At 42.5% G+C, this 60,948-nt stretch overlaps 1 long non-coding RNA gene across 2 annotated transcripts; it reads left to right on the top strand.

Annotated features, from left to right (window-relative positions):
• The first annotated feature begins 18,837 nt into the window (after window positions 1-18,837).
• LOC306924496 lies at window positions 18,838-23,480 on the top strand. Of its 2 annotated transcripts, XR_013790171.1 has the most exons (4): window positions 18,838-19,529; window positions 20,610-20,761; window positions 21,262-21,356; window positions 22,460-23,480. It is a non-coding gene; the product is annotated as an uncharacterized lncRNA (long non-coding RNA). The 2 variants fall into 2 exon arrangements; XR_013790172.1 differs by having other exon boundaries at window positions 18,838-20,761.
• The last annotated feature ends 37,468 nt before the right edge of the window (window positions 23,481-60,948 follow it).

The raw sequence follows: 60,948 nt of genomic DNA, 5'->3' as shown, positions 1-60,948 counted from the left end.
CTCTGCTGAAGACTTTATGTGTCTCAAATAGAAAGGCTTACGTCTTAATGATTTTAAATGGAGTGTGGATGTAAGAGATCAGTGATATACCCTGCTCTCCTTTCTTCAGCTTGATATGGTGTATTGTGAAAGTAAAAATGGAAAAACTGAGGTACAAGTCCTTAAACCATTGAGTCTAAATAATCACAAATATAGTACAGAGGTAAATATAATAATAATGTCATTTCAACATCCTCAGTTTGACAGAATAACAATATAGATATAGAGACAGGTGACAAATGAAAGGGAAGAACTAGTAAGGTGTTGTGAGGGACACCGCAGGCCACCAGAAGAGCTTCAATGCTCAATCATAGATTGTATAGTCTAGAAGTCTCTAGAACTCTACTGGAGGGATGGAACAGCATTCTAACAAACGCTATTCCCTCGTTTGGTGAGGAGCACTGTCTTCAATTCAGTCATTCAATTGGACTGAGATGATCTGGTGACTGCTAAGGCCATAGATAGCACATTATGATCATGAGTGACATTTTAACCCATTTTGGGCGGGAACCCCTTTTGGTGTTCCAAAGCATTCTGTTATACTTTAGCTATTGAAAAATAGCAGATCTACAAGCTATGAACTTGTAGGTCTGCTATTTTTGAAAAATCGTAAAAATGTGGCACAAATCTTTGAATAGGTATATATTCTTTCAGAGCGAACTTTTTTTTTTCCGACGTCAGGCCTAATATAGTCATCAAACCATTTAGTAAGCTTTCGTGTGCTGTGGATCTCATCCTGCAGGGAAGAGGCCACTCAGGATAAAAATGTCTCATCATAGGACAAATAGTCCAATAATTAATTGGCAGAGGTTGGAATAAATTGCTTTATTTTGTTTCTCAACTGTTTCTGACAGGACATTAGGTCTACTAGCCAGGATAAAATAATCTAATCTGCTCACTGCAAATACCCTAAATTAATCCAAGATGGCCCCATTGACAACCTATTATAAGACAATATTATTTTCTAAATTTCATTATGCTTTCAGTAGCATGTGACGTGTCAAACTAGTGGGTTTTCATGATTCTGAATCCATTCCAATTAGTTTTGCACAAAAAACACTCCCTGGGCTAAAAACGGCCATAGCCGTCATCACAAATGTGATGAGGTCAGCACATTTTGGGGAGATTTGGGCAAGTGGCTATGCCCAATTTTAGTCCAAGGAGTGTTTTTCATGCAAAACTATAATGCTTGGATTGTATTCAGAATCATGAAAACCCCCTAGTTTGACACGTCACATGCTACTTAAAGCATAATGTAAGCAACAAGTGCTTATGGTTTTCGAACCACTGTACTCTCGTATGTGCATTAACCATTGTAATGAGGGGTTTATGCACAGCAATGAATCCCACTATATGTAGTTGTCGACAGACTGTTCTGCCTGACAATTTGCTGCTGTTTGCATTGACATTCTCAGTCACTTTGATGAAGTCACTTGTCCTTCTGTTTTTCCATTTTACTAATGCATGAGCATCAGACTCATCAAATGTGAGCTATGACCTATTTAGTGATGTCTTTCCCATAGATGGAAATGCGCATGTCAATTTAGCTACTGTTCCTATTGAAACACTAGCCAGTTCAGGCAGTCTTTGTGACTGAAGCTCCTGCCATCTGTGCCCCAATAATGAACCGTCTTTCTTAGTCATTTAGATGTTTTCCTCTTTGACAGCTTGCTCCAAAATCGAGGTCAACTGTGCCTTGCTCAGTTACACATGCCACAGAGCAGAACACGTTTACAGGTGCTGTTACTCCTTTTTCTCCCCAATTTAGTCATAATGCCAATTGATTCCTCCCCATACACACAGACATTTCTGTGTTGTTGTCACTGCTGCTGTTGTATCCTACTGACTCAGCCCCCCGTATAGGAGTACACGCAATAAAAATATCACCCTTCCCGTCCAGCTTCTCTCCCCCTTTCCTATTCGTGTGTAGAGTAGACACTCGGCAAAGTCGGATGCAACATATGGTGGATTACTGGATTCAACGAACAACCTCAGTGGAGGTGGGCAAAAAAACAGGTAAGTAAGTGAAGTAAGTTAGACTAAGGAATAATAATAATCTTTAATTGTCCCGAAGGATATTTGTCTTCACAGTCTATTCAAACACCCACATCAAAAACAACACACAACAGCACATAACACCAAGACAATACAAAAACATGAGGTCCCTACTGTATACAATATACATAACAGAACCATCCTATCGGCGGGGCAGTTCGTTTAATGCCGGCTACTGGTGGCTGATGGGACAAAACTACTAAAACTGACCTTTTTTCCATGGAAAGGTTCTGTATCTTTGTCCAGATGGCATGAGGTTAAAAAAGCGATACATGTCATTTTTGTATGGTTCATCAGAAAGTGTGGGTGTAGGGAGTCTGAAACGGACTGTTTGTTCTGTATATCTGTCTAAGTTGAAAGGTATGTATGTCATAGAAAAACGCTATTTGCCCTTGCAGCTTCCTCAGGTCCTGATGGCTGTAACCCACGACTTACACAGCCTTGGGTAGACAACCCAGCCTGGCGGATATATATGTGCTCCACCATACCCCTTTCTAGTTAACACACACATGCACGCACGCACGCACGCACGCACGCACGCACGCACGCACGCACGCACGCACGCACGCGCCCGCACACACACACACACACACACACACACACACACACACACACACACACACACACACACACACACACACACACACACACAGTGGCTGAAGACACAGGTGAAATTAGTGAGTGTTTCCGCTATTACATAACTGTTGCTGAGCAGAAGCCAAGGACACATTAACTCTGCTAAACTCTACCAACAGTTCTCTATCCACTCTTCAAACATCATTCTCTCTGTCTTGCCCTGGGCCAGACAGCAAGGCATCTGGTTCAGGCCACAGCTTGCAGTCCAGCTGCAGGTCATATCAGGGTTAAAAAAGAAAATCCAAACCCGGATCAGTCAGTGGTGGAAAAAGTACTCCTTTTTTAAGTAAAAGTATCAAATACTGCAATGTAGAAATACTCTGTTACAATTAAAAGTTCAGAATTAAAAAATGACTTGAGTAAAAGTACTCTTAATGGGTGATTCTGTGATTATAAATGTGATTTATGGATTGTACTATTATGTGGTATCTAGTTCTGTTATGGGTATCTGGGTGTTATGGGTGATTATAATGTGTTTTATGGATTATATTGATGATCATGTGATATGTTCAGTATCTATGTGGTATATGGAATGCATTGAAAGTTATGCTGTTGATTGTAATGTCTTTATGTTACGCTCTGCTCTGGGGTTTGTTGTTGATATCAGAGCTGTGTCTCGGTTCACAGATAATCTGAGATATCAAATGTGATATATCAGAGCTGTGTCTCGGTGCACATAGAATCTAGGATATCACATGAGCAGAGCCACACCGCCATACTAAATGCAATATGCTTAGCAATAAATGGTCAATCTGAGCTGAAGATACAGAGATTTGGAAGTACTCCGGTAAATGTACTTAGTTACTTTGCACCACTGACCGAGACCCATAATCGGATCTGCTATTTTCACTACTTTTGTCAATTTCTTTGACATATTTTCACCTGGATCAGGATGGGGACAATTTAGCAATTAGCACACCGATAGTGATGGCACCTTTCAACAAAACAGCAGATGATAAACATCTATGTAAGCACTATATATGTGTTATTGTTTTTATTGTGATGAAAAACAGGACAGTTTTGTGTTGCGAGGTGTTTGTCGAAACTTGACGAGGTGTTTGTCGAAACTCGGGACACCCAGTTTGAAAGCGGTACAATCCCAGCCAAACCGGGACGTCTGGTCATTCTAGGGTCATAGCCCTCTCGTGCACTTTTGTACAAATATTGACACTGTTTCATTATGTTGTATTTGTTTTTGTATTTTGCAAATAAAAATAGAGTGACCTTATACAGGTTTAGTTGGGTCTTTTACACTCACACATTTTAATTAATGACTGAAATTTGGAACTGAGAGATTTTCATTTGGTATGGTGCACAGGTCAAGGTGTGTGTGTGTGTGTGTGTGTGTGTGTGTGTGTGTGTGTGTGTGTGTGTGTGTGTGTGTGTGTGTGTGTGTGTGTGTGTGTGTGTGTGTGTGTGTGTGTGTGTGTGTGTGTGTGTGTGTGTGTGTGTGTGTGTGTGTGTGTGTGTGTGTGTGTGTGTGTGTGTGTGTGTGTGTGTGTGTGTGTGTGTGTGTGTGTGTGTGTGACTGACTGTGTGTGTGACTGTGTGTGTGTGTGTGTGTGTGTGTGAGTGTGTGTGTGTGTGAGAGAGAGAGAGAGCATGTACTACAAGACCCACACTGTTCTCCTCTGTGTGATTGTTTGACTATGCTGGGTCCCAGTTGATCTTCCAGTGCTCACTTGTTTGTACCTGTCGTGTTGCTCTGCTCGTCTGCCCAGCATGACACCCTGTAGCTCAGTATCAGGAACCCTTGGAGATCAAACGGCTCAGGGTGATGGTTATCAGGTCATATTCTTGTCCACCTTCCCTTTGCCTCTCAGCGCTGCGTTGACCTGAGCTCCGCACACTGCTCCTGATGGCATTCTGGCCTTTCCTCTTCTTATCACTTTGAAGAGTAGACTGTGATAAGGCAGGGTCCAGCCTGGGGATAGATAGAGGGAGGGTCGCTGCTTGCTCCCCTGACCCTGCTCGGCCACATAGTTAAAGCTAATTGAAGGTAACACAGAGGTTACCTATTCCATGTTTATTATGGTCGTGTCTTACGCACGCTCTATTAAGGCAAGTGAGACATTTCTCACGTTGACTACATGCAAGTTCATGTTAACAAGCAAATTGTAAAATTCGTAACATTTGTGGGATGTTTTTATGGCTTTCTTTTGCGTCAAGGGAAACAGGAGAGTGAAGGGCAGAAAGGACAGTGTGCTCCCTGATGTGGAGGCTACATGGTCAACATTCTTAGAGAGGGGGACACCAAGGAACCCCAATAAGCTGAATATTCATATTAGTGTGATGGATTTATTTCCCTCCACACACACACATTGCCTTACTTATTATTAAAGGTACTGTATGTCAGGTTTTTATCATTCAATGGATTTGAATCTTTTAGTTGGTTCTCGCATTGGTTTCTCATGCGGGACTCGGACGTCTCTCTCTCAACCACTACTACCCTTTTGAAAGTGAAACGTGACAGCAGTCCATCTGTTTCGGCGCTGCGTGTATTTATGAGTGTGCAGAGACCAGAGCAGACAGACAGGAGAGGAGAGGGGGGAAACGGTGTGTCCAAAGTCATGACCCTGTTCTGACCTGGATGAGGGAAATGGTCACACTGCTCGAGACAAAGCAAAGACTCGGAGAGAGTCTGAGGGGGCTGGCCACCTAACCTCTAAAACAATGGAGCCGCACTCTCAGACTGTGGGCCCACACAAAGGCCAGTGTGCCTCCCTCCTTTCTCGCTCCCCACATCGCAATAGAGCTGGCATTTCACACTGGCCTGTGAACAGCCATTCAATCAAACTACTGTTTAACCTGACCCCCGGGCCCTACACAGAAATCAAGATGAGTCTGGCGGGGATGTATTTAAGGTAAATGACCTCATCGACCCTCCGGTGAGCGCCATTCGCCGGTCACTCGGGCACCCTTTTCTTTCTGCAGTCCTGCACCTACTGTTGGTGTGGCGACATGAAACATGATGGTCCATTATGTTCTTCTTCTTTCTATTAGGTCAAGAGAATTTAAATTGTGGGGGGAAAAAAGCATGATTTTCTACTGTTTATAGGAATGAATGTGACTACGGTATTCCTCAATGCCTTATAATCAATAGGCCGGGCCAGTAAAAAAATGTGTCTGGTGAAGAGTGCAGGAGAGGGCAATTGCTCCCTGGGGAATAGGAGAACATCGCCAGACCTTTCGTCTGGGTCAACTGGCCTGAAGTGGCCTCGAGCCGGGGCTGAGGTGAAACCACATGACCCCCTCTTCTCTGAATGGACTGCTCCTCCCTCTACCTGTACCTAGCCTGGATCAAGGTGGGGAGGGGGGGGTGGCTGCATATCAAACAGACCGGAGCCTTTGATGTGGATGGAAACACAAACACTGATTTGAGCAGAGTCGTAACGGCTTATTTGTCCCCCTTTAGTCATTCACATGGTCCCTGTTGAATGTGTATGCCTTCAAAGGCCTAGCTAGCTGCATTGAACAGAGCTATACTGTAGCAGCCATGGAGGAGGCTCTCAGAGACTGGGACTCTACGACTGTTGAGGGTCTGCTGTGCGGAAAAGGCCATCTGCCTTCCTGTTCCTTAGATTTGATATTGATTTATTGGCTGTACACAAGAAGATAAGGAGACACCAGCTGCCAGTATCTAGGCCAGAGTGTTTAGTTCTCCTAAAAGGATCCTCAAAGACAATAGACCTTCTGAATTGTCATCGACATCACTGAAACCATTCGACATTGTGATGTTACACTACGTAAGAAAGAATGACCAAATCAGTTTGAATACATTTGTTCTTAAAATTCACAATAATTAGAATTAACCCATTTTGGGGCGGGAACCCCTTTTGGTGTTAGCATCATGTTATGCTTTAGCTATTGAAAAATAGCAGATCTACAAGCTCATAGCGCGCCACAGAGTGGCGTGCTACAAGCTTGTAGGTCTGCTATTTTTTAAAAATCTAAGAACGACTGACATAGAAACATAGCTTTTTCAGAAAACTGTCAGGATGTAGAAGACATTTTTAGAATCTGATCTCAGGTCAATTAAGACCCGGGGACATTTTCTCTTTATTAACACCCTTAATGTGATGAAAATAATCAATTACAAATTGATTGAATGATTTGTTGTGTTACTACATGAAGCTGCATAATATAACTGTTGACGCCTGTTCTTAGTTATTTTTATTGGTATGCAAGACTACAATAGGATTAACCAGGATTAACAATAAAGTGTCTTCTCGCTATGGACACCAATTCCCTGTAATGAGGTGCAAAGTTGTATTGACTATTCCTAACAACCTCACTGGGCAAACCTTTCACAGTCAACCCATTATAGAAACAATGAATTCAACTTGGAGCTTCTGTGCATAACACGTCTCCCCTTCCATCCTGTGAAGTGGGCCAGGGACTGTGGCAGTGTTGTTTTTGGCTGCAGCAAATTTATTTTTTAGTTTAGTCATAGTCTTTGGAATGAAACATTCATTTAGTTTTAGTCACATTTTAGTCACCTGGAATGTTTTAGTGTTAGTGTAGTTTTAGTCGACTAAATCTACAGTTGTATTTTGGTGGGCCTCTTTTTTTTCTTTTTCTTTTTTTTTTTTACACTTGCTGAAAATAGCCGATCTACAAGCTCACAACGCGTCACGCTGCAACGCATTGTGAGCTTGTAGATCTGCTATTTCCAGCATGCAACCAAGTGTAAAATGACTTATACTCTTGTCCACTAGTCCCTTCCTAACATTTTTGTCTCGTTTTTATTTGTTGACGAAATTGGCAGTATATTTAGTCATAGTGTCAGTCATCATGACTTAGTTTTTAATTAGTTTTTATGTAGTTTTCGTCAGTGAAAAAAGGTAGTCGGCGAACATTTTTCGTCTTAGTTTTAGTCGACGAAATCAACACTGGACTGTGGCAGTGTGAACCCTGAGCGAGCCGAACACACCCCTCAGGAGAACCAGAGGTGTCAACAGAACAGAGTGCCACAATGAATTCTGCTTTGGTCCTATTACTTCTCTCACCAACTCATCCCCCACCCATTCTTCACCACCATCACCACCCACCCCCCATCCCATCCATTCTTCCCCTTCCCCTCCCCATCCAACACAAGCCTGTGATGTTGCTGTCTTTAGATAATGAGGTGAGAATTTTATTGCGGCAGTCTGTGTGCCTGGCACCAGTCTGCCAGGAGGAGGGGGCAGGAGAGGACAGGAGGGGGAGGCACAGATTGTGTGCATCTTCGCTGGTCACAGGCGCCCTCTGTTGGGTGCTATAGAGCAGTGGTTCTCAAACTGGGCCTCCCCCCCCCCCCCCCCCCGAACCCACCTCACCCCTGCCCACCCTTACAGGCTGGAATGGCTTAGGGTTGACGACACCAGAGTACAGCACCTTGCAATGGGTCTGGTCCACAAGATTCGCTTACACCACCAAGATACCGATGTACCTGTCTAAATACTTCCTTAATGTCATTGAATTCCCGCACCCACAACACCAGAGGGGGTTCAACAAACCATGTGCAACCCAGATTCGGCACAAACAAGGGACTAAATTAATTCCGCTCCTATGCCACAAAAATGTGGAATGCCCTACCAACCATCATTAAGACATGTGAATCCCTTGACTCCTTCAAAACCGTCTGCAATTCGAAACTGGCCCCCGTAAAATCTGAATCACCCACCCACCCCTTTTCCCCTCACTGTATATGTTTTTTCCCCGTTTTTTACCTCCTTTATGATGATTTCCTGTTTTTTGGCTATATAGAAGTGTATATTTGTACGTCTCTAAATGTTATGATGAATTGAAAACCCTCTTGTAAACAAGTGTAATGCTTTATGGTGTCGTCCACTCACAGTTAACAGTTTTTGTATTGAGTTGTGCTTGAAATGTACTGTAATTCTGCAAACTGTTACTTCAATCAATCAATCAAAACATCTTCGGCTCAGATCACCCCTGTAAATACCCTTTTCATCCACAGCACCCCTGAAATACATTGTTACTTCATAGCACCTTTTGTCATATTAACGGTACGTAAATCCTTCCCCCAAAGATACAGTATGTCACTTTTATACTTGCCGTTTAACCACTTAAACCCCAGCATGCCTATCATGGGGGGGTACATTCACCAAAAATAGCCGATCTACAAGCTCTGGTAAATCTGCTATTTTTGGTGAAGAGACTTGGTGTACTTTACTATATAAACTGAAGTCATATAGATGAATTCCAAACATTATCAAAGTATTCTGAGGCACCAATGCACTTTGAGAAGCTCTATGTGGAAGCGCTGATCAGATTGCATCAGGTCTTTCTTTTTAGGGCACTCCACTTCAAAGTGGGAGATCAAGGCCTGATTTGCGTATGACATCCACAGCATGACAATGCCTCAGCCCGGCCTCCACCTGCTGCTACATTAGATGCCGGGACTCAAAGACATACAGGCATCTCCCACGCCATCTCTCTACTAGAGGAAATACTTATTCGGGGAGATGGGGCCGACAAGACAAGAGAGGAATATACATACAGGAAAAGGCAGTGCTCTATCTGCATTCCATGTAAATAGTAGTGGGCCTTGACAATGTAAAAAAAAAAAGGGCAAAGGAAGGTCACCACATGACACCTGAGACAGGGTGGCAACACATTCTATTCTATGTAATGTGTCTGTCCTGTTAGTCCGTTCAGGCCCTAATTGATAAGACACAGCACACTTCACACCATTTATCTTCAAGACAACCTTCCCATTATCTCTTGTTGTCGGAACCACATTATGACGGATAGATCAAAGGGGCTTCCAAAGGAAAGGAATCAAAGGAATCACTGAGTCATTTATTGCTCCAAAGAAAATTCTCATTCCCTCTGTGATCTTTTATTCAGTTGCTGCGTGGATCTAAACGCTGGGTACATTGTAACGCCAAATTCCACTGATTTTCTATTTGTGCTGTGAGTTGGATGTTTCATGTGCATCTTTATTTATTTTTAATTTATTATAGAACATATGCTGCAAGTGTATAATCACTTTTCTCTTTGCACCCCAGCCCCAGGAGCAGAAATGAGTTCTGTTCTTGATTATAATAACGGCAGCTTCAACTACTGCTAATAAAGTGATTCTGGAAAGTTTGTTACAACGCAACCTTGATCTCATACATTTATAGACGGATCCTACAATAACATCTTACAACTGGAGTGATCATCAGATACATGGACATAATGGGTACCCCTAGTGAAACACATAATCTCATTGACCAGTTGATGTCCTACTTCTTTATTTCTCCCCCCAACTCATGACTAAATGTGTTCACCGATATTGTCATATTGTTATGACCATGAGGTGGCGGGGGAAAGCTAGTAGGCCTGCCCCATTCACTACCACAACCACATCCTTCATTTCTACCCCTGACCCACAGACAGTGAGTGAAATCTCTTTTGAACAGGCTGTCATTTCCTCTGGTGGGCTCTGTTATTCCAGCAGCTTTTGTGAGTGAGTGAGTGAGTGAGTGAGTGAGTGAGTGAGTGAGTGAGTGAGTGAGTGAGTGAGTGAGTGAGTGAGCCAGCCAGCCACTTGGCTGGCTGGCTCACTCACTCACTCACTCACTAGCCAGCAGCCATATTATTGACTGGAGGGAGTATATGATGTCACCCAGGGCTGCCAAGTTTCAGCAAATGGCAAGAGTGAGACCGTAGTAAATTTGGCCTTTTTAATGTCGATTTGGCCTTTTTAACATCGATTTAAAGGAATACAGACATTGCACCCTATAGAAAAAAAATGTGGATATGAGCTTTATATGATATATACATACTGTATATGCACATATTATTAACCTGAATATGGCATATATGCAAGACATATTCTGCATAGGCTATATTCATATATAGCCTATAATATATTGGCATGTATATGTTCATAAAAACATATTTCCTTTCCATGTGGGCAGTGGGAAAACATCCCTGTTTTAAATGCATTAGACCAGTGGTTCTCAAACCTTTACCATACTTTTCTTTAAACCGCAAGAGAAAATGATAGCTAGAAATGATGATGCTGAATGATAACCCACCCTTTGAATAATAGCATTTAACAAAACGAGTGCTATTTGCACCAGGTCAATAAGAGATGGTGCCTCTATATTGGTCATGTCTGATATCTGATATGACAGACTACATCACAAATGTATCTAAATTGTCAATCTCATTAATCACCCACCTAAGTGGATCTCTCTCTCTCTCTCTCTCTCTCTCTCTCTCTCTCTCTCTCTCTCTCTCTCTCTCTCTCTCTCTCTCTCTCTCTCTCTCTCTACAAGCTAACGTTTTTGGGGTCATCCCTATGTTCTATGTTCCCCAGGTTCTATGTTCCCCAGGTTCTATGTTCCCCACTTACCTTAGGGTTTAGGTTTAGCGTTATATGTTTCTGGTTTAAGGACTTCAGTGTTTTGTACTATACAATTGTATGTATAAGTACAGAACAAAGAACGTTTTTTTTATTTTTTAAATTATATTTTAGTTTATTTTATGCCCATGTTATTTTTTTGTTGGCTAAGACTAGATAGTTTAAGTAGCCTAGGCAGGCCTAAAGTTCAATGGATTGTTCAAAGACTGAGCTTAAATCAGAATGTGCTACTAAAAGTAACACTAAGACTAAGTTGCTAAAATACTTTTAGTCTTACTAGAATTACTAAAATGACTAGGTTAGGTTTCTGGTTTAGCTTTAGGTTTATTCTAAGTTTTTGGATGGTGGGGAACATAGAACCTGGGGAACATAGGTACGCTCCCGAAAAAAATACACACATGTTTTACTAAAGTAAAACATCAAGCAATACTGCCATGGGTAAAGAGGCGAACGATGAGAATACGCCGGTCTTGCAATGCTTAGGTAGGTTGTGTAATGCGTGGGTACTGGCGTCTGATCATTTCAGATGTAATGTGGGAAAAGAGCAATGGTATATTGTATATACAATCAAACAGAACTAGAAGTTTGTAAACGGATCCAATTTGTCTCTGTGAACTGCATGGTGCACAGTGACAAGTTAGAAGGTATACTGTCAGGATCTCACATCAGTGGTCAAATGTAACTCAAGTATAGGCCTATACCCTCTATACTTCTTTACATTTTCATGCTACCTGCTACTACATTATTCACTACATTTCAGGAGGTAAATACTGTACTTTTTTGAGCGGTGGCACTGTCTCCAAAGAAGGGCTTTGTGTGTCCCTATGTAGGCCTATGTCAATTATGTATATGTAGACACGCACACACACACACACACACACACACACTCAAACCCAACACATACGCTCTCTCTCTCTCTCACACACGCACGCGCACGCACGCACGCACGCACGCACACACACACACACACACACACACACACACACACACACACACACACACACACACACACACACACACACACACACACACACACACACAATATCTGCAGAAAGTCATCTCATCAGGACCATACATAGGCCTGCCGCCTAACAAACAAACCAACATTGGAAATATGGTTGTCTGTAGGATAATTAGAGTGGCTGAATTGTGACAGACTCAATTCATGGCTTATATCCCCCTCTAGTGGTTGAAACTTATCAGCCACAGGGGTAGTGGCAGTATAGCCTGGCTAAAGCCAGACGCGAATCAGCCGTTGGCAAAAATAAATTTGCCTGACAGTGTGATATTGGTGGCTTATTATTAGCCAGGCTATAGTGGCAGTGCAGTCAGTGTCTGGCCGATATCAATCTGAGAACCCATCGTCAAAATATAAAAGGAAAAACAGACAAACAAACTTTTTTTCCAAAAAAACAGTCTGTCTCAGAGACTATAGGCCGATATTATTAATTGCGGTTGACCAGTGTTGATAATATGATCTCAGTCTGTAATAATAATAATAGGCTAATAATAATAATTATAAGACAAATTATAATAATAATAAATATAGCTGCAAGCAGCTATAAGACGGGTTCAAGCCCAAAAAGAAAAGTGAGCGGCGCACTTATCATCATCATCATCATCATCATCATCATCATCACACATTCACATATATGGAAATGCGATTTCTTTGACGTGGCCAAAAAAGGCCGAAAAGTGTAAAACAATTTACTCATTGGGAGATCTAAAGGTCAGAGGTCTTTTGACGAATGAGTGTGAACTTCAGTTAATTCCTGAGGGATAAAAAATAAATAAAAAAAATGCCCCCCAAAAATGACGGAAACATGCAGTGCGTTTTAACAGCGGGAGAACAATGGTGAACGACACATGAATTTCATTTTCCCAAACAAAATAATTTTCATATTTTCGGGGGACGTTCCTCCGCCCACCTTTCGACTATTGCCTGTTCGCCTGCTATCGCCGCCATTCGCCGGGAATTGCCGGGTCCCATAGACAGATATGCACTCCCGGAGAATTCGTCTGGCTGTCGCCCGCTGTTAAAACGCACTGTAAGGGGTCTACGGACTCTACGCCCTTCATACAACACCTATCTTTATTCCAAAAATCACACCCGTGTGAACTGAGTGGTGTAAGGTTTTATATAGCATGATCAGCTGTGGTCTGACGTAATGTCTGACGTAATGAAATCACACAAAATATGTTAAGTAAAAAAAGCTATCATTTTTGATAAATGTATGTATCACACCTGGATGTGATTTCACAACTGGCTTTTTTTGCGCAGAGAAAATGACCACGGTTGCTACGGTCATCCAGTTCACCCGGGTGTGATTTAATTACGTCAGAAATTATTTTGAACATAGCAACCATGGTCATTTTTTTATGCACACAAAAGCCAGTTGTAGGAGTGGTTTACACCACTCAAAAATAGGGATACAGCGTTATTGAAATGTTGGCCCATATCCCAACTTAAACAGCTATTCAAGCTGTCTTATGTTTTGTTTTAAGTGTTCCAACTTGTTGACCCTTTTGAAAACTTCCACAAAAATCACTGATATCTGCAGCCTTCATCGTCACAAAATGCATGCTTTCAGCTTAACATAATTATTCTAAAATAAAATGTCGCCTAAAACCAATATATTAGGCCTATTTTATTTGATAGGCCTATTGGTTCTATACCGATAGCCTATTGCAGTTTAGACCTATCTCACAGCCCCCTTTCCACGCCCACTTCCGGTAGATAGTGGTGTCATTTAACATTAGGCATTTACACTTTTTTTCTCTGGAGAATCTAAGTACATTTCCTAATGTTAAAATGTCAAAGACCAATAATAATATGAAGAAAACACAATGGTATAACAACTCAAATAAGTAGAATAAACCTTACCTTTACAAAACGGTAGTTTGTGGCTTGTGGAAATACCTCTTTTAACATGGAAGCCTATGGACCGCAAAAAAAATAACACCACTAGCTCTAAAAGGGTGCGTAAAAAGGGGGCGGGGAAATGCTGTGAGATGTTTTCACTGTTTGTTTTGGTTGCTCAAAAACATCTCTGTGGTGTGTTAAATACCACCACGTGACCACACTATTCAGTGGCTGATGGTATAATAATAATAATAATATTAATAATAATAATAATAATAATAATAAGAAGAAGAAGAAGAAGAAGAAGAAGAAGAAATACAAATATTGATATAGGTCTAAGTGATGTCACCCATTGGGTTGTGGAGCCCATGGTTTTTGGCATTTTGACCATTTCCATCATGGATTTCTTTCGGACAAAAGTGACCATATTTGGACTTCACCTGGCGGTGGAGGTCGGGATAGCTCTGTCCTGATTACCTGTCCTGTATAGCAAATCAATCAGTCACAAAGTGGCCCTTCCCTAAATGATACCCCGGCCCTGCTTTATTGTCTATCTTACTCTAAATAGGACCATATATGAACATCATGTTGTATTGAAGAGGACGTTAAACTTGTGAGTGAGAACATAAACCCATTAGGAAAATGTTTACTGGGGTAATAAATCAATTGAGAAGTGGGATAATTTTCTGCCGGTTTAAAGGTGCAGGACAACATTCAACCACTAGATGCCACTCTCCACTGCACATCGCAACAACTCTGTGGCTTAAGGTCAATGAAAAAGTGACTTTTCGATACTCTTCTCTACGCCCATTCAGGGGCTCCGTAGGTTTTAAGATGTCACTTTGTTCATAGTTTCCCCACCTGGAGTTCTGTGATATAACTACTTAAAACAACAGTAGGTCAATTAAATTATTTCTAACATAGGCTATATGAGATGTTTTTGCTAAAGGTAATATGTTAAGACACTGTAGCAAGAACGTAAACTGCACTTAAAATGTTTTGAAATTGTTTACAATTGCAATAAAGTGTTGACAAAGATTGCCTATAGTGTAATTTGCTCCCTCTTGTTTACAGAAAGTCTCCCAACTACTTCAAAATGTTTTCTGAAGGGTTGCCATATATGCCAACTATACCTGAAATTCAAACAAGCATTCCTTTTTTCTAAGAAAAATATGGAACACCCAGAATTGGATAAAATCTCACTGTATATTATATTAACCCGACGTACTGTAGTGTATATAGTAGCATGCCAAAGTTTGTGCTATTGCCATAGAGAATGCATTGGGTGTTTAAGTTAAATAACTCAAAAACTACAAAACATTTCAAAGTATAAAGTTCCAGCATGTGTCTCCACAGTAAGCTGAATTATAAAAAGTGTGAATGGAGTTTCTAGGTGAAAGTGATTTTTTTGACGTGCCACTATCTGCCATTGAGCCCCATTATACATTTCTCAAATTTGAAAGCACTATATTTCTAAAACTATGATACATTTCAAAGATTTCTTCTCAGGCAAGCATGTCCACCGTAAGATGAACCTAAATAGGTTTGAATGGGGTTTCTAGGTGTAAGTACAGTATGTAGGACTAGTAGCATGCCAAAGTTTGTGCTATTGCCATAGAGAATGCATTGGGCGTTTAAGTTAAATAACTCAAACTACAAAACATTTCAAAGTAAAACGTTCCAGCATGTGTCTCCACAGTAAGCTGAATGAATTGTATGAATTGTACTGTACTACTCTGTACTGTACTACCCCGTACTGTACTGTACTACTCTGTACTGTACTGTACTACTCCGTATTGTACAGTAATGTACTGTACTATCCCGTACTGTACTGTACTACTCTGTACTGTACTGTACTACTCTGTACTGTACTGTACTGTACTACTCTATACGGTACTACCCTGTACTGTAATGTACTGTACTACTCTGTATTGTACTGTACTACTCTGTACTGTACTGTACGGTACTGTACTGTACTGTACTGTACTGTACTGTACTGTACTGTACTGTACTGTACTGTACTGTACTGTACTGTACTGTACTGTACTGTACTGTACTGTGCTGTGCTGTGCTTCACTCTGTGGATTTCATTCCAGTACCAGATAACTGCACTGGGTCTGATGCAATGACTGGGTTATTATACAGTCAAGTATGGCTATTGATTTTCAATCTATCACCTATGAACATATGAATGAATATGCTATATCCAATATATTATAGAAAGAATACATACTACTTACTTACTCACTTGCAAACAACAGTGAAAATAAGAATGCATACATATACATTGTCAACACAGAGAGAGAGGAGTGTGTCTGTGTGTACGTGTGTGCGTCAATTTAACAAAGGTGCAGACGATCAGAAATCAGCAGAGAGAGATCGACGTTTGCGCTACTGTATGCCGAATTGAAGTGGACTCGGCCCCAGACTTTTTTTCTCTCCCTGGAAATAAAAATGTCTGGGTTTCCCAGGCTACTAAGGCCCTACATACTGTACAGATACTTTGTATGAACAGGCAAAGTAGTACCATAGGTGGCCATTTGGATTTATGTCAGGAGATCGGGAGGGACAGTCAAAGGCATTGCATCCAGGAATAGGCCCCTATGCACAGCGTTTGGACAAAAATAGACGAAAAAAGCAGATCTACAAGCTCTCAACGCGTCGCAGCGTTCCAAGTTCAGGAGACTTCGGGGGGAAAAAAGCAATTCTCCTGAACGATGCCTTCCGGCATGGCATGGAAAGGAGTGGCATTTGCATTTCTTTCATCATGGTAAATGCTGCATTCATGGTCTGGAGAGGGCAGTTGTTTTACAGACGGGTAAAAGGGCAGGGGCTGAAGCCCCCTTTGATGTCTATGTGTGCAAGTCTCTTCTACTAGGTACAGCATTGACTAGGTTTGGAAATGTAAGCTTGCTTTCCTAAGACTTTCCGTAACAGATCACAGGTGTACATTTTGTGTTAATGTTTGTTTCCAGAACACTGTAGTACACCATTTAAAGTGTTTGCCCCTTAGATTTACAGGCCACACAATAGGATCACTCTTAGTCTTAACACTAAATGACACAACATAACCCATTAAGACAGCACCTGCTGCCCCTTTAAGGGGAGTGCATAAAAGGGGTGGCCATGGTTTGAGGCCTTCTGTTTGCCAGAAGCCTGAGTTGTGTGTTTGGAAGACCAACCTAAGGGTGAGAGAACCTGGAGCAAATAATGTTGACGCTTTCATCATTCATTTTGGCAATATTGGGGATATGTTTGGAATTGGTGGCATTGGTTCCCTGTTATAGAGTTTTATTTTGCGGAGTTGGGACACTGGCATCAATACTGGGTAGGGAGGATAGGTTTTATGAGGATTTTTGATAATGTTCAAAATGCTAGGCCTGCTGTTAGCCTAATTTATCCTCTGTATCTCCAGAGCCTCCAGGTCCGTTCGGATACCGGAGAACTCGCCAGTTTACCAAGTTCTTCATTCTTCATCAATGTCTTCATCGTTATGCTAGTATGTCAAACTCACAGATGTTATAGTTCATTTCCAAAGTGATCAAATTATTTTGTGCAATTAAATGGTCAGCTAGATGATGATACAAAGGTGAGTATTTGAATACCAATGATAAAGTAGGCCTACCATTTCCTAATGAATTACATTGTTTCGGTACTTTGGTGTTTGAACTTTTAGCATTCCTACTTTCTCTAGTGTTAACTCTAAACAACTATCCTCTCTCACTCTCTCTCTCTCTCTCTCTCTTCAATTCAATGCAATTTAAATTAAGGTGAACTAAAATGCACTAAATCGTGCCGACTTGGTAAACTAGCCAGTTCTCCGGATACCGTCCGTTCCTGGGTTATCACATTGTATAGTGTCTATCAGAGGGAGCCTTGAGTATGTATGTTTTGTATTTTTGTCAATGTTTCTGGGATGATTGAGGACGTATGGAGGGCTAAACCATAATGTTTTATTATCATAGTATCATAGTTCATAGTAAATGGTCGCAATATGTCAATTTGGGTTGGCTTATTTTGATTTGTTTATTTGCTGTGTGCGATTAGTTTAGAGGCCCCAGTAGGCCCTGAAGCCTTCACCCCTTATCACCGATTTGCCCCTTGTGAGCTTTCCCATTTCTTATGATTATAATAACCCCTCCTTCCCTTGGTATTTCCTTTTTATGCTTCAATAAACTTGACCTTTTGGTAAATCAGCTTCTGGTTCTGTTCATTCTGAACATTTAACCTATTTGGGGTACCTTTACATTACCTTTTGTTCAGTTACCTTGTCATAGTTTAGTGGTGAAGTTTAGATTCACATCACAATGCGTCGCTGCCCATTAAAAGGATTTAATCACCAATACATAACATGTAAAGCGTCTTTGAGGAGGCTTTAGAAAAGCGCTATATCCTCCATTATTATCAAGATCCTCCATGAAACAGGCAGTCAACAGCATGTTATGTGCTACAGTCTATTTTTTTTTTGCAAACTGTTAAATAATAAAATGCATATCGCCAGACAAAGCACTCTCTCTACACATCAATATACTTTTCAGATGGTCGACATTTCTTGTTTTTTTAGTGGTCTCGTAAAATTTGTTGTGATAGCATTTTTTTATTTTCATGAGCTGTACGCCATAATCAAGATTTAAAAAAAAAAGGTTTTAAATACTTCACTTTATGCACAATTAATTGAGAATATATGAAAGTTTCACTTTTTGAATTATATTAGCGGAAAAAATGAACTTTTACACATTATAATAATAATAATAATAATAACTTTAATTTATATAGCGCCTTTCAAGAAACCCAAGGACTCTTTACAATATTCTAATTAATTAGATGGACCTGTATATATTGCAGGTGCAAATACCAGCAGGAGTGAATGAATTCACATTATCATGTCTTCTGCAGATCAGCTTCCACCAACTTCTTCTAATACCACCTCCTAATACCACCTTCTAATACCACCTCCTAACACGTCATTCTAACACCACCTCCTAACACCACCTCCTTCCAAGTTTGTTGGAAGCTGATCTGTAGAAGACATGATGTTAACAGCCAACGTTAGTTACATAAATCGTTTATTTCGGCGATAAGTCCATTCTCTCTCACACTCACTCAGTATATTGAACCATCTAGTGGCCTAACATTATGGTAATTGTTATGGTAGGGCCATTTAGGGTAGGGCCGGGCCTTCATTTTCAGGCCCATTGAGAACTCTACGTCTCCCCCTTCCCCTCCCTTTGCTCTTACCCTCTACTCTTCTCCTCCTCCCCTTGGTTGTGTGGGTTTGTTTCCCATCAGTGTGATTGTTATTAACAGACACACGGTCCAGTAAGGCCTGCCACTAACTCATCATCCGGGGAGCCACTCCCCGGAATGTATTTTTGTCTCCCACTCTGCAGTTCCATGCACTTGTATGATGGACCCCAGGTGCCTATCAAGAGTGTGACCGTGGACCAGGCTCCTTCATGGAGCCTTCACTGAGCCTATCAAGAGTGTGACCGTGGACCAGGCTTCATCACAGAGCATGACCATGGAATGCTACCATATAGTACAACACTGCTGTTGCCAGGTTCTACTTAAAAGGTATATTCAGTGATTTCACTTAATTCAAATATCTATTTTCTTTGTGATAATCCTCCCTACTAGAGTGCACTGACCATATAAGGAGTTCCTCCCTGTCCCCAGTTAACCCCTGGGGTCAAAATAGTGTAGGTTTTGTTTTTTGGCTCTCCATGATGTTTGGTTGTAACCCCAAACCTTATGTTGGGAATTGAAGTCCCCTGTATATTTGGCAGGTGCAAATACCAGCGGGAGTGAATGAATTTATAATATCATGTCTTCTGCAGATCAGCTTCCACCAACTTCTTCTAATACCCCCTCCTAATACCACATCCTAACACGTCCTTCTAACACCACCTCCTTCCATGTTGGTGGAAGCTGATCCGCACGTAATTCCGACGGAGCATTCGTCCAACATGCAGGAACAACGGTCAGACTACCGCTCAAACTGCGCTGCTCCCGTGCTTGCGCTTATGTTTAGGTTGGGGTAGAGAATGGTTGTCGATGGATTGGGGTTACAGCCAAACATCAAATGGAGTGACACAGCCAATGGGCCTCCAACGCCAACACACTACTGTTGTTTGACACAAAAGAACACCCATACTAACCCAAACCAGGCCTTTGTCGTGGGTCAGCAGTCATAGTGGAATAGCCTGAAATCACCAGCACCCAAGTGACATACCACTTTCGTCCAGCAGGTGGCACTCATTGTGTTAACAGCCAACGTGAGTTACATAAATCCTTTATTTCGGCGATAAGTCCGTTCTCTCTCACACTCATTCAGTATATTGAACCATCTAGTGGCCTAACATTATGGTAATTGATATGGTCGGGCCAAACCTTGGGCCGGCCCAGTTAGAGTATAGGGTAAGGCTGGGCCTTAATTTTCAGGCCTGTTGAGAACTCTGTCTTCCCTTCTCCATTCCCATCCCCTCCTGCCTTTTCTCTTCCCGTCTCCTCTCCTCCTCCCCTTGGTTGTGTGGGTTCGTTTCCCATCAGTGTGATTGTTAACACTGTACAGACACACGGTCCAGTAAGGCCTGCCGCTAACTCATCATCCGGGGAGCCACTCCCCGGGATTTATTTTTGTCTCCCACTCTGCAGTTCCATGCACTTGTATGATGGACCCCCAGGTGCCTATCAAGAGTGTGACCGTGGACCAGGCTCCTTCACGGAGCCTTCACTGAGCCTATCAAGAGTGTGACCGTGGACCAGGCTTCATCACAGAGCATGACCATGTGGACTGCTACCATATAGTACAACACTGTATTTTATCTTAACATTATTATACCACTTCATATGATCTGATCATTGTGGCAACATGTTGGTGAATGTCCTCGCTTGTAGCAGGCATTATGTATGTGGGGACACGTGGGTGAATGTCATTGCTCGTAACGGCTTAGGCATGTGTGTGAATGTAATGGCGTGCAGCGGCATAGGTATATGGTGACACGTGAGTAAATGTCATTGCATGTAACTGCTTAGGTATGTGTGTGAATGTGATGGCGTGAAGTGAACTGGCATAGGTTTATGGCGACACTTGGATGAACTTGAATGTTTTGCGTGTAGCAGGCATATGTATGTGGCGACACATGGGTGAAACCTTATCATAAAAACAATACGTAAGTGTATGTCTCACAGATGAGGCATAGCTTGTCGACAGGTCTTTCCATTTTGTTTGTTTTCGTCTTGTCCTGCACACATCTGACAAGCCCCTTAAATCAGGTATCATATGTGACTCTTCCCTTTGCATCAGGTATCATCTGCCTGACTCTTCCCGACACCCACAAGCTCTGTGGCACTGAATCATCCATAATCATAACGTCTGCTGTTGCCAGGTTCTACTTAAAGGTATATTTATTCAGTGATTTCACTTAATTCAAATATCAATTCTTTTTTGTGATAATCCTCCCTACTAGAGTGCACTGACCATATAAGGAGTTCCTCCCTGCCCTAGTTAACCCCTGGGGTCAAAATACCGTAGGTTTTGTTTTTTGGCTCTCCATTTGATGATGTTTGGTTGTAACCCCAAACCTTCTGTTGGGAATTAAAGTCCCCATATGGCAGGTGCAAAAACCAGCAGGAGTGAATTAATTTACAATATCATGTCTTCTGCAGATCAGCTTCCACCAACTTCTTCTAATACCACATCTTAACACGTCCTTTTAACACCACCTCCTAACACCACCTACTTCCATGTTGGTGGAAGCTGATCCGCACGTAATTCCGACGGAGCATTAGTCCGACATGAGGGAACAACAGTCAGACTACCCCTCAAACTGCGCTGCTCCCGTGCTTGCGGTTATGTTTAGGTTGGGGTAGAGAATGGTTGTCGATGGATTGGGGTTACAGCCAAACATCATCAAATGGAGTGACACAGCCAATGGGCCTCCAACGCCAACACACCACTGTTGTTTGACACAAAAGAACACCCATACCAACCCAAACCAGGCCTTTGTCGTGGGTCAGCAGTCATAGTGGAATAGCCTGAAATCACCAGCACCCAAGCGACATACCACTTTCGTCCCGCAGGCGGCACTCATTGTGTTAACAGCCAATGTGAGTTACATAGATCCTTTATTTCGGCGATAAGTCCGTTCTCTCACACTCATTCAGTATATTGAACCATCTAGTGGCCTAACATTATGGTAAATGATATGGTCGGGCCGAACCATGTCCGGCCCATTTAAGGTAGGGTAAGGCCGGGCCTTAATTTTCAGGCCTGTTCAGAACTCTACGTCTCCCCCTTCCTTTCTCCATTCCCATCCCCTCCTGCCTTTTCTCTTCTCTTCCCCTCGCCTCTCCTCTTCTCCTCCTCCCCTTGGTTGTGTGGGTTCGTTTCCCATCAGTGTGATTATTAACACTGTACAGACATTCGGTCCAGTAAGGCCTGCCACTAACTCATCATCCGGGGAGCCACTCCCCGGAATTTATTTTTGTCTCCCACTCTGCAGTTCCATGCACTTGTATGATGGACCCCCAGCTGCCTATCAAGAGTGTGACCGTGGACCAGGCTTCTTCACGGAGCCTTCACTGAGCCGAGTGACTGTGGACCAAGCTTCATCACAGAGCCTTCACTGAGCCTATCAAGAGTGTGACTGTGGACCCGGCCTCCTCACAGAGCATGACTGCTACCATATAGTACAACACTGTATTTTATCTTAACATTATTATACCACTTCATATGATCTGACATCATTGTGGCAACATGTTGGTGACTGTCCTCGCTTGTAGCAGGCATTATGTATGTGGGGACACGTGGGTGAATGTCATTGTGTGTATTTTTGTGGCTCTTGAAGCAGAGACAGGTACTCGCCCATCTCTTCCAAAACAAGTCGATAAGATACTGGACTTTTTCCACCCTTCAGCATGTATGAGACTTCTTTTGTGAATAGCTCAAGTGGCATGACTGAAGTGCTGATATATTTCCATTGTTGACCCACGGCAAAGGCCAGGTCTGGGTTGGTATGGGTGTTCCATCGTGTAGAGAAGAAGCTTGGGGGCTCTTTTGGGTCAAACAACAGTAGTGTGTTGGTGCTAGAGGCCCATTGGCTCTGTGTCTCTTATATTTATTTGATGATGTTTGGCTGTAACCCCAAACCTAGTGTTGGGAATTGAAGTCCCGTGTATATATGGCAGGTGCAAGTAGATCAGCAGATCAGCTTCCATCATCTTCTTCTAACACCACCTCCTTCTAACACCACCTCCTAACACCACCTCCTTCCATGTTGGTGGAAGCTGATCTGCAGAAGATATGACTGAATGAATTCACTCACTCCCACTGGTACCAACCCAGACCTGGCCTTTGCCGTGTGTCAGCAATGGAAATGCATCGGTACCTCAGTCATCCCACTTGAACTGTTCACAAAAGACGAAGGGTCAAAAAGTGCAGTATCTCGTTGACTTGTTTTGCAAGAGATGGGCGGCGAGTAACTCTTTCTGCTTCAAGTGCCCTAAAAGTGGACTCGGATAAAGAAGCCCTGTTTATGCATAACAAATGGATCTGGATCTGTAACTGAGAATCAATTTATATAAATTCCCCTAAACTTTATAATTCGGTGTGGTCTGAATTCCTGCGTCTTCAATTACTTTTTAAGGGTCTTTTACCAAGGTGTTTTATCCATTGCCTGGATTGTGTTCAAAGGGTTTTTCTAGGATTGACTAAAGTGACTAAAGGATTTTATTTAAAGGGTATTTCACTCATTTGCGAAGGTAATATATACCGATTTAATTTGGTTCCATTCAAAGTTCTCTCAAAGGTTTATCCATTGTGCTATCTTAAATTGACAGTGCACTGTATTTGACAACTATGCCTAAGGTTTTCGAAAATGTTTCTTACCGTCTTAAACTGACAGTCCTAACTATTAGGATAATTTATTTGGGTTTTTTCCTTTACATTTTTCTTGTGGTCTGGACATATTTAAGGTCCTAGTTTAGACTTACATTACTCACTTATAAATATAAAATAAAAACATTGTCGTCATAATGGTAAAATTAGAACCATCACTGTCTCTCCATTTGATGTTTTGCTGTAACCCTCTTCACAGAGCCTATCAAGAGTGTGACTATGGACTCTGCCTCCTCACAGAGCACAACCATGCACTGCTACCATGTTATATTACACCACTACACTGTATTTTATCTTAACATTCTTATTCCACTATATATTATCTGACATTGTTATACTATATATGATCTTACACTATTACGTTTATTATTGCTACTACTTGTATTTGCCTGTATTTCCTCTGTCTCTCCTTGTCTCTCTATTTTTCTCTCTTTGTCTCCCCCGACATGGTCGAAGCAGATGGCTGCCCACCCTAGATTCGGGTTCTGCTTGATGTTAATCCTAAGGCCAAATTCCAATACCCCAAATCTCGCTCACTCACGCAAGGCCTAAATACCACTAGGTTGAACTCTGCTAATGAATGAACCATAACAATTTACATTCAGACACTGACATTATGTGATTGTCTACAAGATTTTCTACAAGATTCTTTGGGTCCAGCACCGTATCCTGAAACTGGGATGTGCATATTGTTTTCCTGCTTTACATATGTCTACAAGATTATCACATATTTCAGCAGTTCACCAATTTCATCGTAACACCATGCTGGAGTGACCGAGTGTGGCCGTGATTTTTGGTATTGGAATTTGGCTACAAGTGGGGTTTATGTGAAATGTGGACTATTGTGTGAGGGGATTGGTCTATGTTCAAAAGGACATTTGAGGATTGGTGGTATGGGAGGCACCATTTGTTGGATGAGTGAGGGTGCGCATTTAAAAAGAGTAAAAAAATAAAAAAGGGTGGTGCCAGGAATGTGATTGGGCGTTGTCATGGCAACAGTGTCATGGTAACATGCCATACGGTAATATGCATATAGGCACCTGAGCGTCAGGTGACCGGAATCCTATGTACCGTAATTTCCCATGCTGAACACTCTGTAAATGTTTGCATTACATTTTACATCAACCTGGCAGCGGGTTAGTTGTAACCGGCAGAGCATGTCGGGAGCGACGGTGTTGTCAGACGAATGCTTGTTGGAGAACGGGGTAAGATTAACCACTTTTTGCTTAAGTTGTCCTGGAAGCAAGGCAAAATGAGATGGCAGTAAAATCTAATGATCTACCCATATTTCAGGATGTCTTCTATCAATTGAAATGATGAGTAAGCATCTATGACAAAGGGCCATGAAAATATGACCTTTTAAAAAAAAGTGGCAATGTGGCTCAATTTGCCCCAGGTAAGGGGTAAGTTGATCCAAGTCGAGAGGTAAGTTGAACCACATGATATTTGAATGTTAAAAGCTTAAACTTGAACAGATAATGTATTCACTTATCGATAATAATATAATAACAGTTTTCCCTTTTGCAAATAGTCTTATTTATTTGTTTATTTATTATTTAAACAATATTAAGACAATTAAATAAAGTGTGTTATTCAGAACCTTATATTTGCAATATTGTTAATACAATATTGCAAACCTCTCTTAACTGAGTATGTACATTACTCATTACATTATAATTTGAGTAGCAAAGACTTAATTAAAAAAAAAATATGAATAGTGATTCCCATTGACTCAATTTACCCCCGGACATTGGTTCATTTTACAACCCAGCCTCCGTGATTTTCACAATTTTTTTAAAATCCTCTGAAATCGTGAAAATCGACATACTATAGCATGCCCTCCGAGACCATGGACTATAGCCTTTCGCTTTCCGTGATTTTCACCATTTTTTCAAATCCTCTGAAATCGTGAAAAACTACATACTATAGCATGCCCCCTGAGACCATGGACTATATAGCCTTTCGCTTTCCGTGATTTTCACAATTTTTTCAAATCCTCTGAAATCGTGAAAAACGACATACTATAGCATGCCCTCCGAGACCATGGACTATAGCCTTTCGCTTTCCGTGATTTTCACCATTTTTTCAAATCCTCTGAAATCGTGAAAAACGACATACTATAGCATGCCCTCCGAGACCATGGACTATAGCCTTTCGCTTTCCGTGATTTTCACCATTTTTTCAAATCCTCTGAAATCGTGAAAAACGACATAGTATAGCATGCCCTCCGAGACCATGGACTATAGCCTTTCGCTTTCCGTGATTTTCACAATTTTTTCAAATCCTCTGAAATCGTGAAAAACGACATACTATAGCATGCCCTCCGAGACCATGGACTATAGCCTTTCGCTTTCCGTGATTTTCACAATTTTTTCAAATCCTCTGAAATCGTGAAAAACGACATACTATAGCATGCCCTCCGAGACCATGGACTATAGCCTTTCGCTTTCCGTGATTTTCACCATTTTTTCAAATCCTCTGAAATCGTGAAAAACGACATACTATAGCATGCGCTCCGAGACCATGGACTATAGCCTTTCGCTTTCCGTGATTTTCACCATTTTTTCAAATCCTCTGAAATCGTGAAAAACGACATACTATAGCATGCCCTCCGAGACCATGGACTATAGCCTTTCGCTTTCCGTGATTTTCACCATTTTTTCAAATCCTCTGAAATCGTGAAAAACGACATACTATAGCATGCCCTCCGAGACCATGGACTATAGCCTTTCGCTTTCCGTGATTTTCACCATTTTTTCAAATCCTCTGAAATCGTGAAAAACGACATACTATAGCATGCCCTCCGAGACCATGGACTATAGCCTTTCGCTTTCCGTGATTTTCACAATTTTTTCAAATCCTCTGAAATCGTGAAAAACGACATACTATAGCATGCCCTCCGAGACCATGGACTATAGCCTTTCGCTTTCCGTGATTTTCACCATTTTTTCAAATCCTCTGAAATCGTGAAAAACGACATACTATAGCATGCCCTCCGAGACCATGGACTATAGCCTTTCGCTTTCCGTGATTTTCACCATTTTTTCAAATCCTCTGAAATCGTGAAAAACGACATACTATAGCATGCCCTCCGAGACCATGGACTATAGCCTTTCGCTTTCCGTGATTTTCACCATTTTTTCAAATCCTCTGAAATCGTGAAAAACGACATACTATAGCATGCCCTCCGAGACCATGGACTATAGCCTTTCGCTTTCCGTGATTTTCACCATTTTTTCAAATCCTCTGAAATCGTGAAAAACGACATACTATAGCATGCCCTCCGAGACCATGGACTATAGCCTTTCGCTTTCCGTGATTTTCACCATTTTTTCAAATCCTCTGAAATCGTGAAAAACGACATACTATAGCATGCCCTCCGAGACCATGGACGATAGCCTTTCGCTTTCCGTGATTTTCACCATTTTTTCAAATCCTCTGAAATCGTGAAAAACGACATACTATAGCATGCCCTCCGAGACCATGGACTATAGCCTTTCGCTTTCCGTGATTTTCACCATTTTTTCAAATCCTCTGAAATCGTGAAAAACGACATACTATAGCATGCCCTCCGAGACCATGGACTATAGCCTTTCGCTTTCCGTGATTTTCACCATTTTTTCAAATCCTCTGAAATCGTGAAAAACGACATACTATAGCATGCCCTCCGAGACCATGGACTATAGCCTTTCGCTTTCCGTGATTTTCACCATTTTTTCAAATCCTCTGAAATCGTGAAAAACGACATACTATAGCATGCCCTCCGAGACCATGGACTATAGCCTTTCGCTTTCCGTGATTTTCACCATTTTTTCAAATCCTCTGAAATCGTGAAAAACGACATACTATAGCATGCCCTCCGAGACCATGGACTATAGCCTTTCGCTTTCCGTGATTTTCACAATTTTTTCAAATCCTCTGAAATCGTGAAAAACGACATACTATAGCATGCCCTCCGAGACCATGGACTATAGCCTTTCGCTTTCCGTGATTTTCACCATTTTTTCAAATCCTCTGAAATCGTGAAAAACGACATACTATAGCATGCCCTCCGAGACCATGGACTATAGCCTTTCGCTTTCCGTGATTTTCACCATTTTTTCAAATCCTCTGAAATCGTGAAAAACGACATACTATAGCATGCCCTCCGAGACCATGGACTATAGCCTTTCGCTTTCCGTGATTTTCACAATTTTTTCAAATCCTCTGAAATCGTGAAAAACGACATACTATAGCATGCCCTCCGAGACCATGGACTATAGCCTTTCGCTTTCCGTGATTTTCACCATTTTTTCAAATCCTCTGAAATAGTGAAAAACGACATACTATAGCATGCCCTCCGAGACCATGGACTATAGCCTTTCGCTTTCCGTGATTTTCACCATTTTTTCAAATCCTCTGAAATCGTGAAAAACGACATACTATAGCATGCCCTCCGAGACCATGGACTATAGCCTTTCGCTTTCCGTGATTTTCACCATTTTTTCAAATCCTCTGAAATCGTGAAAAACGACATACTATAGCATGCCCTCCGAGACCATGGACTATAGCCTTTCGCTTTCCGTGATTTTCACCATTTTTTCAAATCCTCTGAAATCGTGAAAAACGACATACTATAGCATGCCCTCCGAGACCATGGACTATAGCCTTTCGCTTTCCGTGATTTTCACAATTTTTTCAAATCCTCTGAAATCGTGAAAAACGACATACTATAGCATGCCCTCCGAGACCATGGACTATAGCCTTTCGCTTTCCGTGACTTTCACTATTTTTTCAGACCCTCTGAAATCGTGAAAAACGACATACTATAGCATGCCCTCCGAGACCATGGACTATAGCCTTTCGCTTTCCGTGATTTTCACCATTTTTTCAAATCCTCTGAAATCGTGAAAAACAACATACTATAGCATGCCCTCCGAGACCATGGACTATAGCCTTTCGCTCTCCGTGATTTTCACCATTTTTTCAAATCCTCTGAAATCGTGAAAAACGACATACTATAGCATGCCCTCCGAGACCATGGACTATAGCCTTTCGCTTTCCATGATTTTCACCATTTTTTCAAATCCTCTGAAATCGTGAAAAACGACATACTATAGCATGCCCTCCGAGACCATGGACTATAGCCTTTCGCTTTCCGTGATTTTCACAATTTTTTCAAATCCTCTGAAATCGTGAAAAACGTCATATTATAGCATGCCCTCCGAGACCATGGACTATAGCCTTTCGCTTTCCGTGATTTTCACCATTTTTTCAAATCCTCTGAAATCGTGAAAAACGACATACTATAGCATGCCCTCCGAGACCATGGACTATAGCCTTTCGCTTACCGTGATTTTCACCATTTTTTCAAATCCTCTGAAATCGTGAAAAACGACATACTAAAGCATGCCCTCCGAGACCATGGACTATAGCCTTTCGCTTTCCGTGATTTTCACAATTTTTTCAAATCCTCTGAAATCGTGAAAAACGACATACTATAGCATGCCCTCCGAGACCATGGACTATAGCCTTTCGCTTTCCGTGATTTTCACCATTTTTTCAAATCCTCTGAAATCGTGAAAAACGACATATTATAGCATGCCCTCCGAGACCATGGACTATAGCCTTTCGCTTTCCGTGATTTTCACCATTTTTTCAAATCCTCTGAAATCGTGAAAAACGACATACTATAGCATGCCCTCCGAGACCATGGACTATAGCCTTTTGCTTTCCGTGATTTTCACCATTTTTTAAAATCCTCTGAAATCGTGAAAAACGACATACTATAGCATGCCCTCCGAGACCATGGACTATAGCCTTTCGCTTTCCGTGATTTTCACCATTTTTTCAAATCCTCTGAAATCGTGAAAAACGACATACTATAGCATGCCCTCCGAGACCATGGACTATAGCCTTTCGCTTTCCGTGATTTTCACAATTTTTTCAAATCCTCTGAAATCGTGAAAAACGACATACTATAGCATGCCCTCCGAGACCATGGACTATAGCCTTTCGCTTTCCGTGATTTTCACCATTTTTTTAAATCCTCTGAAATCGTGAAAAACGACATACTATAGCATGCCCTCCGAGACCATGGACTATAGCCTTTCGCTTTCCGTGATTTTCACCATTTTTTCAAATCCTCTGAAATCGTGAAAAACGACATACTATAGCATGCCCTCCGAGACCATGGACTATAGCCTTTCGCTTTCAATGATTTTCACCATTTTTTCAAATCCTCTGAAATCGTGAAAAACGACATACTATAGCATGCCCTCCGAGACCATGGACTATAGCCTTTCGCTTTCCGTGATTTTCACCATTTTTTCAAATCCTCTGAAATCGTGAAAAACGACATACTATAGCATGCCCTCCGAGACCATGGACTATAGCCTTTCGCTTTCCGTGATTTTCACCATTTTTTCAAATCCTCTGAAATTGTGAAAAACGACATACTATAGCATGCCCTCCGAGACCATGGACTATAGCCTTTCGCTTTCCGTGATTTTCACCATTTTTTCAAATCCTCTGAAATCGTGAAAAACGACATACTATAGCATGCCCTCCGAGACCATGGACTATAGCCTTTCGCTTTCCGTGATTTTCACAATTTTTTCAAATCCTCTGAAATCGTGAAAAACGACATACTATAGCATGCCCTCCGAGACCATGGACTATAGCCTTTCGCTTTCCGTGATTTTCACCATTTTTTCAAATCCTCTGAAATCGTGAAAAACGACATACTATAGCATGCCCTCCGAGACCATGGACTATAGCCTTTCGCTTTCCGTGATTTTCACCATTTTTTCAGATCCTCTGAAATCGTGAAAAACGACATACTATAGCATGCCCTCCGAGACCATGGACTATAGCCTTTCGCTTTCCGTGATTTTCACCATTTTTTCAAATCCTCTGAAATCGTGAAAAACGACATACTATAGCATGCCCTCCGAGACCATGGACTATAGCCTTTCGCTTTCCGTGATTTTCACCATTTTTTCAAATCCTCTGAAATCGTGAAAAACGACATACTATAGCATGCCCTACGAGACCATGGACTATAGCCTTTCGCTTTCCGTGATTTTCACCATTTTTTCAGACCCTCTGAAATCGTGAAAAACGACATACTATAGCATGCCCTCCGAGACCATGGACTATAGCCTTTCGCTTTCCGTGATTTTCACCATTTTTTTAAATCCTCTGAAATCGTGAAAAATGACATACTATAGCATGCCCTCCGAGACCATGGACTATAGCCTTTCGCTTTCCGTGATTTTCACCATTTTTTAAAATCCTCTGAAATCGTGAAAAACGACATACTATAGCATGCCCTCCGAGACCATGGACTATAGCCTTTCGCTTTCCGTGATTTTCACCATTTTTTCAAATCCTCTGAAATCGTGAAAAACGACATACTATAGCATGCCCTCCGAGACCATGGACTATAGCCTTTCGCTTTCCGTGATTTTCACCATTTTTTCAAATCCTCTGAAATCGTGAAAAACGACATATTATAGCATGCCCTCCGAGACCATGGACTATAGCCTTTCGCTTTCCGTGATTTTCACCATTTTTTCAAATCCTCTGAAATCGTGAAAAACGACATACTATAGCATGCCCTCCGAGACCATGGACTATAGCCTTTCGCTTTCCGTGATTTTCACCATTTTTTCAAATCCTCTGAAATCGTGAAAAACGACATACTATAGCATGCCCTCCGAGACCATGGACTATAGCCTTTCGCTTTCCGTGATTTTCACCATTTTTTCAAATCCTCTGAAATCATGAAAAACGACATACTATAGCATGCCCTCCGAGACCATGGACTATAGCCTTTCGCTTTCCGTGATTTTCACCATTTTTTCAAATCCTCTGAAATCGTGAAAAACGACATACTATAGCATGCCCTCCGAGACCATGGACTATAGCCTTTCGCTTTCCGTGATTTTCACAATTTTTTCAAATCCTCTGAAATCGTGAAAAACGACATACTATAGCATGCCCTACGAGACCATGGACTATAGCCTTTCGCTTTCCGTGATTTTCACCATTTTTTCAGACCCTCTGAAATCGTGAAAAACGACATACTATAGCATGCCCTCCGAGACCATGGACTATAGCCTTTCGCTTTCCGTGATTTTCACCATTTTTTAAAATCCTCTGAAATCGTGAAAAATGACATACTATAGCATGCCCTCCGAGACCATGGACTATATAGCCTTTCGCTTTCCGTGATTTTCACCATTTTTTTAAATCCTCTGAAATCGTGAAAAACGACATACTATAGCATGCCCTCCGAGACCATGGACTATAGCCTTTCGCTTTCCGTGATTTTCACCATTTTTTCAGACCCTCTGAAATCGTGAAAAACGACATACTATAGCATGCCCTCCGAGACCATGGACTATAGCCTTTCGCTTTCCGTGATTTTCACCATTTTTTTAAATCCTCTGAAATCGTGAAAAATGACATACTATAGCATGCCCTCCGAGACCATGGACTATAGCCTTTCGCTTTCCGTGATTTTCACCATTTTTTAAAATCCTCTGAAATCGTGAAAAACGACATACTATAGCATGCCCTCCGAGACCATGGACTATAGCCTTTCGCTTTCCGTGATTTTCACCATTTTTTCAAATCCTCTGAAATCGTGAAAAACGACATATTATAGCATGCCCTCCGAGACCATGGACTATAGCCTTTCGCTTTCCGTGATTTTCACCATTTTTTCAAATCCTCTGAAATCGTGAAAAACGACATACTATAGCATGCCCTCCGAGACCATGGACTATAGCCTTTCGCTTTCCGTGATTTTCACCATTTTTTCAAATCCTCTGAAATCGTGAAAAACGACATACTATAGCATGCCCTCCGAGACCATGGACTATAGCCTTTCGCTTTCCGTGATTTTCACCATTTTTTCAAATCCTCTGAAATCATGAAAAACGACATACTATAGCATGCCCTCCGAGACCATGGACTATAGCCTTTCGCTTTCCGTGATTTTCACCATTTTTTCAAATCCTCTGAAATCGTGAAAAACGACATACTATAGCATGCCCTCCGAGACCATGGACTATAGCCTTTCGCTTTCCGTGATTTTCACAATTTTTTCAAATCCTCTGAAATCGTGAAAAACGACATACTATAGCATGCCCTACGAGACCATGGACTATAGCCTTTCGCTTTCCGTGATTTTCACCATTTTTTCAGACCCTCTGAAATCGTGAAAAACGACATACTATAGCATGCCCTCCGAGACCATGGACTATAGCCTTTCGCTTTCCGTGATTTTCACCATTTTTTAAAATCCTCTGAAATCGTGAAAAATGACATACTATAGCATGCCCTCCGAGACCATGGACTATATAGCCTTTCGCTTTCCGTGATTTTCACCATTTTTTTAAATCCTCTGAAATCGTGAAAAACGACATACTATAGCATGCCCTCCGAGACCATGGACTATAGCCTTTCGCTTTCCGTGATTTTCACCATTTTTTCAAATCCTCTGAAATCGTGAAAAACGACATACTATAGCATGCCCTCCGAGACCATGGACTATAGCCTTTCGCTTTCCGTGATTTTCACCATTTTTTCAAATCCTCTGAAATCGTGAAAAACGACATATTATAGCATGCCCTCCGAGACCATGGACTATAGCCTTTCGCTTTCCGTGATTTTCACCATTTTTTCAAATCCTCTGAAATCGTGAAAAACGACATACTATAGCATGCCCTCCGAGACCATGGACTATAGCCTTTCGCTTTCCGTGATTTTCACAATTTTTTCAAATCCTCTGAAATCGTGAAAAACGACATACTATAGCATGCCCTCCGAGACCATGGACTATAGCCTTTCGCTTTCCGTGATTTTCACCATTTTTTTAAATCCTCTGAAATCGTGAAAAACGACATACTATAGCATGCCCTCCGAGACCATGGACTATAGCCTTTCGCTTTCCGTGATTTTCACCATTTTTTCAAATCCTCTGAAATCGTGAAAAACGACATACTATAGCATGCCCTCCGAGACCATGGACTATAGCCTTTCGCTTTCAATGATTTTCACCATTTTTTCAAATCCTCTGAAATCGTGAAAAACGACATACTATAGCATGCCCTCCGAGACCATGGACTATAGCCTTTCGCTTTCCGTGATTTTCACCATTTTTTCAAATCCTCTGAAATCGTGAAAAACGACATACTATAGCATGCCCTCCGAGACCATGGACTATAGCCTTTCGCTTTCCGTGATTTTCACCATTTTTTCAAATCCTCTGAAATTGTGAAAAACGACATACTATAGCATGCCCTCCGAGACCATGGACTATAGCCTTTCGCTTTCCGTGATTTTCACCATTTTTTCAAATCCTCTGAAATCGTGAAAAACGACATACTATAGCATGCCCTCCGAGACCATGGACTATAGCCTTTCGCTTTCCGTGATTTTCACAATTTTTTCAAATCCTCTGAAATCGTGAAAAACGACATACTATAGCATGCCCTACGAGACCATGGACTATAGCCTTTCGCTTTCCGTGATTTTCACCATTTTTTCAGACCCTCTGAAATCGTGAAAAACGACATACTATAGCATGCCCTCCGAGACCATGGACTATAGCCTTTCGCTTTCCGTGATTTTCACCATTTTTTTAAATCCTCTGAAATCGTGAAAAATGACATACTATAGCATGCCCTCCGAGACCATGGACTATAGCCTTTCGCTTTCCGTGATTTTCACCATTTTTTAAAATCCTCTGAAATCGTGAAAAACGACATACTATAGCATGCCCTCCGAGACCATGGACTATAGCCTTCCGCTTTCCGTGATTTTCACCATTTTTTCAAATCCTCTGAAATCGTGAAAAACGACATACTATAGCATGCCCTCCGAGACCATGGACTATAGCCTTTCGCTTTCCGTGATTTTCACCATTTTTTCAAATCCTCTGAAATCGTGAAAAACGACATATTATAGCATGCCCTCCGAGACCATGGACTATAGCCTTTCGCTTTCCGTGATTTTCACCATTTTTTCAAATCCTCTGAAATCGTGAAAAACGACATACTATAGCATGCCCTCCGAGACCATGGACTATAGCCTTTCGCTTTCCGTGATTTTCACCATTTTTTCAAATCCTCTGAAATCGTGAAAAACGACATACTATAGCATGCCCTCCGAGACCATGGACTATAGCCTTTCGCTTTCCGTGATTTTCACCATTTTTTCAAATCCTCTGAAATCATGAAAAACGACATACTATAGCATGCCCTCCGAGACCATGGACTATAGCCTTTCGCTTTCCGTGATTTTCACAATTTTTTCAAATCCTCTGAAATCGTGAAAAACGACATACTATAGCATGCCCTCCGAGACCATGGACTATAGCCTTTCGCTTTCCGTGATTTTCACAATTTTTTCAAATCCTCTGAAATCGTGAAAAACGACATACTATAGCATGCCCTACGAGACCATGGACTATAGCCTTTCGCTTTCCGTGATTTTCACCATTTTCTCAGACCCTCTGAAATCGTGAAAAACGACATACTATAGCATGCCCTCCGAGACCATGGACTATAGCCTTTCGCTTTCCGTGATTTTCACCATTTTTTAAAATCCTCTGAAATCGTGAAAAATGACATACTATAGCATGCCCTCCGAGACCATGGACTATATAGCCTTTCGCTTTCCGTGATTTTCACCATTTTTTTAAATCCTCTGAAATCGTGAAAAACGACATACTATAGCATGCCCTCCGAGACCATGGACTATAGCCTTTCGCTTTCCGTGATTTTCACCATTTTTTCAAATCCTCTGAAATCGTGAAAAACGACATACTATAGCATGCCCTCCGAGACCATGGACTATAGCCTTTCGCTTTCCGTGATTTTCACCATTTTTTCAAATCCTCTGAAATCGTGAAAAACGACATATTATAGCATGCCCTCCGAGACCATGGACTATAGCCTTTCGCTTTCCGTGATTTTCACCATTTTTTCAAATCCTCTGAAATCGTGAAAAACTACATACTATAGCATGCCCTCCGAGACCATGAACTATAGCCTTTCGCTTTCCGTGATTTTCACCATTTTTTCAAATCCTCTGAAATTGTGAAAAACGACATACTATAGCATGCCCTCCGAGACCATGGACTATAGCCTTTCGCTTTCCGTGATTTTCACCATTTTTTTAAATCCTCTGAAATCGTGAAAAATGACATACTATAGCATGCCCTCCGAGACCATGGACTATAGCCTTTCGCTTTCCGTGATTTTCACCATTTTTTCAGACCCTCTGAAATCGTGAAAAACGACATACTATAGCATGCCCTCCGAGACCATGGACTATAGCCTTTCGCTTTCCGTGATTTTCACCATTTTTTAAAATCCTCTGAAATCGTGAAAAATGACATACTATAGCATGCCCTCCGAGACCATGGACTATAGCCTTTCGCTTTCCGTGATTTTCACCATTTTTTAAAATCCTCTGAAATCGTGAAAAACGACATACTATAGCATGCCCTCCGAGACCATGGACTATAGCCTTTCGCTTTCCGTGATTTTCACCATTTTTTCAAATCCTCTGAAATCGTGAAAAACGACATACTATAGCATGCCCTCCGAGACCATGGACTATAGCCTTTCGCTTTCCGTGATTTTCACCATTTTTTCAAATCCTCTGAAATCGTGAAAAACGACATATTATAGCATGCCCTCCGAGACCATGGACTATAGCCTTTCGCTTTCCGTGATTTTCACCATTTTTCAAACCCCACTGAAGTCTTTACTTTCAAGACCGATTTCAGGAGAAGAAAACAAACAAAAAAGCACTGTGAATTGGTCTGGACCCATTGGCTCAGTGTGTAAGGACGCTGCCACATGATTGGGAGATGGTGATTTCAAACCCCACTCAAGTCTGTACTTTCTAGACCGATTTCAGAAGAAGAAAACCAACAAAAAAGCACTGTGAATTGTCTGGACCCATTGGCTCAGTGTGTAAGGACGCTGCCACATGATCAGGAGATGGTGATTTCAAACCCCACTCAAGTCTTTACTTTCAAGACCGATTTCAGAAGAAGAAAACCAACCAAAAAGCAGTGTGAATTGTCTGGACCCAGTGGCTCAGTGTGTTAGGAGGCTTCCACATGATCAGGAGATGGTGAGTTCAAACCGCACTCGTCTTTACTTTCAAGACCGAGTTCAGAAGAAGAAAACCAACAAAAAAGCAATGTGAATTGTCTGGACCCAGTGGCTCAGTGTGTTAGGACGCTGCCACATGATCGGGAGATGGTGAGTTCAAACCCCACTCAAGTCTTTACTTTAAAGACCGATTTCAGAAGAAGAAAACCAACAAAAAAGCAGTGTGAATTGTCTGGACCCAGTGGCTCAGTGTGTTAGGACGCTGCCACATGATCAGGAGATGGTGAGTTCAAACCCCACTCAAGTCTTTACTTTCAAGACCGATTTCAGGAGAAGTAAACAAACAGCAGGCTTGATTATTGTAATGCTCTCCTGTCTGGCTTACCCAAAAAAACTATTGGTTTTTTTGCACAACTGATTGTTACCTGTTTTCTTTCTTGTCAGTTAAAATCATCATTCATCATCACTTCCATCTTGTCCATCACCTAACCCTAACCCTAACCCCAACCCTAGTTGTCTGGTACCAGATTGGTTACCAGATGGTACCAGAACAAAACAAACAAAAAAGCAATGTGAATTGTCTGGACCCAGTGGCTCAGTGTGTTAGGACGCTGCCACATGATCAGGAGATGGTGAGTTCAAACCCCACTCAAGTCATTACTTTCAAGACCGATTTCAGAAGAAGAAAACCAACCATAAAGCAGTGTGAATTGTCTGGACCCAGTGGCTCAGTGTGTTAGGACGCTGCCACATGATCAGGAGATGGTGAGTTCAAACCACACTCAAGTCTTTACTTTCAAGACCGATTTCAGGAGAAGAAAACAAACAAAAAAGCACTGTGAATTGTCTGGACCCATTGGCTCAGTGTGTAAGGACGCTGCCACATGATCGGGAGATGGTGAGTTCAAACCCCACTCAAGTCTTTACTTTAAAGACCGATTTCAGAAGAAGAAAACCAACCAAAAAGCAGTGTGAATTGTCTGGACCCAGTGGCCCAGTGTCTTAGGACGCTGCCACATGATCAGGAGATGGTGAGTTCAAACCCCACTCAAGTCTTTACTTTCAAGACCGATTTCAGGAGAAGTAAACAAACAGCAGGCTTGATTATTGTAATGCTCTCCTGTCTGGCTTACCCAAAAAAACTATTGGTTTTTTTGCACAACTGATTGTTACCTGTTTTCTTTCTTGTCAGTTAAAATCATCATTCATCATCACTTCCATCTTGTCCATCACCTAACCCTAACCCTAACCCCAACCCTAGTTGTCTGGTACCAGATTGGTTACCAGATGGTACCAGAACAAAACAAACAAAAAAGCAATGTGAATTGTCTGGACCCAGTGGCTCAGTGTGTTAGGACGCTGCCACATGATCAGGAGATGGTGAGTTCAAACCCCACTCAAGTCTTTACTTTCAAGACCGATTTCAGAAGAAGAAAACCAACCATAAAGCAGTGTGAATTGTCTGGACCCAGTGGCTCAGTGTGTTAGGACGCTGCCACATGATCAGGAGATGGTGAGTTCAAACCACACTCAAGTCTTTACTTTCAAGACCGATTTCAGGAGAAGAAAACAAACAAAAAAGCACTGTGAATGGTCTGGACCCATTGGCTCAGTGTGTAAGGACGCTGCCACATGATCGGGAGATGGTGAGTTCAAACCCCACTCAAGTCTTTACTTTAAAGACCGATTTCAGAAGAAGAAAACCAACAAAAAAGCAGTGTGAATTGTCTGGACCCAGTGGCTCAGTGTGTTAGGACGCTGCCACATGATCAGGAGATGGTGAGTTCAAACCCCACTCAAGTCTTTACTTTCAAGACCGATTTCAGGAGAAGTAAACAAACAGCAGGCTTGATTATTGTAATGCTCTCCTGTCTGGCTTACCCAAAAAAACTATTGGTTTTTTTGCACAACTGATTGTTACCTGTTTTCTTTCTTGTCAGTTAAAATCATCATTCATCATCACTTCCATCTTGTCCATCACCTAACCCTAACCCTAACCCCAACCCTAGTTGTCTGGTACCAGATTGGTTACCAGATGGTACCAGAACAAAACAAACAAAAAAGCAATGTGAATTGTCTGGACCCAGTGGCTCAGTGTGTTAGGACGCTGCCACATGATCAGGAGATGGTGAGTTCAAACCCCACTCAAGTCTTTACTTTCAAGACCGATTTCAGGAGAAGTAAACAAACAGCAGGCTTTATTATTGTAATGCTCTCCTGTCTGGCTTACCCAAAAAAACTATTGGTTTTTTTGCACAACTGATTGTTACCTGTTTTCTTTCTTGTCAGTTAAAATCATCATTCATCATCACTTCCATCTTGTCCATCACCTAACCCTAACCCTAACCCTAACCCTAACCCCAACCCTAGTTGTCTGGTACCAGATTGGTTACCAGATGGTACCAGAACAAAACAAACAAAAAAGCAATGTGAATTGACTGGACCCAGTGGCTCAGTGTGTTAGGACGCTGCCACATGATAGGGAGATGGTGAGTTCAAACCCCACTCAAGTCTTTACTTTCAAGACCAATTTCAGAAGAAGAAAACAAACAAAAAAGCACTGTGAATTGTCTGGACCCAGTGGCTCAGTGTGTTAGGACACTGCCACATGATAGGGAGATGGTGAGTTCAAACCCCACTCAAGTCTTTACTTTCAAGACCGATTTCAGGAGAAGAAAACAAACAAAAAAGCACTGTGAATTGTCTCGACCCATTGGCTCATTGTGTAAGGACGCTGCCACATGATCGGGAGATGGTGAGTTCAAACCCCACTAAAGTCTTTACTTTCTAGACCGATTTCAGAAGAAGAATTCAACAAAAAAGCACTGTGAATTGTCTGGACCCATTGGCTCAGTGTGTAAGGACGCTGCCACATGATCGGGAGATGGTGAGTTCAAACCCCACTCAAGTCTTTACTTTCAAGACCGATTTCAGAAGAAGAAAACCAACCAAAAAGCAGTGTGAATTGTCTGGACCTAGTGGCTCAGTGTGTTAGGACGCTGCCACATGATTGGGAGATGGTGTGTTCAAACCCCACTCAAGTCTTTACTTTCAAGACCGATTTCAGAAGAAGAAAAACCAACAAAAATGCAGTGTGAATTGTCTGGACCCAGTGGCTCAGTGTGTTAGGACGCTGCCACATGATCAGGAGATGGTGAGTTCAAACCCCACTCAAGTCTTTACTTTCAAGACCGATTTCAGGAGAAGTAAACAAACAGCAGGCTTGATTATTGTAATGCTCTCCTGTCTGGCTTACCCAAAAAAACTATTGTTTTTTTTGCACAACTGATTGTTACCTGTTTTCTTTCTTGTCAGTTAAAATCATCATTCATCATCACTTCCATCTTGTCCATCACCTAACCCTAACCCTAACCCTAACCCTAACCCTAACCCTAACCCCAACCCTAGTTGTCTGGTACCAGATTGGTTACCAGATGGTACCAGAACAAAACAAACAAAAAAGCAATGTGAATTGACTGGACCCAGTGGCTCAGTGTGTTAGGACGCTGCCACATGATAGGGAGATGGTGAGTTCAAACCCCACTCAAGTCTTTACTTTCAAGACCAATTTCAGAAGAAGAAAACAAACAAAAAAGCACTGTGAATTGTCTGGACCCAGTGGCTCAGTGTGTTAGGACACTGCCACATGATAGGGAGATGGTGAGTTCAAACCCCACTCAAGTCTTTACTTTCAAGACCGATTTCAGGAGAAGAAAACAAACAAAAAAGCACTGTGAATTGTCTCGACCCATTGGCTCATTGTGTAAGGACGCTGCCACATGATCGGGAGATGGTGAGTTCAAACCCCACTAAAGTCTTTACTTTCTAGACCGATTTCAGAAGAAGAAAACCAACAAAAAAGCACTGTGAATTGTCTGGACCCATTGGCTCAGTGTGTAAGGACGCTGCCACATGATCGGGAGATGGTGAGTTCAAACCCCACTCAAGTCTTTACTTTCAAGACCGATTTCAGAAGAAGAAAACCAACCAAAAAGCAGTGTGAATTGTATGGACCTAGTGGCTCAGTGTGTTAGGACGCTGCCACATGATTGGGAGATGGTGTGTTCAAACCTTTCTCAAGTCTTTACTTTCTAGACCGATTTCAGAAGAAGAAAACCAACCAAAAAGCAGTGTGAATTGTCTGGACCCAGTGGCTCAGTGTGTTAGGACCCTGCCACATGATCAGGAGATGGTGAGTTCAAACCCCACTCAAGTCTTTACTTTCAAGACCGATTTCAGGAGAAGTAAACAAACAGCAGGCTTGATTATTGTAATGCTCTCCTGTCTGTCTTACCCAAAAAAACTATTGGTTTTTTTGCACAACTGATTGTTACCTGTTTTCTTTCTTGTCAGTTAAAATCATCATTCATCATCACTTCCATCTTGTCCATCACCTAACCCTAACCCTAACCCTAACCCTAACCCTAACCCTAACCCTAACCCTAACCCCAACCCTAGTTGTCTGGTACAAGATTGGTTACCAGATGGTACCAGAACAAAACAAACAAAAAAGCAATGTGAATTGTCTGGACCCAGTGGCTCAGTGTGTTAGGACGCTGCCACGTGATCAGGAGATGGTGAGTTCAAACCCCACTCAAGTCTTTACTTTCAAGACCGATTTCAGGAGAAGAAAACAAACAAAAAAGCACTGTGAATTGTCTGGACCCATTGGCTCAGTGTGTAAGGACGCTGCCACATGATCAGGAGATGGTGAGTTCAAACCCCACTCAAGTCTTTACTTTCTAGACCGATTTCAGAAGAAGAAAACCAACCAAAAAGCAGTGTGAATTGTCTGGACCCAGTAGCTCAGTGTGTTAGGATGCTGCCACATGATCGGGAGATGGTGAGTTCAAACCCCACTCAAGTTCAAACCAAAAAATAAAGGTCCAGGGTGCAATCCCACCCCAGTCTTTACTGTGACACTTTGCTTTCCACACTAACATCAAGTAGCACAGAAAGGCTGTGTTGTACTAACCAGCAGTTAGCTCAGTGTGATGAGAGGCTGTCCTTGGGAGCCACAGGTCCACGGTTCAAATCCCACATTAGTCATAACTGTGACACTTTGCTTTGCACACTGATTTCCAGAATGACAACTTTAAAGCAGCCCAGAAATTCACCATGAATGTGTGCCGGTAAGTGGCCCAACGGATAAGTCAGATGATATCCGTAGTATACCTAGTAGAAGTGTGCCGGTTCAAACCCGACATACGCCTAGTAGGCGGTGATGGTTCAAATCACAGACACCTACAGTAGGAGTGGCCCAGTGGATAAATCAGATGATATCCGTAGAATACCTAGTAGAAGTATGCCGGCCGACATACTCCTAGTAGGATGGTGCTCGTTCAAATCACCAACACCTACAGTAGGTAGGAGTGTGTGCAGTTAAGTGGCCTGGTGGATAAATCAGATAATATCCATAGAATACCTAGTAGAAGTCTGCCGGTTCAAACCCGACATAGGATGGTGCTGGTTCAAATCACCATCACCTAGAGTAGGTAGGACCGTGTGCCGTTAATTGGCCCGGTGGATAAATCAGGTAATATCTGTAGAATACCTAGTGGGATGGTGCTGGTTCAAATCACCATCACCTAGAGTAGGTAGGGGGTCAGGTAAGAGTATGTAGTTGCAGAGTAGGTTGAGGTGTAGATAGGGGGGGGTAGGCGAGGGTTGTTCAGTTAGTGGGAGGAGTAGGTGAGGGGGGTCAGGTAGGGGGAGATTAGGCGAGGGGGGGGCAGGCGAGGTGGAGATTAGGCGAGGGGGTGGTAGGCAGGGGGAGAGTAGGTGGGGAGGAAGGCCAGGCAGGGGGAGAGGAGGGAGGCCAGGCAGGGGGGGAGTAGGCGAGGGGGGCCAGGCAGGGGGAGAGGAGGAGAGGAGGGAGGCCAGGCAGGGGGAGAGGAGGGAGGCCAGGCAGGGGGAGAGTAGGCGAGGGGGGCCAGGCAGAGGGAGAGTAGGAGAGGAGGGAGGCCAGGCAGGGGGAGAGTAGGCGAGGGGGGCCAGGCAGGGGGAGAGTAGGAGAGGAGGGAGGCCAGGCAGGGGGAGAGTAGGTGAGGAGGGAGGCCAGGCAGGGGGAGAGTAGGCGAGGGGGGCCAGGCAGGGGGAGAGTAGGAGAGGAGGGAGGCCAGGCAGGGGGAGAGGAGGGAGGCCAGGCAGAGGGAGAGTCCAGGTATGGGGGGGTCTTCCTAATTTTTTTAAAATCATTTTCTAAATTTAATTTAGAAAACAAAATATATATATTAAAAAAACAAATTAAAAGAAAATTGAAAAAAATGTTTTAGTAAAAAAAATATTCAGGAAGACGCCCCCCCTCTCCTACTCTACCCCTGCCTGGCCTCCCCCTCTCCTACTCTACCCCTGCCTGGGCTCCCCCCTCTCCTCCTCTCCCCCTGCCTGGCCTCCCTCCTCTCCTACTCTCCCCCTGCCTGGCCCCCCTTGCCTACTCTCCCCCCCCTCGCCTACTCTCCCCCTGCCTGGCCTCCCTCCTCTCCTACTCTCCCCCCCCTCGCCTACTCTCCCCCTGCCTGGCCTCCCCCCTCACCTACTCTCCCCCTGCCTGGCCCCCCTCGCCTACTCTCCCCCTGCCTGGCCTCCCTCCTCTCCCCCTGCCTGGCCTCCCTCCTCTCCTACTCTCCCCCTGCCTACCACACCCTCGCCTACTCTCCTCCTGCCTGGCACCCCCTCACCTACTCTCCACCTCGCCTGCCCCCCCCTCACCTAATCTCCCCCACTCCTCCCACTAACTGAACAACCCTCGCCTACCCCCCCCTATCTACACCTCAACCTACTCTGCCCCTACATACTCTTACCTGACCCCCTACCTACTCTAGGTGATGGTGATTTGAACCAGCACCATCCTACTAGGTATTCTACGGATATTATCTGATTTATCCACCGGGCCAATTAACGGCACACGGTCCTACCTACTTTAGTTGATGGTGATTTGAACCAGCACCATCCCACTAGGTATTCTACGGATATTACCTGATTTATCCACCGGGCCAATTAACGGCACACGGTCTTACCTACTCTAGGTGATGGTGATTTGAACCAGCACCATCCTATGTCGGGTTTGAACCGGCAGACTTCTACTAGGTATTCTACGGATATCATCTGATTTATCCACTGGGCCACTCCTACTCTAGGTGTCGGTGATTTGAACCATCACCGCCTACTAGGAGTATGTCGGGTTTGAACCGGCACACTTCTACTAGGTATACTACGGATATCATCTGACTTATCCGTTGGGCCACTTACCGGCACACAATCATGGTGCATTTCTGGGCTGCTTTAAAGTTGTCATTCTGGAAATCAGTGTGCAAAGCAAAGTGTCACAGTTATGACTAATGTGGGATTTGAACCGTGGACCTGTGGCTCCCAAGGACAGCCTCTCATCACACTGAGCTAACTGCTGGTTACTACAACACAGCCTTTCTGTGCTACTTGATGTCAGTGTGGAAAGCAAAGTGTCACAGTAAAGACTGGGGTGGGATCACACCCTGGACCTTTATTTTTTGGTTTGAACTTGAGTGGGGTTTGAACTCACCATCTCCCGATCATGTGGCAGCATCCTAACACACTGAGCTACTGGGTCCAGACAATTCACACTGCTTTTTGGTTGGTTTTCTTCTTCTGAAATCGGTCTAGAAAGTAAAGACTTGAGTGGGGTTTGAACTCACCATCTCCTGATCATGTGGCAGCGTCCTTACACACTGAGCCAATGGGTCCAGACAATTCACAGTGCTTTTTTGTTTGTTTTCTTCTCCTGAAATCGGTCTTGAAAGTAAAGACTTGAGTGGGGTTTGAACTCACCATCTCCTGATCATGTGGCAGCGTCCTAACACACTGAGCCACTGGGTCCAGACAATTCACATTGCTTTTTTGTTTGTTTTGTTCTGGTACCATCTGGTAACCAATCTTGTACCAGACAACTAGGGTTGGGGTTAGGGTTAGGGTTAGGGTTAGGGTTAGGGTTAGGGTTAGGTGATGGACAAGATGGAAGTGATGATGAATGATGATTTTAACTGACAAGAAAGAAAACAGGTAACAATCAGTTGTGCAAAAAAAACAATAGTTTTTTTGGGTAAGCCAGACAGGAGAGCATTACAATAATCAAGCCTGCTGTTTGTTTACTTCTCCTGAAATCGGTCTTGAAAGTAAAGACTTGAGTGGGGTTTGAACTCACCATCTCCTGATCATGTGGCAGCGTCCTAACACACTGAGCCACTGGGTCCAGACAATTCACACTGCTTTTTTGTTGGTTTTTCTTCTTCTGAAATCGGTCTTGAAAGTAAAGACTTGAGTGGGGTTTGAACTCACCATCTCCCGATCATGTGGCAACGTCCTAACACACTGAGCCACTGGGTCCAGACAATTCACATTGCTTTTTTGTTTGTTTTGTTCTGGTACCATCTGGTAACCAATCTGGTACCAGACAACTAGGGTTGGGGTTAGGGTTAGGGTTAGGGTTAGGTGATGGACAAGATGGAAGTGATGATGAATGATGATTTTAACTGACAAGAAAGAAAACAGGTAACAATCAGTTGTGCAAAAAAACCAATAGTTTTTTTGGGTAAGCCAGACAGGAGAGCATTACAATAATCAAGCCTGCTGTTTGTTTACTTCTCCTGAAATCGGTCTTGAAAGTAAAGACTTGAGTGGGGTTTGAACTCACCATCTCCTGATCATGTGGCAGCGTCCTAACACACTGAGCCACTGGGTCCAGACAATTCACACTGCTTTTTTGTTGGTTTTTCTTCTTCTGAAATCGGTCTTGAAAGTAAAGACTTGAGTGGGGTTTGAACTCACCATCTCCCGATCATGTGGCAGCGTCCTAACACACTGAGCCACTGGGTCCAGACAATTCACATTGCTTTTTTGTTTGTTTTGTTCTGGTACCATCTGGTAACCAATCTGGTACCAGACAACTAGGGTTGGGGTTAGGGTTAGGGTTAGGTGATGGACAAGATGGAAGTGATGATGAATGATGATTTTAACTGACAAGAAAGAAAACAGGTAACAATCAGTTGTGCAAAAAAACCAATAGTTTTTTTGGGTAAGCCAGACAGGAGAGCATTACAATAATCAAGCCTGCTGTTTGTTTACTTCTCCTGAAATCGGTCTTGAAAGTAAAGACTTGAGTGGGGTTTGAACTCACCATCTCCTGATCATGTGGCAGCGTCCTAACACACTGAGCCACTGGGTCCAGACAATTCACACTGCTTTTTTGTTGGTTTTCTTCTTCTGAAATCGGTCTTTAAAGTAAAGACTTGAGTGGGGTTTGAACTCACCATCTCCCGATCATGTGGCAGCGTCCTAACACACTGAGCCACTGGGTCCAGACAATTCACGTTGCTTTTTTGTTTGTTTCGTTCTGGTACCATCTGGTAACCAATCTGGTACCAGACAACTATGGTTGGGGTTAGGGTTAGGGTTAGGGTTAGTTGATGGACAAGATGGAAGTGATGATGAATGATGATTTTAACTGACAAGAAAGAAAACGGGTAACAATCAGTTGTGCAAAAAAACCAATAGTTTTTTTGGGTAAGCCAGACAGGAGAGCATTACAATAATCAAGCCTGCTGTTTGTTTACTTCTCCTGAAATCGGTCTTGAAAGTAAAGACTTGAGTGGGGTTTGAACTCACCATCTCCTGATCATGTGGCAGCGTCCTAACACACTGAGCCACTGGGTCCAGAAAATTCACACTGCTTTTTGGTTGGTTTTCTTCTTCTGAAATCGGTCTAGAAAGTAAAGACTTGAGTGGGGTTTGAACACACCATCTCCCAATCATGTGGCAGCGTCCTAACACACTGAGCCACTAGGTCCAGACAATTCACACTGCTTTTTGGTTGGTTTTCTTCTTCTGAAATCGGTCTTGAAAGTAAAGACTTGAGTGGGGTTTGAACTCACCATCTCCCGATCATGTGGCAGCGTCCTTACACACTGAGCCAATGGGTCCAGACAATTCACAGTGCTTTTTTGTTGGTTTTCTTCTTCTGAAATCGGTCTAGAAAGTAAAGACTTGAGTGGGGTTTGAACTCACCATCTCCCGATCATGTGGCAGCGTCCTTACACAATGAGCCAATGGGTCCAGACAATTCACAGTGCTTTTTTGTTTGTTTTCTTCTCCTGAAATCGGTCTTGAAAGTAAAGACTTGAGTGGGGTTTGAACTCACCATCTCCCTATCATGTGGCAGCGTCCTAACACACTGAGCCACTGGGTCCAGACAATTCACAGTGCTTTTTTGTTTGTTTTCTTCTCCTGAAATTGGTCTTGAAAGTAAAGACTTGAGTGGGGTTTGAACTCACCATCTCCCTATCATGTGGCAGCGTCCTAACACACTGAGCCACTGGGTCCAGTCAATTCACATTGCTTTTTTGTTTGTTTTGTTCTGGTACCATCTGGTAACCAATCTGGTACCAGACAACTAGGGTTGGGGTTAGGGTTAGGGTTAGGGTTAGGGTTAGGTGATGGACAAGATGGAAGTGATGATGAATGATGATTTTAACTGACAAGAAAGAAAACAGGTAACAATCAGTTGTGCAAAAAAACCAATAGTTTTTTTGGGTAAGCCAGACAGGAGAGCATTACAATAATCAAGCCTGCTGTTTGTTTACTTCTCCTGAAATCGGTCTTGAAAGTAAAGACTTGAGTGGGGTTTGAACTCACCATCTCCTGATCATGTGGCAGCGTCCTAACACACTGAGCCACTGGGTCCAGAAAATTCACACTGCTTTTTGGTTGGTTTTCTTCTTCTGAAATCGGTCTAGAAAGTAAAGACTTGAGTGGGGTTTGAACACACCATCTCCCAATCATGTGGCAGCGTCCTAACACACTGAGCCACTAGGTCCAGACAATTCACACTGCTTTTTGGTTGGTTTTCTTCTTCTGAAATCGGTCTTGAAAGTAAAGACTTGAGTGGGGTTTGAACTCACCATCTCCCGATCATGTGGCAGCGTCCTTACACACTGAGCCAATGGGTCCAGACAATTCACAGTGCTTTTTTGTTGGTTTTCTTCTTCTGAAATCGGTCTAGAAAGTAAAGACTTGAGTGGGGTTTGAACTCACCATCTCCCGATCATGTGGCAGCGTCCTTACACAATGAGCCAATGGGTCCAGACAATTCACAGTGCTTTTTTGTTTGTTTTCTTCTCCTGAAATCGGTCTTGAAAGTAAAGACTTGAGTGGGGTTTGAACTCACCATCTCCCTATCATGGGGCAGCGTCCTAACACACTGAGCCACTGGGTCCAGACAATTCACAGTGCTTTTTTGTTTGTTTTCTTCTCCTGAAATTGGTCTTGAAAGTAAAGACTTGAGTGGGGTTTGAACTCACCATCTCCCTATCATGTGGCAGCGTCCTAACACACTGAGCCACTGGGTCCAGTCAATTCACATTGCTTTTTTGTTTGTTTTGTTCTGGTACCATCTGGTAACCAATCTGGTACCAGACAACTAGGGTTGGGGTTAGGGTTAGGGTTAGGGTTAGGGTTAGGTGATGGACAAGATGGAAGTGATGATGAATGATGATTTTAACTGACAAGAAAGAAAACAGGTAACAATCAGTTGTGCAAAAAAAACAATAGTTTTTTTGGGTAAGCCAGACAGGAGAGCATTACAATAATCAAGCCTGCTGTTTGTTTACTTCTCCTGAAATCGGTCTTGAAAGTAAAGACTTGAGTGGGGTTTGAACTCACCATCTCCTGATCATGTGGCAGCGTCCTAACACACTGAGCCACTGGGTCCAGACAATTCACACTGCTTTTTGGTTGGTTTTCTTCTTCTGAAATCGGTCTTTAAAGTAACGACTTGAGTGGGGTTTGAACTCACCATCTCCCGATCATCTGGCAGCGTCCTTACACACTGAGCCAATGGGTCCAGACAATTCACAGTGCTTTTTTGTTGGTTTTCTTCTCCTGAAATCGGTCTTGAAAGTAAAGACTTGAGTGTGGTTTGAACTCACCATCTCCTGATCATGTGGCAGCGTCCTAACACACTGAGCCACTGGGTCCAGACAATTCACACTGCTTTATGGTTGGTTTTCTTCTTCTGAAATCGGTCTTGAAAGTAAAGACTTGAGTGGGGTTTGAACTCACCATCTCCTGATCATGTGGCAGCGTCCTAACACACTGAGCCACTGGGTCCAGACAATTCACATTGCTTTTTTGTTTGTTTTGTTCTGGTACCATCTGGTAACCAATCTGGTACCAGACAACTAGGGTTGGGGTTAGGGTTAGGGTTAGGTGATGGACAAGATGGAAGTGATGATGAATGATGATTTTAACTGACAAGAAAGAAAACAGGTAACAATCAGTTGTGCAAAAAAACCAATAGTTTTTTTGGGTAAGCCAGACAGGAGAGCATTACAATAATCAAGCCTGCTGTTTGTTTACTTCTCCTGAAATCGGTCTTGAAAGTAAAGACTTGAGTGGGGTTTGAACTCACCATCTCCTGATCATGTGGCAGCGTCCTAACACACTGAGCCACTGGGTCCAGACAATTCACACTGCTTTTTTGTTGGTTTTCTTCTTCTGAAATCGGTCTTTAAAGTAAAGACTTGAGTGGGGTTTGAACTCACCATCTCCCGATCATGTGGCAGCGTCCTAACACACTGAGCCACTGGGTCCAGACAATTCACATTGCTTTTTTGTTTGTTTTGTTCTGGTACCATCTGGTAACCAATCTGGTACCAGACAACTAGGGTTGGGGTTAGGGTTAGGGTTAGGGTTAGTTGATGGACAAGATGGAAGTGATGATGAATGATGATTTTAACTGACAAGAAAGAAAACGGGTAACAATCAGTTGTGCAAAAAAAACAATAGTTTTTTGGGTAAGCCAGACAGGAGAGCATTACAATAATCAAGCCTGCTGTTTGTTTTCTTCTTCTCAAATCGGTCTTGAAAGTAAAGACTTGAGTGGGGTTTGAACTCACCATCTCGCGATCATGTGGCAGCGTCCTAACACACTGAGCCACTGGGTCCAGACAATTCACATTGCTTTATTTTTTGTTTTGTTCTACTGTAAATTGGTCTTGAAAGTAAAGACTTCAGTGGGGTTTGAACCCACCATCAATCAATCAATCAATCAATCTTTATTTTTATAGCACATTTCAGACAACGAGTGCAGTTCAAAGTGCTTTACAGAAAGAGCAAAAATATAACAAAAGAGAGCAAAAACATAACAAGAGAGCATCAACTACATAGTAATAGCAAAAACAAAAGGAGCGACTAAAACAGGAAACGGCCATGCAATGATCTAAGTAAAAGCAATGCTAAAGGTGTGTCTTAAGATTTCGTTTAAAAATGTCCACAGATTCAGAGAACCGTAGATCCCTTGGCTGGCTGTTCCACAGCACAGGGGGATAGTAGCTAAAGGCGGCTTCTCCATATTTGTTTGTCTCTGGAATCTCTAGGAGACCAGCACTAGAGGATCTAAGGGGTCTGCCGGGCACAAACTTAGGAAGCATTTCTGAGAAATAGGCAGGTGCATTTCCATTCAATGTTTTAAAAACAAGGAAAAGATTTTTTAAATCTATTCTAGAATGTATAGGCAACCAATGCAGGGACTTTAAAATCGGTGTAATGTGTGCTCTACGTTTGGTCTTTGTCAGCCCGCGGGGAGAGCATTACAATAATCAAGCCTGCTGGTGATAAACAGTGAATGAGTTTTTCAGTATCATTTTGGGACAGAAATGGTCGGACTTTGGCAATGTTTTGTTTGTTTTCTTCTCCTGAAATGAGTCTTGAAAGTAAAGATTTGAGTGGAGTTTGAACTCACCATGTCCCGATCATGTGGCCAGTGTTCTAACACACTGGTCCACTGGTTCAAGTAAAGACATGAGTGGGGTTTGAACTCACCATCTCCCGATCATGTGGCCAGCGTTCTAACACACTGAGCCACTGGTTCCAGACAATTCACACTGCTTGGTTGTTTGTTTTGTTCTACTGGAAATTGGTCTTGAAAGTAAAGACTTCAGACAACGAGTGCAGTTCAAAGTGCTTTACAGAAAGAGGAAAAATATAACAAGAAAGAGCAAAAAGATTGAAAATCATGAAAAAACTACATGCTATAGTTCATGGTTTCGGAAGATAGACTATAGTCTATCGTTTTTCATGATTTTGGAGGATTTAAAAAAAAATGATTTAAAAAATTGAAATTCATGAAAAAACATGCTATGGTTCATGGTTTCGGAAGACAGACTATAGTCTGTCGTTTTTCATGATTTGGGAGGATTTCAAAAAAATTGAAAATCATGAAAAAACTACATGCTATAGTTCATGGTTTCGGAAGACAGACTATAGTCTGTCGTTTTTCATGATTTGAGGATTTCAAAAAAATTGAAAATCATGAAAAAACGACATTCTATAGTTCATGGTTTCGGAAGACAAACTATAGTCTATCGTTTTTCATGATTTTGGAGGATTTCAAAAAAATTGATTTAAAAAATTGAAATTCATGAAAAAACGACATGCTCATGTTTCCGGAAGACATACTAAAGACCAATTATTTGTTTACAAACATTGGGACTGGGCGCACGGGTGACTGTTTCATGTAATCAATTCCCAACAGATCTCCAAACCTGTTGTTTTGGGGAGCGCTGGTTTCAGTCCATTCAACCTCCTCTTGTGAGTTGGCTAGTGAGATGCACCCTATAGACAGGTGCAATTATGGTTTGACCCTAGAAAAATTGCAACAGAAGGTTTCTCAACTGTTTTGTGTAGTATTAGGTGTCCTTAATAACATACTAAAGTTTACCAAAGTTTGACCATGCGAAAGGTGTCATTTTCAAGATGGCCGCCGCCAGTTCTTAAAAGACCATTACTCATCCATTATTCATCCTAGACAAGTAATTTTGGTGTCTAACCCTATGTTTTAGTTATCTAGGAATCCAATTAGCTTATATAAATTAGAGTTATGATTATAATAACTAGTGTATTTGAAAAAAGTGGTTATAAGGTGGTTATAAGTGGTTTTAAAGGTATTTATGTTCAAAATGAACGCTTTCCAATATAAATTTACATTTATCCTTTTTCCACGTGCCATAATGCCCATCATTGGTGATTTGTTGGCTCTAAATTCTGAACCAGATGAGCTATAAATACAAACTCATGGTTTCTAACCACGAGAGATATATACTGTAAATATTTTAGCCATAATTTCCCTCTATTAAGTATTATTGTTCTGGGGTGTTTCTTTGCAGAAAGACATCCCTCTGGCTGTATTTTGGTTTTGTTCTACTGTTTCTGTTGGCATTTCCTCTGTTTATGTTGACAATCATCCCTGGCAGGGACGTGCATCGCCAAGCCGGACATCCCTTCACTGAGTATGGATGGTCTCTCAGTGATGGTCCCCTGTCCATCTAGAGCCAGCCTGGCCTATGCCAGAAAATCTGTTCATGTGGCAGGGACTGGAGACAAGATGCAGCCATTCCTGACTGGGGATGCATCACCATTATCTTGGACTCTGGCTGGCATCCTGTCATGAAAGGACGCGATGAGAGAGATCAATGTCCCTGGACAGCCAAAATTGCCAGGGATCTGCCACAGGCCCTCACGATTGACTGTGTGAAAGGCCTTGGTGAGGTCGACAAACACCATATAGAGACCCTTCTGCTCTCTGCACTTTTCTTGCAGCTGGCAAATGGAAAAGATCATGTTACAGGTACCTCTGCCTCCGTGGAAACCACATTGGGATCCAGGGATAACATTCTCAGCATGGCTGATTAGCCGGTTGAGGATGATTCTTGCTAAGATCTTTACTGTGATGTTCAGGACTCAGGAGGGCTATACCATGATGGTTATCGCAGTATGCCCTGTCCCCTTTCCTCTTGTAAACATGCACTATGGATGCGTCCTTGAAGTCTGGAGGGACTTCCCCCTATCCAGATTACCTGGTACAGGTGCCATGCCTCCATTCTTGTAGATGTCTGCAGGCAACCCATCACCTCCTGGTGCCTTTCCAGAAGTGGGTTGTTGGAGTGCTTTCACTGTCTCTGCACTGGTGGGGGGGTCAGCCAGATCAGCTTTGATCGGCAGCTGGGGTATCGTGGCAATATCCTCTTCGGAAATTGAGGACTCTCTGTTTAAGACCTCACTGAAGTGCTCTTCCCAGTGTGCTAGGATGTCACTCTTGTCAGTGAGCAGGACACTTGTGAGAGGAGCGGACTGGAGTTGAGCCAGTGGTTTTGGGCCCATAAAGAGCACACAGAATGATGCATGCATCTGAGACATTCCCAGTCAGGAATGGAGTGAAGCTCCTGCTGCATCTTGTCTCCAGTCCCTGGCACATGAACAGATTTTCTGGCAGCCTTTGATACAGCTACATGATATTGTCTTGTCCATCTACAGGCTGGCTCTGTAGATGGACAGGGGACTGCATTCCCGTCACTGAGAGACCATCCATACTCAGCGATGCACGTCCCTGCCAGGGATGATTGTCAACATAAACAGAGGAAATTCCAACAAACAGTAGAACAAAACCAAAATACAGCCAGAGGGATGTCTTTCTGCAAAGAAACACCCCAGAACAATAATATCTTTCGTGGTTAGAAACCATGAGTTTGTATTTATAGCTCATCTGGTTCAGAAGCCAAACCTATTTTCTGGGTGCTAGTATTGTGGTGGCCATATTGGATATCATGGAAACTTCCAATACAAACCATTATGGTATTCATATCATTGATCAACCTGTGAAGTTTCGTGGAAATATCCCTCAGTTAAAAATGTTGCCCTATTCACCCGCATTATAGGCTAATGGGGGCTAATATTGTGGTGGCCATATTGCATTTCCAGCAAAGAAATTGACCGGTGTGTCCATATAGGTTGTGATTCTATTGGGTCATAGATATTTCTGGTGGTCAACCTTTGATGTTATGGCAAATGCAGGTATCCAAAACGGGGTGGTTTGCCCCCCTGGGTAATAGGATCTGACAGGAAATGTAATGTCTCTTTTCTTTTTCATGTTTGCAGCCATTTTGACAATATGCAAGCTCAAGAAAATATGTTCCTTCTGTGCCATGAATCTTAGCCAATGGATTAATATTGCTTGTGTTTGCCAAAACAGTCAACAGTCATGGTAGAAATCATGGTAAAGCACTATTTTGGGTAGCCACTATCTTGTAAATATGCACAATAAGGGTCCAGACACACCCAATAATAAAAATAGGTATTCCATTGAGTCTCTCATGGTCAGAAACCATGAAATAGAACGGTGTAGTATGAAAAAAGCTAAAAAAAAATAGGGGTTAGCGGTACTGAGCCTTCACGTGGCGGCCCTGTTTTGACTAATTTCACAGTACCACACAGTAATAATGCATTTATTCCTTAAGTAAATTGTTGAAAGCTTCAACATAATTTGAATTACAAGTAAAATCACCAATGATGGGCATTATGGCACGTGGAAAAAGGATAAATGTAAATTTATATTGGAAAGTGTTCATTTTGAACCTTTAAAACCACTTATAACCACCTTATAACCACTTTTTCAAATACACTAGTTATTATAATCATAACTCTAATTTATATAAGCTAATTGGATTCCTACATAACTAAAACATAGGGTTAGACACCAAAATTACTTGTCTAGGATGAATAATGGATGAGTAATGGTCTTTTAAGAACTGGCGGCGGCCATCTTGAAAATGACACCTTTCGCATGGTCAAACTTTGGTAAACTTTTAGTATGTTATTAAGGACACCTAATACTACACAAAACAGTTGAGAAACCTTCTGTTGCAATTTTTCTAGGGTAAGGTGCCTTTTTTTCATATATGCCCTCACCTACTAGGAGACATTTATACTTCAAAGCCCAACAGTGTTGCGCACAGAGAACAGCTGATATACAAGCGCAGACCTCTACGAGCGTAGAGGTCTGCGTGCGTGACACCATCGCGGGACGAAGCATAAATTATACTTGATGGGCTGCAGGTGCGCGTGCAGCCGTGCACAAATAGGCTCTGCTGCCGTGACCATGAGCGCACCTCCCGTTCTTATGACAGCGACTGGAGGTGTGGTTTTGAGGACAACTGTTTTGAATTGCTATTATTGTTCAAACACAACAGAAACCGACATATATTTCAAGGGCGAGAGATCCCAATAAAAATCCTAATCATTCTTCCTCCACACCATGAGAAAAACAACATCTGAAAGTTTGATGGGGCATTTTTTACATGTGAGTGCAGTTAGAACTTTTCCATTGCATCTTATGAGAGGTGGTGTTCTTCTGCTGCCTTTATGCACGCGCATGCTGTTTCTTATCAGTGTGACGTCGTCTGATAAGGCGTCTGTCGTTTTTCATGATTTGGAGGATTTCAAAATAATTAAAATCATGAAAAAACGACATGCTATAGTTCATGGTTTCGGAAGACGGACTATAGTCTATCGTTTTTCATGATTTTGGAGTATTTAAAAAAAAATATTAAAAAAAATACGACATGCTATAGTTCATGGTTTCGGATGATTTTGGAGGATTTCAAAAAAAAATTAAATCATGAAAAAACGACATGCTATAGTTCATGGTTTCGGAAGACAGACTATAGTCTGTCATTTTTCATGAGGATTTCAAAAAAATTGAAAATCATGAAAAAACGACATGCTATGGTTTCGGGAAGACAGACTATAGTCCATCGTTTTTCATGATTTGAGGATTTCAAAAAAAATGAAATTCATGAAAAAACTATATGGTTTCGGAAGACAGACTATAGTCTGTCGTTTTTCATGATTTGGAGGATTTAAAAAAAATAAAACAATCATGAAAAAACGGCATGCTATGGTTTCGGAAAATCCTTGACAATGTATGCCTACTGAAAAATATCTACACTAGTGTGCCTATTAGAGCACCAGGACCAGACTGGCTTGAAGTTTCACAGCAGTTTATTCATGTAGTTTATACAGGTGATTTGAACATGGTGAGAATGATGATGGACAAGATGGAAGTGATGATGAATGATCATTTTAACTGACAAGAAAGGAAATGGGTAACAATCAGTATAGTGCAAAAAAAAAACAAAGGCATAATCAGACTTATAAGCCAAACGAAGGTACACACTCATTTAGGCATAACAATTCAAACTATAAACAAACTTAAACAAATCAAATACTAAAAAGGACGTTCTGGTAAACAAGGAGCAAACTTACAAATAATGCATCAACATCAAACACAGGATAGCTGTGGTGTCCCCCAGCACCTCTCCAGTGAGAAAAGCAAATGTTTGTGTGGCTCCTACTAGGCTTATATAGCCCCAGGTGTGCCAAATTAGTATTAGCTCCACCCACCACCAAACAAGGCAAACAAGTCAATCTGCTCTCACAGACTCACACCACCACTCTCAGCTAAAGAGTGGTGGGGCTTTCTACTAACCCGACTCCGCCAGGTGGGGCAGCAGAGAGTACACTGGGTTCCCCCCTCCTGCTGCCATCTGGGAACTCTCAGGCAGACTTGATGCCCGGCCACAAAACGGCCTGGCCAATCAGCGGCAGCTAGAGGCGGGATCAAGGCAGCACTGTGTATGCCTTGATCCCGCCTCTAGCTGCCGCTGATTGGCCAGGCTGTTTTGTGGCCGGACCATCAAATATCTACTGTATTTGATAACAAGACACAGAAAACAAACCAAAACAAATTGCCACTGCCCCATGTCGATTTGGGGCTGGCTATACTGGCAATGTCTATCCTTAGCCGCCCCATGAGAGCTCACAACCCAGGTCTGGTGGCAGAGCCACCTCGGATGAAGGTCTCGGGGCCGACCAGGGGGATGGGTCCAGTCAGGGAACCGGTGTTGGTGGGGAGTTAAGGACCACGACTGCTGCAGAGGAGGTGCTGGGTGTGCATGGATGTGCTGCAGAGATGGGGATGGCACTGGGTGCGTCTGGACGTGCAGCAGCGATGGTGCGCTCTGTCTGGGGAGGTCTCTGGAGGCACCACTAAGAGGGTACTCAGGGGAGGCGTGGTAGGAGCCTGGAAAGGAGCTGGTGGTGGACAGGGCTCTGGTTGAGCAGGCACTACTTGGGCACTTGGAGTGGAGGCATGGGAATGCCTGGAGACTAACCGCTGGGTAGAGAGGTGACGGAGGATGCACTGGGTACGGCTTGGCTTTAAGTCGGGCTGGGGGCTGGATTGACCCAGGACCAGTGATTCAATGTACCCAAAGTTGAAGGGCTTCAACCTTGGGTACTGGGTAGCTGAAGTTGAATCTCTGCCCTTCAATTTTGGGCACTTTTACATGAAGGCTGACCCAAAGTTGAAACAGTTGCCTGGGGGACATCTTTGTGCCTGGGGTCCTCATCGTTGGATATGTTGTTCCCACAACCAAGAAGAGTATTTTACCCTTTACTGGAGGTCCTAGGCCCTAAAATGACCTCATGAGGAAGCGTTGACCTTTACTGAATTGCTTCAGTTTCAGGTTATTTGACCACCTAACTTCAGATTTGGGCACAATTACACCATTGCTTCAGTTTCAGTTAATTTGACTTCTTTCAACTTTGAGCACTTTTACATGTAGGCTGACCCAAAGTTGAAACAGTTGCCAGGGGCACATCTTTGGGCCTGGGGTCCTCATCGTTGGATATGTTGTTCCCACAACCAAGAAGAGTATTTTACCCTTTACTGGAGGTCCTAGGCCCTAAAATGACCCCATGAGGAAACGTTGACCTTTACTGAATTGATTCAGTTTCAGGTCATTTGACCACATAACTTCAGATTTGGGCACCCTAACATGTGGTTTTTAAGTGGTGGGCCTGGGGTCATCTTAGTGGCTAGGAGGTCCAGTGAAAGGCCTACATACTCTCACAAGATGGAGGAACAACATTGTACAATCTGGGAACCCTAGGCCTTTGTATGGCTACATGGCGACTGGTTCAATCCTACCCAAAATCTAGGCCTAAGACGTGACACCTTAAAGTGGGGTACATTGCATCCACTGATCAATCCAAGGGCCTACCACTCCACTCTCTTGATATGTTCTTTCCCAACTCTTGGAGAGTATGTAGGCCTTTCCCTGGACCTTCTAGCCCTTAGGATGACCCGAGGCCCACCACTTAAAAACCACATGCTACGGTGCCCCAATCTGAATTTAGGTGCTCAAATGAACTCAAACTGAAGCAATTCAGTAAAGGTCAATACTTCCTCCTTTGGTCATTTTAGGGGCTGGGACCTCCAGTAAAAGGCCTAAATACTCTCCAAGAGTTGGAGAACAACATATCAAGAGAGTGGAGTGGTAGGCCCTTGGATTGACCCAGGACCAGTGATTCAATGTACCCCACTGAAAAATAGCAGATCTACAAGCTCGTAGCGTGGCACTCGGTGCCGCACTACGAGCTTGTAGATCTGCCCAAAGTTGAAGGGCTTCAACCTTGGGTACTGGGCAGCTGAAGTTGAAGCTTTCAACTTCAGCTATCCAGTGCCCAAAGTTGAAGGGCGCTTCAACCTTGGGTACTGGGTAGCTGAAGTTGAAGCTCTGCCCTTCAACTTTGGGCACTTTTACATGTAGACTGACCCAAAGTTGAAACAGTTGCCAGGGGGACATCTTTGGGCCTGGGGTCCTCATCGTTGGATATGTTGTTCCCACAACCAAGAAGAGTATTTTACCCTTTACTGGAGGTCCTAGGCCCTAAAATGACCCCATGAGGAAGCGTTGAGCTTTACTGAGTTGCTTCAGTTTCAGGTCATTTGACCACCTAACTTCAGATTTGGGCACCCTAACATGCAGTCTTTAAGTGGTGGGCCTGGGGTCATCTTAGCGGCTAGGAGGTCCAGTGAAAGGCCTACATCGTCTTTTTTTTTAAATCCCCAAAAATGATGAAAAACGGCATGCTATAGTATGCCGTCCGAGACCATGGGCTATAGCCCATGGTCAAAATGATGAAAAATGAGGATTTGAAAAAAAGACGAAAATCCAAAAGTCCATGGTCTCGGAGCGATTTTCGTCTTTTTTTCAAATCCTCAAAAATGATGAAAAACGGCATGCTACAGTATGCCATCCGAGACCATGGTTAAAAAAAATACGAAAATCACTCCGAGACCATGGGCTATAGTCCTTGGTCTCGGAGTGATTTGCGTCTTTTTTTCGAATCATCAAAAATGATGAAAAACTGCATGCTATAGTATGCCGTGATGAAAAATGAAAAATGAGGATTTGAAAAAAAGACAAAAATATTTTTCGTCTTTTTTTCAAATTTTTATTCATTTTTTTCAGGTCAAAATGATGGATGTGAGGATTTGAAAAAAAAAATGAAAATCGCTCCGAGACCATGGGCTATAGTCCATGGGCTATAGTCCATGGTCTCGGAGTGATTTGAGTCTTTTTTTCAAATCCTCAAAAATTATGAAAAACGGTCCGAGACCATGGGCCCATCATCAAAATGATGAGCGTGACGAAAAAGTGTGACGAAAAAGCGTGACGAAAAAGCGGACGAAAAAGCGTGACGAAAAAGGGACTCCTGCACATCCAAAAAGACCCGTGGGAGGTGCAAGTCTAGTTAGCAGGCACAGACATTAAAAAGAGAAAACAAAAACTTCCAAGGAAGGGACTGCACACTCCACGGAACAGAGACGTACAACTTACTGCATCAACTTATTTATTTGCACGACGCGTTTCGCCGTGAGCTTCGTCAGGTGCTATACAGAAGTGTGAATGTGTCAAGCATATATATAGGGACATTCATTATACAGATCCACCCCCCCGGGTGTGGTATCAATGATGCAATTCATTTACATGTATGGGAGGGGCAGACTATAGACACATGAACAAACAGATCAAATGGAACCTCTCTTTCCATATACAAAAATATGACAATATAAATATATATAGCAGATGTATAAAACAAAAAACGCACCACAACAGTGCCAATACACAATATAAAGATTTGAAACAGTTAAAATATCATGGGCCTCATTCTAGGGAAAATATGGAGTAGGTCAGGTAAAATAGTCAAAATTAGGGCAACCACATCAATAACTAGAACTGCACTCTGTCGAGTGCTTACTTGCTCGTTGCACTGCGCAAGCAGAGCGTGCAAGTGCTGTAGACCGCTATAAACTTTCAAATCTTAGTCTCACATATTTAATTATTAGATTTAGCTATTTGCTACGTACCTTGCTTCTGAAGGAAAAAGAGTAGTATTTTTAAGTATGGTAAAATCATCGTTACGTCACCGTCAACTATACCCTGGCATTGGTACATATATTCATCACGTCATATGCTCATATGTCCATATATGTGTATATGTCTATATGTATGTATATGTAGTTTTCTGAGTGGTTGGTGGTATAATGTGATCGGCTGGGTGGTTTGATGCGTATGTACTTGACACTGAAACCTATCATCATTACGTCACCATCGTCAACCAATTATACCCTGGCATTGGTACATAATCTTCATCACGATTCACGGAAAACATACCTGCAAGGTCAGCTTCCGTATGTCCGTATGACATCATATCACGTGCATTCTAAGGGACATTGGTACATATCTTCATCACGTTATGGGACATATGCTTCGTAGCATGACAAAAACACACCTGCACGGTCAGCTTGGGGCCAGCATATGACGTCATAACATGTGCTGGCCCCAAACACGCGCATCGTAGCACCTGACTGAAAACATGACTTGCACGCTCTGCTTGCGCAAGTAATAAAGGCTTAATAAATAGGGCAGTGTGGTAATAACACATATGACCATTGGGATTGGGGTTATATAAATGGGCTGAGGTCTAAACTCTCATTTAAGTCATTAGGTTCCATTGTGTTCAGGGTGAAAATCTATACTTCGATACTCCCATAACTGTTTGGTGAAATACATGTGCAAACACAGAAGCGAGATTTGTGAGCTGCTGTGACAGGAGAAGGATGTCATATTGAATACAAGCACCTTAAGGAAATAGGAATACAAACCATTGTGTGTACACTGTTTATACCCTACACTACTTACAGCAAATGACCTCACATAGAAATTATGTTATATAAACAGAGAAACTAACTTTAATTCAA

Source organism: Electrona antarctica (genome assembly GCF_951216825.1).
Source record: "Electrona antarctica genome assembly, chromosome: 1".
Classification (NCBI taxonomy): domain Eukaryota; kingdom Metazoa; phylum Chordata; class Actinopteri; order Myctophiformes; family Myctophidae; genus Electrona; species Electrona antarctica.
The sequence above is the reverse complement of the archived record's forward strand: the minus strand, read 5'-3'. Positions and strand labels throughout refer to the sequence as shown.